Source organism: Sardina pilchardus, chromosome 17 (assembly GCF_963854185.1).
Source record: "Sardina pilchardus chromosome 17, fSarPil1.1, whole genome shotgun sequence".
NCBI classification, from domain to species: domain Eukaryota; kingdom Metazoa; phylum Chordata; class Actinopteri; order Clupeiformes; family Clupeidae; genus Sardina; species Sardina pilchardus.
The window spans coordinates 28,350,537-28,422,625 of record NC_085010.1 but is presented as its reverse complement, the minus strand read 5'-3'; the positions used below and the strand labels follow the sequence as shown (position 1 = coordinate 28,422,625).

The 72,089-nt window shown below is 39.6% G+C and overlaps 1 protein-coding gene across 1 annotated transcript; it reads left to right on the top strand.

Moving 5' to 3' along the window:
- The first annotated feature begins 24,659 nt into the window (after window positions 1-24,659).
- Window positions 24,660-66,696, top strand: LOC134062039 (uncharacterized). The gene is made up of 9 exons (XM_062517910.1): window positions 24,660-25,047; window positions 26,155-28,962; window positions 40,909-41,213; window positions 41,325-46,648; window positions 46,824-47,052; window positions 47,169-47,386; window positions 47,510-47,794; window positions 47,885-47,991; window positions 66,303-66,696. The coding sequence occupies exons 1-9, from the start codon at window positions 24,660-24,662 to the stop codon at window positions 66,566-66,568; spliced, it is 9,930 nt and encodes a 3,309-aa protein (XP_062373894.1). The 3' UTR covers window positions 66,569-66,696.
- The last annotated feature ends 5,393 nt before the right edge of the window (window positions 66,697-72,089 follow it).

The window sequence follows — 72,089 nt, the reverse complement described above, 5'->3', positions numbered from 1 at the left end:
GACCAGCAAAACTCTTGCAAAAACATACCTTCAGCTGGTTTACCCAGTTTATGATGGTAATTCAGCTGGTTTTGATTGTCGTACCACCTCAAGCTGGTCATTACAGTGCATGAAAATGCACTGTACTGTTCTTCCAAAGTCTTCTTCTTATTATTATTATTATTATTACAGTGCATGAAAATGCACTGTACTGTTCTTCCTAAGTCGTCTTCTTCTTATTATTATTACAGTGCATGAAAATGCACTGTACTGTTCTTCCTTTTCTTCATATTATAGTGCATGAAAATGCACTATATTGTTCTTCCTAGGTTTCTTATTACAGTGCATGAAAATGCACTGTACTGTTCTTCCTAGTCTTCTACTTCAACTTATTATTACAGTGCATGAAAATGCACTGTACTGTTCTTCCTATTCTTCTTCTTATTATAGTGCATGAAAATGCACTATACTGTTCTTCCTAGGCTTCTTATTAGTGCATGAAAATGCACTATACTGTTATTCCAAGTCTTCCTATTACAGTGCATGAAAATGCACTGTACTGTTCTTCCTAGTCTTCTACTTCAACTTCTTATTATTACAGTGCATGAAAATGCACTGTACTGTTCTTCCTAGGCTTCTTATTATTACAGTGCATGAAAATGCACTGTACTGTTCTTCCTTTTCTTCTTATTACAGTGCATGAAAATGCACTGTACTGTTCTTCCTAGGCTTCTTATTACAGTGCATGAAAATGCACTGTACTGTTCTTCCTCGGTCTTCTTCTTATTAGAGTGCATGAAAATGCACTCTACTGTTATCCGACTTCTTCTTATTAGAGTGCATGAAAATGCACTCTACTGTTATCCGACATCTTCTTATTATAATAGTTACAGTGCATGAAAACGCACTGTACTGTTCTTCCTAGGCTTCTTACAGTGCATGAAAATGCACTGTACTGTTCTTCCTAGGCTTCTTCTTATTATTATAGTGCATGAAAATGCACTATACTGTTCTTCCTAGGCTTCTTCTTATTACAGTGCATGAAAATGCACTGTACTGTTCTTCCTCGGTCTTCTTCTTATTATTACAGTGCATGAAAATGCACTGTACTGTTCTTCCTATTCTTCTTATTATTACAGTGCATGAAAATGCACTGTACTGTTCTTCCTATTCTTCTTATTATTATTATAGTGCATGAAAATGCACTATATTGTTCTTCCTAGGTTTCTTATTACAGTGCATGAAAATGCACTGTACTGTTCTTCCTAGGTTTCTTATTATTCCAACTTCTTCTAACGCTCGCAATTCAGCTTGAACCGTTTAACGTAGAAACTTGATTCAAACTTTGTTACGTAGGTCTTACTAAGGAGACCTGTGCAATATATTTTTCAACTTTGTAACTTTTATACTTTTTGAACTGTAAATTAAAAACTATTAAACATTTCCCCATAGACTTAACATTGCTCATTATGACATCACGGCAGCAATTAGAATGTTACGCCAGGTGGCCAGTCCAGGTGCAGCAGCTCTCTCTCTCTCTCAGGCTTTAAACTGGCTCTCTTGAGACTACACTTTCTGTTCCCCTGTATCAACGGTATCAACATAAGTCTTCCTAATTCCATCCAACTTTCTATCCATTCATCTTCTTCAAACCATTCACTCATCCACCCATTCTAAACAGTCTGCCTATCAACATCAATTAGACGATCTACATTCAACTTTGAAACAATCTACTCTGTCTCAGGCCTGGCTCTCTTAAGACTAGCCAGTTAAATTGATTACACCTGTATCTGTATCCACTACTCTCTCAGTAGAGAGCTGTGTCTCTCCATTCTACAAGAATATAAGGCACATTCCATCCAACTTTCTATCCATTCATCTTCTTCAGACCATTCACTCATCCACCCATTAAACTGTTTATCAACATCCATTAAACTCTCTGTCTATCAACATTAATTAGACTAGCTACATTCAACTTTTAAATGATTTACTCTGTCTCAGGCTTTAAGCGTACACTCTGGCTCTCTTAAGACTAGCCAGTTAAATTGATTACACCTGTATCAACAACTCTCAGAGAGCTGTATCAGTGTCTCTCTTAACAAGAATATAAGGCACATTCCATCCAACCTTCTATCCATTCATCTTCTTCAGACCATTCACTCATCCACCCATTAAACTGTCAATCAATATCTATTAAACAATCTGCCTATCAACATCCATTAAACATTCTATCTATCAACATTAATTAGACTATCTACATACAACTTTTAAAGTATTTACTGTGGGTGCCTCTCAAGCAGCGTTTATATGCCCTCCCTCGCTCCTCGATCCTCAATGATCTACATAAAGAAAGATCAGTGAGGATCGAGGAGCGAGAGAGGACGCGTAAACACTATATGAGAGGCACCTTCTGTCTCAGGCTTTAAGTATACAATCTCATTAAGACTACAGATCCTGTTTCACTACTTCCTTTGTCCACAACTGTTTCAAAATAAAGGTCCTCACTGCAATAATACACTATTAAATCATTTAACCATTGTAACTACTCAACTATTTAACTGTTCAACCATTCCAACTGTCAGTTATCAACTAGAACTATGCCTCCAGTCAACTACACGAAAACTCCATGTACCTAGCAACCAATATATCAACCATTAAAATTAAGTGTTTATGACCGTTTCCATAGCAACCAACATGATTATACTGCAGTAACTTCTTGTTTCCTGATAGTGGCCACCATGGATACCCTAGCAACAAATGTTTCAAAATAAAAGTCCTCACTAGCAAGTTAGCATGGTTAGCATAGTTAGCATTTTTAGCATAACTGCAAAAAACATCAACTAAGTTAGCTAATCAACATGGTTAGCATTGTTAGCAATTTTAGCATTGTTAGCATTTTTAGCATTATTGCTAGAAATCATCAGTTAAGTTAGCTAATCAACCTGGTTAGCATTGTTAGTTTAAGTTAGCATTGTTACCATAGTTAGCATTGCTAGCATAGTTAGCATGTTTAGCATAACTGCTAGAAATCATTAGCTAAGTTAGCTAATCAACCTGGTTAACACTGTGAGCATAGTTAGCATAGTTAACATTTTTACCATTACTGCATGAAATCAGTAGCTAAGTTAACCAATCAACCTGGTTATCATTGTTACCATAGTTAACATTTTAACATGAATAGTAATCATTAGTTAAGTTAGAACTGGGAATGTTTCAGCTTTAAACTGTCTACCTTCACACTATCAACTCTCTGTAAACTATGCAACCACCATGTTTACCCTAGCTACACCTTAGTAACCATATCTACATTATCTATCTATTTTTGCATTTTCATGCACTGGTAATTCCTTGGAATTGCATTTCTAGTTATTATTATTCTTTTTCTTCTAACGCTCGCAATTCAGCTTGAACCGTTTAACGTAGAAACTTGATTCAAACTTTGCTACGTAGGTCTTACTAAGGAGACCTGTGCAATATATTTTTAAACTTTGTAACTTTTATACTTTTTAAACTGTAAATTAAAAATTATTAAACATTTCCCCATAGACTTAACATTGCTCATTATGACATCACGGCAGCAATTAGAATGTTACGCCAGGTGGCCAGTCCAGGTGCAGCAGCTCTCTCTCTCTCTCTCTTAGGCTACATACACTGGCTCTCTTAAGACTAGCCAGTTAAATTGATTACACCTGTATCTGTATCCACTACTCTCAGTAGAGAGCTGTGTCTCTCCAGTCTACAACAATATAAGGCACATTCCATCCAACTTTCTATCCATTTATCTTCTTCAGACCATTCACTCATCCACCCATTAAACTGTCTATCAACATCTATTAAACAATCTGCCTATCAACATCCATTAAACTCTCTGTCTATCAACATTAATTAGACTATCTACATTCAACTTTTAAATGATTTACTCTGTCTCAGGCTTTAAGCACACTATGGTTCTCTTAAGACTAGCCAGTTAAATTGATTACACCTGTATCAACTACTCTCAGAGAGCTGTATCAGTGTCTCTCTTAACAAGAATATAAGGCACATTCCATCCAACCTTCTATCCATTCATCTTCTTCAGACCATTCACTCATCCACCCATTAAACTGTCAATCAATATCTATTAAACAATCTGCCTATCAACATCCATTAAACATTCTGTCTATCAACATTAATTAGACTATCTACATACAAGTATTTACTGTGGGTGCCTCTCAAGCAGCGTTTATATGTCCTCACTCGCTCCTCGGGCCTCGATCCTCAATGATCTACATAAAGAAAGATAGAAGGGCTAGACTATCCCATTGTTGCCGCTCCATCATTCTTTATGTAGATCAGTGAATTGTCAATTGTTTCCTCTGTCCACAACTGTTTCAAAATAAAAGTCCTCACTGCAATAATACACCATTAAATCATTTAACCATTGAAACTACTCAACTATTGAACTGTTCAACCATTCCAACTGTCAGTTATCATCCACTATGCCTCCAGTCAACTACATGAAACCTCCATGTACCTAGCAACCAACATAGCAACCATTAAAATTAAGTGTTTATGACCGTTTCCATAGCAACCAACATGATTATACTGCAGTAACTTCTTGTTTCCTGATAGTGGCCACCATGGATACCCTAGCAACAAATGTTTCAAAATAAAAGTCCTCATTAGCAAGTTAGCTAGTTAGCATAGTTAGCATTTTTAGCATAACTGCAAAAAATCATCAACTAAGTTAGCTAATCAACCTGGTTAGCATTGTTAGCATATTTAGCATAGTTAGCATTTTTAGCATTACTGCTAGAAATCATCGGTTAAGTTAGCTAATCAAGCTGGTTAGCATTGTTAGTAAAGTTAGCATTGCTAGCATAATTAGCATTTTTAGCGTAACTGCTAGAAATCATTAGCTAAGTTAGCTAATCAACATTTTAACATGAATAGAAATCATTAATTAAGTTAGAACTGGAATGTTTCATCTTTAAACTGTCTACCTTCACACTATCAACTCTCTGTAAACTATGCAACCACCATGTTTACCCTAGCTACACCTTAGTAGCCATATCTACATTATCGATCTATTTTTGCATTTTCATGCACTGGTAATTCCTTGGAATTGCATTTCTAGTTATTACAGTGCATGAAAATGCACTGTACTGTTCTTCCTAGTATTCTTCTTATTATTTTTCTTCTTCTAACGCTCGCAATTCAGCTTGAACCGTTTAACGTAGAAACGTCATTCAAACTTTGTTGCGTAGGTCTTGCTTATGCCATATGTGCTTTGTATTTTTCAACTTTGTAACTTTTATACTTTTTAAACTATTAGTTAAAAACTATTACCATTTCTCCCATAGACTTAACATTGCTCATTATGACATCACGGCAGCAATTAGAATGTTACGCCAGGTGGCCAGTCCAGGTGCAGCAGCTCTCTCTCTCTCTCAGGCTCTTGAGACTACATTTTCTGTTCCCCTGTATCAACTGTATCAACATAAGTCTTCCTAATTCCATCCAACTTTCTATCCATTCATCTTCTTCAAACCATTCACTCATCCACCCATTCTAAACAGTCTGCCTATCAACATCAATTAGACGCTCTACATTCAACTTTTAAACAATCTACTCTGTCTCAGGCTGGCTCTCTTAAGACTAGCCAGTTAAATTGATTACACCTGTATCTGTATCCACTACTCTCAGTAGAGAGCTGTGTCTCTCCATTCTACAAGAATATAAGGCACATTCCATCCAACATTCTATCCATTCATCTTCTTCAGACCATTCACTCATCCACCCATTAAACTGTCTATCAACATCTATTAAACAATCTGTCTATCAACATCCATTAAACTGTCTGTCTATCAACATTAATTAGACTATCTACATTCAACTTTTAAATTATTTACTCTGTCTCAGGCTTTAAGAGTACACTCTGGCTCTCTTAAGACTAGCCAGTTAAATTGATTACACCTGTGTCGACTACTCTCAGAGAGCTGTATCAGTGTCTCTCTTAACAAGAATATAAGGCACATTCCATCCAACCTTCTATCCATTCATCTTCTTCAGACCATTCACTCATCCACCATTAAACTGTCAATCAATATCTATTAAACAATCTGCCTATCAACATCCATTAAACATTCTGTCTATCAACATTAATTAGACTATATACAACTTTTAAAGTATTTACTGTGGGTCCCTCTCAAGCAGCGTTTATATGTCCTCCCTCGCTCCTCTATCCTCAATGATCTACATAAAGAAAGATAGAAGAAGGGCTAGACTATCCCATTGTTGCCGCTCCATCATTCTTTATGTAGATCAGTGAGGAGCGAGAGAGTACGCGTAAACGCTATATATGAGAGGCACCTTCTGTCTCAGGCTTTAAGCATACAATCTCATTAAGACTACAGATCCTGTTTCACTACTTCCTCTGTCCACAACTGTTTCAAAATAAAGGTCCTCACTGCAATAATACACTATTAAATCATTTAACCACTGAAACTACTCAACTATTGAACTGTTCAACCATTCCAACTGTCAGTTATCATCCACTATGCCTCCAGTCAACTACATGAAACCTCCATGTACCTAGCAACCAACATAGCAACCATTAAAATTAAGTGTTTATGACCATTTCCATAGCAACCAACATGATTATACTGCAGTAACTTCTTGTTTCCTGATCGTGGCCACCATGGATACCCTAGCAACAAATGTTTCAAAATAAAAGTCCTCACTAGCAAGTTAGCATGGTTAGCATAGTTAGCATTTTTAGTATTACTGCTAGAAATCATCGGTTAAGTTAGCTAATCAACCTGGTTAGCATTGTTAGTAAAGTTAGCATTGCTAGCATAATAAGCATTTTTAGCGTAACTGCTAGAAATCATTAGCTAAGTTAGCTAATCAACATTTTAACATGAATAGAAATCATTAGTTAAGTTAGAACTGGAACGTTTCATCTTTAAACTGTCTACCTTCACACTATCAACTCTCTGTAAACTATGCAACCACCATGTTTACCCTAGCTACACCTTAGTAACCATATCTACATTATCTATCTATTTTTGCATTTTCATGCACTGGTAATTCCTTGGAATTGCATTTCTAGTTAAACTTCTTCTTCTAACGCTCGCAATTCAGCTTCAACCGTTTAACGTAGAAACTTCATTCAAACTTTGTTGCGTAGGTCTTGCTTATGCCATATGTGCTTTGTATTTTTCAACTTTGTAACTTTTATACTTTTTAAACTATTAGTTAAAAACTATCACCATTTCCCCCATAGACTTAACATTGCTCATTATGACATCACGGCAGCAATTAGAATGTTACCCCAGCTGGTCAGCCACCTGGGCACCAACTGTCAGTTTCTCTCAGGCTCCTCTCTGAAGACTACATATTCTGTTCCCCTGTATCCTCTGCGCACAACAGTATCAAAATAAGTCCTCCTAATTCCATCCAACTTTATATCCATTCATCTTCTTCAAACCATTCACTCATCCACCCATTCTAAACAGTCTGCCTATCAACAACATCAATTAGACGCTCTACATTGAACTTTTAAACAATCTACTCTGTCTCAGGCTGGCTCTCTTAAGACTAGCCAGTTAAATTGATTACACCTGTATCTGTATCCACTACTCTCAGTAGAGAGCTGTGTCTCTCCATTCTACAAGAATATAAGGCACATTCCATCCAACATTCTATCCATTCATCTTCTTCAGACCATTCACTCATCCACCCATTAAACTGTCTATCAACATCTATTAAACAATCTGTCTATCAACATCCATTAAACTCTCTGTCTATCAACATTAATTAGACTATCTACATTCAACTTTTAAATTATTTACTGTCTCAGGCTTTAAGAGTACACGCTGGCTCTCTTAAGACTAGCCAGTTAAATTGATTACACCTGTGTCAACTACTCTCAGAGAGCTGTATCAGTGTCTCTCTTAACAAGAATATAAGGCACATTCCATCCAACCTTCTATCCATTCATCTTCTTCAGACCATTCACTCATCCACCCATTAAACTGTCAATCAATATCTATTAAACAATCTGCCTATCAACATCCATTAAACATTCTGTCTATCAACATTAATTAGACTATATACAACTTTTAAAGTATTTACTGTGGGTCCCTCTCAAGCAGTGTTTATATGTCCTCCCTCGCTCCTCGATCCTCAATGATCTACATAAAGAAAGATAGAAGAAGGGCTAGACTATCCCATTGTTGCCGCTCCATCATTCTTTATGTAGATCAGTGAGGAGCGAGAGAGGACGCGTAAACGCTATATATGAGAGGCACCTTCTGTCTCAGGCTTTAAGCATACAATCTCATTAAGACTACAGATCCTGTTTCACTACTTCCTCTGTCCACAACTGTTTCAAAATAAAGGTCCTCACTGCAATAATACACTATTAAATCATTTAACCACTGAAACTACTCAACTATTGAACTGTTCAACCATTCCAACTGTCAGTTATCATCCACTATGCCTCCAGTCAACTACATGAAACCTCCATGTACCTAGCAACCAACATAGCAACCATTAAAATTAAGTGTTTATGACCGTTTCCATAGCAACCAACATGATTATACTGCAGTAACTTCTTGTTTCCTGATAGTGGCCACCATGGATACCCTAGCAACAAATGTTTCAAAATAAAAGTCCTCACTAGCAAGTTAGCTAGTTAGCATGGTTAGCATAGTTAGCATTGTTAGCATTTTTAGCATAACTGCAAAAAATGATAAACTAAGTAAGCTAATCAACCTGGTTAGCATTGTTAGCAAATTTAGCATTGTTAGCATAGTTAGCATTTTTAGCATTACTGCTAGGAATCATCGGTTAAGTTAGCTAATCAACCTGGTTAGCATTTTTAGTAAAGTTAGCATTGCTAGCATAATAAGCATTTTTAGCGTAACTGCTAGAAATCATTAGCTAAGTTAGCTAATCAACATTTTAACATGAATAGAAATCATTAGTTAAGTTAGAACTGGAACGTTTCATCTTTAAACTGTCTACCTTCACACTATCAACTCTCTGTAAACTATGCAACCACCATGTCTACCCTAGCTACACCTTAGTAACCATATCTACATTATCTATCTATTTTTGCATTTTCATGCACTGGTAATTCCTTGGAATTGCATTTCTAGTTATTCTTCTAACGCACGCAAATCAGCTAGAACCGTTTAACGTAGAAACTTCATTCAAACTGCGTTACGTAGGTCTTACTTAGGACATGTGTGCTATGACTTTTCAACTTTGTAACTTTTATACTTTTTAAACTATTAGTTAAAAACTATTACAATTTCCCCCATAGACTTAACATTGCTCAATATGACATCACGGCAGCAATTAGAATGTTACGCCAGGTGGCCAGTCCAGGTGCAGCAGCTCTCTCTCTCTCTCTCAGGCTTAAATTGATTACACCTGTATCAACTGTCAGTTTCTCTGGCTTTAAGCATACAATCTCTCTGAAGACTACACATATCCTGTTAAACTGTTTCCTCTGTCCACAACTGTTTCAAAATAAAAGTCCTCACTGCAATAATACACTATTAAATCATTTAACCATTGAAACTACTCAACTATTGAACTGTTCAACCATTCCAACTGTCAGTTATCATCCACTATGCCTCCAGTCAACTACATGAAACCTCCATGTACCTAGCAACCAACATAGCAACCATTAAAATTAAGTGTTTATGGCCGTTTCCATAGCAACCAACATGATTATACTGCAGTAACTTCTTGTTTCCTGATAGTGGCCACCATGGATACCCTAGCAACAAATGTTTCAAAATAAAAGTCCTCACTAGCAAGTTAGCTAGTTAGCATGGTTAGCATAGTTAGCATTGTTAGCATAGTTAGCATTTTTAGTATAACTGTAAAAAATCATCAACTAAGTTAGCTAATCAACCTGGTTAACCCTTTGTTGACTGCCCGAACATTCCATTTTTTCCACACTTGATGACCTTGTGGCACAAAAAAGCTTGCTGTGTGGCCATACTACATGGCAGAGATAGAATATACACACCATTGTAATCAGAAGAAAGAGCACTTCAAAATGGTATAAAACATAAATAACTATGTGTGAGGTTAACATAATTATGTCTAAAAATATGCTCATAATTAATCCGAAAAAATTAAAAAAAAATACAGTTTTTCAACCAAAATCTTATTTTTCTCTAATTTCTGTTGTAGATAGAGAAAAACTTAGAGTATATGACAGACTAGCAATGCTGTCCCCTACTCAAGGAAAAAAACAGAATCAATTTATCACTTTCTGCTCAAAAGTTATGGTCAATTCATTATGTCCTGTACGTTTGCAGAAAATAGTAGAATGATGACCTCGAGGCACAAAAAAGCTTACAGTGTGGCCATACTACATGGCAGAGATAAAATATACACACCATTGTAATCAGAAGAAAGAGCACTTTAAAATGGTATAAAACATAAGTAATTATGTGTGAGGGTAGCATAATTATTTGTATAAATATGCTCAAAATTAATCCGAAAAAAAGGAGAAAATTACAGTTTTTCAACATAAATCTTATTTTTCTCTAATTTCTGTTGTAGATAGAGAAAAACTTAGAGTATATGACAGACTAGCAATGCTGTCCCCTACTCAAGGAAAAAAACAGAATCAATTTATCACTTTCTGCTCAAAAGTTATGGTCAATTCATTATGTCCTGTACGTTTGCAGAAAATAGTAGAATGATGACCTCGAGGCACAAAAAAGCTTACAGTGTGGCCATACTACATGGCAGAGATAAAATATACACACCATTGTAATCAGAAGAAAGAGCACTTTAAAATGGTATAAAACATAAGTAATTATGTGTGAGGGTAGCATAATTATTTGTATAAATATGCTCAAAATTAATCCGAAAAAAAGGAGAAAATTACAGTTTTTCAACATAAATCTTATTTTTCTCTAATTTCTGTTGTAGATAGAGAAAAACTTAGAGTATATGACAGACTAGCAATGTTGTCCCCTACTCAAGGAAAAAAACAGAATCAATTTATCACTTTCTGCTCAAAAGTTATGGTCAATTCATTATGTCCTGTACGTTTGCAGAACATTTTAGAATCTTTACAGAGTAGAATGTCTTCACTGCCCGATTTGACATTTGACCTCAAAATCCAGACAGAATGGTCAAAATAAGTTATTTTGGCCATATATCCATGAGACAGAGCTATATATGGTATGTTTCACTATACTTTAGGACAGGTAATACAAATCCTTATGGAAAAGAAAGTGTTAACCTTTTAGTGACCCACGAAAAGTTGCACCTAAATAACCCAAATACGTACATTTTAACTTTTTTTTGGAAACCACCACAACACCCAACATCTATTTTGATTGTATTTAGTTGATTTATTTGCAAACATATATTATTACAAATCATATTGCTTCAGTCATTTTTTTTTAGATGCGGTAACTCAATAAAGAAGTGCACTTATCAAATCACGAAAAATAACAATCAATAAACATAAGCAGCAATGGACAAAAAGTCAACCATCAACTAAAAAAGTGCTTCTTATTTAGGATGAAAAAGCATGTTATTAACAGTCAATCAATAAAATCTAAAAAAATGTCTTATTTATGGTCAACAATAAATGTAAATGCATTGGTAAGTGCATTTCCAATAAACAATCAATAGTGAATGAACACTCAATGTCAGATCAATGGTAATGGAAAGTGCCTCCTGCCTTCATGTGCAATAAACAATAATCTCTTGTCAATCACTATAAACAGTACCCAAGGAATATGATCAGTGACAAATTCCCCAGGGTTTTGTATAGAAGCATAAACTATGTTTTGATTTCACCATTCCACAACAACATGCTGGAATGGTTGGTAAAGTGCTTTACTACACGTCACCTTGAAAGTCTCTAACAGGCCAGTGATTTTGCACAGTTTATCACGCTCATCTTCAGCACCAGTATCTACAACATGGAGCATTGGCATCAATGCTTTGAACCGGTCTCTTGACATTATGCTGTGTGCCCACAGGCCATGGTACATGGTTTTGGGGCTCCAGTATCTGTAAAAAGAACTGACTGGGACAAGGCCACAAAACATTACAAGGGCCATCAGTCGTGCCAATTCATCTGGACTGGTTTCTTTCCTTGTACCATCTGTGCCACCATAATAGGGCTTTCTGAGGATTTCCTCCCAGGCATAAGCATTTGTGTAGGTGCATTTGTAGCAGGAGGGCATCTGTAGAAAAAAGTTTTTAAAAATCTATGGCTTTGGTCATGGTACCTCGTGTTACTTGTACATCTACGTGAACGCCAGGCTGGCGTACAGGACGGACAGATGGCAACTGGTTGAGCATGTCTGGATCATCATAGCTATATGTCTGGACAACAGGTTGATTCACTGGATGTGCAGCTCTCCCTGGGCACGGTCGCTCTGGCATTCCTTCTGGTCCTTTCAGGTTCAAGGGTCAGGGTCATCCTCCTCTGAGTCGGTGGCAGAACCAGGAGAATGTTGAGTTCTAAAAGTTGAGATAAAAAAAAAAAGACAAGTTGTTCACAACCTAGGTCAAGGCTAATTTTAGTCAGAAAAGGTTGTAGCAGAAAAGTTGCTACTGACTACATGTCATTATTTTCTTTCTAGAAGTTGAGATGGAAAAAAAAAAAAAAAAGTAAGTTGTTTACAACCTAGGTCAAAGCTAGATTCAGTCAGAAAAGGTTGTAGCAGAAAGGTTGCTTACTTACTAAATGTCATTAGGCTTTCTGTCTAGAAGTTGAGGGGAAAAAAAATCAATCAATCAATGTTCAACACCTAGGTCAAGGCTACTTTCAGTCAGAGAAGCTTGCTACTTAGGCCTACTAGGCATGCCTTTCTTATATGCCATTACTTTCTTATAGGGAGCACAAATAGACATTTCTGGAACTAAACAGAACGAGTAACACTGATATTTATTTATTCCTTCCATCCTATATTCAGCTCTTCATCCAGACATGCCCATAGAATATGCTAGCAACACTACAATGTTGGCAAAGAGCGAATAATTTACCCGCGAGTAGATAAAGCGCGATCAAAAATAAACCAACACGAGGCGCGATTTCTTTCAGTTGTGACAGACAAAAAACACACCATACAAAAGGCACAGTCTACTCAGAGTGTTATTACACGAAAAATATAATGTTTTATTAAGCTGTAAGTAGTGTAAGTAGTAGTAAAATACAATATTGAGTTTCAATAACTTTATTGTTTACTCACGTTGTTGCCGTCGCCGTAGCAGCTAGTCGTCGTCGAGTCAGAGTCACGAAAGTCTTCATCCAGTTCACGGTCCAACTTGTACTCTTTTCCACTAGATAAGCCACCTATTTCACTGTCTTCACTGCTATTGTCATCATTTATGTGTTGACAACACATTTCTGCCACCTCAGCAGCTGAAAAACGGACTTGTCGATATGTATTGCCCGACATGTTTATTCATTGAACAGCCGCGAATGAGCCAGCCGAACGCGGAAGTATCGGAGGCGGGGCAATCACAAGATGTAAAATGTCATAAAACTAAGCCAATAGGCTATCAAAACGAACTAAACTACTTGACAGTGATTGGCTAGCTGTTGACAACGTATCTACATAGTTTTTTTCATCGGTGAGGTTAAATGCGTGATTCAAACACGGCGAACACGTCATGGTTCGAAATCGAACCATATTTCAATGGGCCGTCCACAAAGGGTTAGCATTGCTAGCAAGTTTAGCATTGTTAGCATAGTTAGCATTTTAGCATTACTGCTAGAAATCATCGGTTAAGTTAGCTAATCAACCTGGTTAGCATTGTTAGTAAAGTTAGCATTGCTAGCATAATTAGCATTTTTAGCATAACTGCTAGAAATCATTAGCTAAGTTAGCTAATCAACATTTTAACATGAATAGAAATCATTAGTTAAGTTAGAACTGGAATGTTCCATCTTTAAACTGTCTACCTTCACACTATCAACTCTCTGTAAACTATGCAACAACCATGTTTACCCAAGCTACACCTTAGTGACCATATCTACATTATCTATCTATTTTTGCATTTTCATGCACTGGTAATTCCTTGGAATTGCATTTCTAGTTATAGTGCATGAAAATGCACTATATTGTTCTTCCTAGGTTTCTTATTATTATTACAGTGCATGAAAATGCACTGTACTGTTATTCCAAGTCTTCTTATTACAGTGCATGAAAATGCACTGTACTGTTCTTCCTAGGCTTTTTATTACAGTGCATGAAAATGCACTGTACTGTTATTCCAAGTCTTCTTATTACAGTGCATGAAAATGCACTGTACTGTTATTCCAAGTCTTCTTATTACAGTGCATGAAAATGCACTGTACTGTTCTTCCAAGGCTTCTTCTTATCTTTATTTTTCTTCTTCTAACGCGCGCAATTCAGCTTGAACCGTTTAACGTAGAAACTTCATTCAAACGTTGTTGCGTAGGTCTTGCTTATGCCATGTGTGCTTTGTATTTTTCAACTTTGTAACTTTTATACTTTTTAAACTATGAATTAAAAAACGATTTCCCCATAGATTTAACATTGAGCTATATCCCCATAGACTTAACATGGCTCATTATGACATCACGGCAGCAATTAGAATGTTACGCCAGGTGGCCAGTCCAGGTGCAGCAGCTCTCTCTCTCTCTCAGGCTCTTGAGACTACATTTTCTGTTCCCCTGTATCAACTGTATCAACATAAGTCTTCCTAATTCCATCCAACTTTCTATCCATTCATCTTCTTCAAACCATTCACTCATCCACCCATTCTAAACAGTCTGCCTATCAACATCAATTAGACGATCTACATTCAACTTTTAAACAATCTACTCTGTCTCAGGCTTTAAGCAAAGTAAGCAAGCTCTGTCTCTGGCTCTCTTAAGACTAGCCAGTTAAATTGATTACACCTGTATCTGTATCCACTACTCTCAGTAGAGCTGTGTCTCTCCATTCTACAAGAATATAAGGCACATTCCATCCAACTTTCTATCCATTCATCTTCTTCAGACTATTCACTCATCCACCCATTTAACATCCATTAAACTCTCTATCAACATTAATTAGACTATCTTCATTCAACTTTTAAATGATTTACTCTGTCTCAGGCTTTAAGTAACACTCTCTTAAGACTAGCCAATTAAATTGATTACACCTGTATCAACTGTCAGTTTCTCTGGCTTTAAGCATACAATCTCTCTGAAGACTACATATCCTGTTAACTGTTTCCTCTGTCTACAACTGTTTCAAAATAAAAGTCCTCACTGCATAATACACTATTAAATCATTTAACCATTGAAACTACTCAACTATTTAACGGTTCAACCATTCCAACTGTCAGTTATCATCAACTATGCCTCCAGTCAACTACATGAAACCTCCATGTACCTAGCAACCAACATAGCAACCATTCAAATTAAGCATTTATGACCGTTTCCATAGCAACCAACATGATTATACTGCAGTAACTTCTTGTTTCCTGATAGTGGCCACCATGGATACCCTAGCAACAAATGTTTCAAAATAAATGTCCTCACTAGCAAGTTATCTAGTTAGCAAGGTTAGCATTGTTAGCATAGCTAGCATTTTTAGCATAACTGCAAAAAATCATCAACTAAGTTAGCTAATCAACCTGGTTAGCATTGTTAGCAAATCTAGCATTGTTAGCATAGTTAGCATTTTTAACATTACTGTTAGAAATCATCGGTTAAGTTAGCTAATCAACCTGGTTAGCATCGTTAGTAAAGTTAGCATTGCTAGCATAATTACATTTTTTTAGCACAACTGCTAGAAATCATTAGCTAAGTTAGCTAATCAACATTTTAACATGAATAGAAATCATTAGTTCAGTTAGAACTGGAATGTTTCAACTTTAAACTGTCTACCTTCACACTATCAACTCTCTGTAAACTATGCAACCACCATGTTTACCCTAGCTACACCTTAGTAACCATATCTACATTATCTATCTTTTTTGCATTTTCATGCACTGGTAATTCCTTGGAATTGCATTTCTAGTTATTCCACTACTTCTTCTAACGCTCGCAATTCAGCTTGAACCGTTTAACGTAGAAACTTCATTCAAACATTGTTACGTAGGTCTTACTTAGGAGACCTGTGCAATGTATTTTTCAACTTTGTCACTTTTATACTTTTTAAACTATTAGTTAAAAACTATTCAAATTTCCCCCATAGACTTAACATTGAGCTGATGACATCACAGTCAGGTCGTTAAGCAATTAGAATGGTATGCCAGGTGGTCAGGGCCACCTGTTGCAGCTCTCTCTCTCTCTCTCAGGCTTTAAGCATACAATCACTCTGAAGACTACATATCCTGTAAACTGTTCCTCTGTCCACAACTGTTTCAAAATAAAAGTCCTCACTGTAATAATACACTATTAAATCATTTAACCATCGAAACTACTCAACTATTTAACTGTTCAACCATTCCAACTGTCAGTTATCATCAACTATGCCTCCAGTCAACTACATGAAACCTCCATGTACCTAGCAACCAACATAGCAACCATTAGAATTAAGCGTTTATGACCGTTTCCATAGCAACCAACATGATTATACTGCAGTAACTTCTTTATTCCTGATAGTGGCCACCATGGATACCCTATCAACAAATGTTTCAAAATAAAAGTCCTCACTAGCAAGTTAGCTAGTTAGCATAGTTAGCATTTTTAACATAGCTGCTAGAAATGATTAGCTAAGTTAGCTAATCAACCAGGTTAGCATAGATAGCATAGTTAGCATTTTTAGCATAATTGCTAAAAATGATTAGCTAAGTTAGCTAATTAACGTGGTTAGCATTGTTAGCATAATAAACATTGTTAGCATAGTTAGCATTTTTAGCATTACTGCTAGAAATCATCAACTATGTTAGCTTATCAACCTAGTTAGCATTGTTAACATAGTTAACATTTTAACATACCTGTTAGAAATCATTAGTTAAGTTACAACAGGAATGTTTAAGCTTTAAAATGTCTACCTTAACACTATCAACTCTCTTTAAACTATGCAACCACCATGTTTACCCTAGCTACACCTTAGTAACCATATCTACATTATCTATACATTTTTTTGCATTTTCATGCACTGGTAATTCCTTGGAATTGCATTTCTAGTTATTATTAAACTTCTTCTTCTAACGCAGCCAATTCAGCTTCAAACGTTTAACGTAGAAACTTCATTCAAACGTTGTTGCGTAGGTCTTGCTTATGCCATGCCTGCTTTATATTTTTCAACTTTGTAACTTTTATACTTTTTAAACTATTAGTTAAAAACTATTACAATTTCCCCCATAGACTTAACATTGCTCATTATGACATCACGGCAGCAATTAGAATCTTACTCCAGCTGGTCAGCCACCTGGGCACCAACTGTCAGTTTCTCTCAGGCTTTACAATATCCCTGAAGACTACATATTCTGTTCCCCTGTATCCTCTGCGCACAACAGTATCAAAATAAGTCCTCCTAATTCCATCCAACTTTATATCCATTCATCTTCTTCAAACCATTCACTCATCCACCCATTCTAAACAGTCTGCCTATCAACATCAATTAGACGCTCTACATTCAACTTTTAAACAATCTACTCTGTCTCAGGCTGGCTCTCTTAAGACTAGCCAGTTAAATTGATTACACCTGTATCTGTATCCACTACTCTCAGTAGAGAGCTGTCTCTCCATTCTACAAGAATATAAGGCACATTCCATCCAACATTCTATCCATTCATTTTCTTCAGACCATTCACTCATCCACCCATTAAACTGTCTATCAACATTTATTAAACAACCTGTCTATCAACATCCATTAAACTCTCTGTCTATCAACATTAATTAGACTATCTACATTCAACTTTTAAATTATTTACTCTGTCTCAGGCTTTAAGAGTACACTGTGGCTCTCTTAAGACTAGCCAGTTAAATTGATTACACCTGTATCAACTACTCTCAGATAGCTGTATCAGTGTCTCTCTTAACAAGAATATAAGGCACATTCCATCCAACCTTCTATCCATTCATCTTCTTCAGACCATTCACTCATCCACCCATTAAACTGTCAATCAATATCTATTAAACAATCTGCCTATCAACATCCATTAAACATTCTGTCTATCAACATTAATTAGACTATCTACATACAACTTTTAAAGTATTTACTGTGGGTCCCTCTCAAGCAGCGTTTATATGTCCTCCCTCGCTCCTCGATCCTCAATGATCTACATAAAGAAAGATAGAAGAAGGGCTAGACTATCCCATTGTTGCCGCTCCATCATTCTTTATGTAGATCAGTGAGGAGCGAGAGAGGACGCGTAAACGCTATATGAGAGGCACCTTCTGTCTCAGGCTTTAAGCATACAATCTCATTAAGACTACATATCCTGTTTCCTCTGTCCAAAACTGTTTCAAAATAAAAGTCCTCACTGCAATAATACACTATTAAATCATTTAACCATTGAAACTACTCAACTATTTAACTGTTCAACCATTCCAACTGTCAGTTATCATCAACTATGCCTCCAGTCAACTACATGAAACCTCCATGTACCTAGCAACCAACATAGCAACCATTGAAATTAAGCGTTTATGACCGTTTCCATAGCAACCAACATGATTATACTGCAGTAACTTCTTGTTTCCTGATAGTGGCCACCATGGATACCCTAGCAACAAATGTTTCAAAATAAAAGTCCTCACTAGCAAGTTAGCTAGTTACCATGGTTAGCATAGTTAGCATTGTTAGCATAGTTAGCATTTTTAGCATAACTGCTAGAAATGATTAGCTAAGTTAGCTAATCAACCTGGTTAGCATTGTTAGCAATTTTAGCATTGTTAGCATTTTTAACATTATTGTTAGAAATCATCAGTTAAGTAAGCTAAACAACCTGGTTAGCCTTGTTACCATAGTTAGCATTGCTAGCATAGTTAGCATTTTTAACATAACTGCTAGAAATCATTAGCTAAGTTAGCTAATCAACCTGGTTAGCACTGTGAGCATAGTTAGCATAGTTAACATTTTTACCATAACTGCATGAAATCAGTAGCTAAGTTAACAATCAACCTGGTTATCATAGTTACCATAGTTATCATTTTAACAGGAATAGAAATCATAAGTTAAGTTAGAAGTGGAATGTTTCAGCTTTAAACTGTCTACCTTCACACTATCAACTCTCTGTAAACTATGCAAACACCATGTTTACCCTAGCTACACCTTTGTAACCATATCTACATTATCTATCTATTTTTGCATTTTCATGCACTGGTAATTCCTTGGAATTGCATTTCTAGTTATTATTAAACTTCTTCTTCTAACGCAGCCAATTCAGCTTCAACCGTTTAACGTAGAAACTTCATTCAAACGTTGTTGCGTAGGTCTTGCTTATGCCATGCCTGCTTTATATTTTTCAACTTTGTAACTTTTATACTTTTTAAACTATTAGTTAAAAACTATTACAATTTCCCCCATAGACTTAACATTGCTCATTATGACATCACGGCAGCAATTAGAATCTTACTCCAGCTGGTCAGCCACCTGGGCACCAACTGTCAGTTTCTCTCAGGCTTTACAATCTCTCTGAAGACTACATATTCTGTTCCCCTGTATCCTCTGCGCACAACAGTATCAAAATAAGTCCTCCTAATTCCATCCAACTTTATATCCATTCATCTTCTTCAAACCATTCACTCATCCACCCATTCTAAACAGTCTGCCTATCAACATCAATTAGACGCTCTACATTCAACTTTTAAACAATCTACTCTGTCTCAGGCTGGCTCTCTTAAGACTAGCCAGTTAAATTGATTACACCTGTATCTGTATCCACTACTCTCAGTAGAGAGCTGTCTCTCCATTCTACAAGAATATAAGGCACATTCCATCCAACATTCTATCCATTCATTTTCTTCAGACCATTCACTCATCCACCCATTAAACTGTCTATCAACATTTATTAAACAACCTGTCTATCAACATCCATTAAACTCTCTGTCTATCAACATTAATTAGACTATCTACATTCAACTTTTAAATGATTTACTCTGTCTCAGGCTTTAAGAGTACACTCTGGCTCTCTTAAGACTAGCCAGTTAAATTGATTACACCTGTATCAACTACTCTCAGATAGCTGTATCAGTGTCTCTCTTAACAAGAATATAAGGCACATTCCATCCAACCTTCTATCCATTCATCTTCTTCAGACCATTCACTCATCCACCCATTAAACTGTCAATCAATATCTATTAAACAATCTGCCTATCAACATCCATTAAACATTCTGTCTATCAACATTAATTAGACTATCTACATACAACTTTTAAAGTATTTACTGTGGGTCCCTCTCAAGCAGCGTTTATATGTCCTCCCTCGCTCCTCGATCCTCAATGATCCACATAAAGAAAGATAGAAGAAGGGCTAGACTATCCCATTGTTGCCGCTCCATGATTCTTTATGTAGATCAGTGAGGAGCGAGAGAGGACGCGTAAACGCTATATGAGAGGCACCTTCTGTCTCAGGCTTTAAGCATACAATCTCATTAAGACTACATATCCTGTTTCCTCTGTCCAAAACTGTTTCAAAATAAAAGTCCTCACTGCAATAATACACTATTAAATCATTTAACCATTGAAACTACTCAACTATTTAACTGTTCAACCATTCCAACTGTCAGTTATCATCAACTATGCCTCCAGTCAACTACATGAAACCTCCATGTACCTAGCAACCAACATAGCAACCATTGAAATAAAGCGTTTATGACCGTTTCCATAGCAACCAACATGATTATACTGCAGTAACTTCTTGTTTCCTGATAGTGGCCACCATGGATACCCTAGCAACAAATGTTTCAAAATAAAAGTCCTCACTAGCAAGTTAGCTAGTTACCATGGTTAGCATAGTTAGCATTGTTAGCATAACTGCTAGAAATGATTAGCTAAGTTAGCTAATCAACCTGGTTAGCATTGTTAGCAATTTTAGCATTGTTAGCATTTTTAGCATTATTGCTAGAAATCATCAGTTAAGTTAGCTAAACAACCTGGTTAGCCTTGTTACCATAGCTAGCATTGCTAGCATAGTTAGCATTTTTAACATAACTGCTAGAAATCATTAGCTAAGTTAGCTAATCAACCTGGTTAGCACTGTGAGCATAGTTAACATTTTTACCATAACTGCATGAAATCAGTAGCTAAGTTAACAATCAACCTGGTTATCATAGTTACCATAGTTATCATTTTAACAGGAATAGAAATCATAAGTTAAGTTAGAAGTGGAATGTTTCAGCTTTAAACTGTCTACCTTCACACTATCAACTCTCTGTAAACTATGCAACCACCATGTTTACCCTAGCTACACCTTTGTAACCATATCTACATTATCTATCTATTTTTGCATTTTCATGCACTGGTAATTCCTTGGAATTGCATTTCTAGTTCTTCTTCTAACGCACGCAATTCAGCTTCAACCCCTTAACGTAGAAACTCCATTCAAATTTTGTCGCGTAGGTCTTACTTACGCGATGTGGGCTTTGTATTTTTCAACTTTGTAACTTTTATACTTTTTAAACTATTAGTTAAAAACTATTACAATTTCCCCCATAGACTTAACATTGCTCATTATGACATCACGGCAGCAATTAGAATCTTAGGCCAGGTGGCCGGCCACCTGGGCACCAACTGTCAGTTTCTCTGGCTTTAAGCATACAGTTTCTCAGAAGACTACATATCCTGTTAACTGTTTCCTCTGTCCACAACTGTTTCAAAATAAAAGTCCTAACTGCAATAATACACTATTAAATCATTTAACCATTGAAACTACTCAACTATTGAACTGTTCAACCATTCCAACTGTCAGTTATCATCCACTATGCCTCCAGTCAATTACATGAAACCTCCATGTACCTAGCAACCAACATAGCAACCAATAAAATTAAGCGTTTATGCCCGTTTCCATAGCAACCAACATGATTATACTGCAGTAACTTCTTGTTTCCTGATAGTGGCCACCATGGATACCCTAGCAACAAATGTTTCAAAATAAAAGTCCTCACTAGCAAGTTAGCTAGTTAGGATAGTTAGCATTGTTAGCATAGTTAGCATTTGTAGCATTACTGCAAAAAATCATCAACTAAGTTAGCTAATCAACCTGGTTAGCATTGTTAGCAAATTTAGCATTGTTAGCATAGTTAGCATTTTTAGCATTACTACTAGAAATCATTGGTTAAGTTAGCTAATCAACCTGGTTAGCATTGTTAATAAAGTTAGCATTGCTAACATAATTAGCATTTTTAGCGTAACTGCTAGAAATCATTAGCTAAGTTAGCTAATCAACATTTTAACATGAATAGAAATCATTAGTTAAGTTAGAACTGGAATGTTTCATCTTTAAACAGTCTACCTTCACACTATCAACTCTCTGTAAACTATGCAACCACCATGTTTACCCTAGCTACACCTTAGTAACCACATCTACATTATCTATCTATTTCTGCATTTTCATGCACTGGTAATTCCTTGGAATTGCATTTCTAGTTCTTCTTCTAACGCACGCAATTCAGCTTGAACCGTTTAACGTAGAAACTTCATTCAAACTTTGTTGCGTAGGTCTCGCTTATGCCATGTGTGCTTTGTATTTTTCAACTTTGTAACTTTTATACTTTTTAAACTATGAATTAAAAAACGATTTCCCCATAGATTTAACATTGAGCTATTTCCCCATAGACTTAACATTGCTCATTATGACATCACCGCAGCAATTAGAATGTTACGCCAGGTGGCCAGTCCAGGTGCAGCAGCTCTCTCTCTCTCTCAGGCACACTGGCTCTCTTGAGACTACATTTTCTGTTCCCCTGTCAACTGTATCAACATAAGTCTTCCTAATTCCATCCAACTTTCTATCCATTCATCTTCTTCAAACCATTCACTCATCCACCCATTCTAAACAGTCTGCCTATCAACATCAATTATACGATCTACATTCAACTTTTAAACAATCTACTCTGTCTCAGGCTTTAAGGACACACTCTGGCTCTCTAAGACTAGCCAGTTAAATTGATTACACCTGTATCTCTATCCACTTCTCTCAGTAGAGAGGTGTGTCTCTCCATTCTACAAGAATATAAGGCACATTCCATCCAACTTTCTATCCATTCATCTTCTTCAGACCATTCACTCATCCACCCATTAAACTGTCTATCAACATCCATTAAACTCTCTGTCTATCAACATTAATTAGACTTCATTCAACTTTTAAATTATTTACTCTGTCTCAGGCTTCAAGCATATACACTCTGGCTCTCTTAAGACTAGCCAGTTAAATTGATTACACCTGTATCAACTGTCAGTTTCTCTGGCTATAAGCATACAATCTCTCTGAAGACTACATATCCTGTTAACTGTTTCCTCTGTCCACAACTGTTTCAAAATAAAAGTCCTCACCGCAATAATACACTATTAAATCATTTAACCATTGAAACTACTCAACTATTTAACTGTTTAACCATTCCAACTGTCAGTTATCATCAACTATGCCTCCTGTGACGAACACAGCAGCAGGTTCGTCCGTTTTCCCCTGCTGGTTGTTTTGTGTGTTTCTCCGTTCAGACGCTGACGTTCCTGATTGGGGAAATCCTAGGAGGCGTGTCCGCTTATCTTAAAAGCCCTGTTCTCCCGGGGACTCGGGGAGACTTCTTTGAGCGGCGTTACCCTTCGTTTCCAAACCATAAATAAAGTTGTCGATTTTGTAACCTGAAACGCCCGGTTTTCTCCCGTTTTTATTATGATACCAGTAGGTATTGTAATAAGTGGGGGCTCGTCGATTAAGCCTGTGACTTTGTTAGACATTGCTTCGTATAATTGTTTGTAGTTAAAATTTCGCTTATTTTTTCGTTATTGTGTAGTCGCCTATCGCCTTTGGTGATACCTCCTACGTCTGGTAAGGCATCCTATTTTTTCTCTTTTGGCCGTCGTTTTGTACACCTTAGTTTCGATTAGTTTGATTGTTGATTATAGCAGTAGGCTATACTTTTTTTTCATCCGACGTTGTTTTGAGGGTGAAACTTCGTTAAATATTTTCCTACGCGTTGTTGCGTTTGCCTTTGGGCGTACATTTTTTTTTGGCTTTGGTTAAATGTGGGAAATTGACTTATATGGTTTAAAGGTATTCGTCATAGCGTGCCAACTAATATATATCGTGTGTCAGCCTGTCGCGCTGTGCGTTTTGCAAAGACAACTAGGACGCAAGTAGCCTGTAACATTTTGCATTTCTCTTTTGACTGAACAAAGGTTTCCCTGGTAGGACTCAGTCGTTTGATTTTGCGATTTGTTTTGTTTTCCCCGCGAATTTTTGTATTTTCCGTCGGCGCAGTCACGGGGTACGTGGTTTGAGCAGTTGTCTCGGGGGCACTTCCAAGGTTTCGGCCTATTCCTATTTGGGGTTTTCCGTGCCTCTGGGCTTTTTGTGCGTAAGTACCCACTGCGGTACCCGTGTGAACACAGGTCTACGAATTATTTAGAATTATATTATTTAGTGGGACTTCCTTTGTTTGGTCATTAGGACTGGTGGCTACGTAGTTTAATTGTTGTATGTCGTGTTTGCGCACATAGGACCCTGATACTTTGTTGTTTATACTGGCGACTTGAATAATTGCTTTTGTTTGTTCGTCTTTGAAGCACTATGGCCGACTTAGATACATTTTACGCATGTCCCTCAGTGGTTCTTTTTGATAGCCTCACCAAGGACCAGTTAGTTCAGTTGGCAATTCGCTATGGGATAGAACTCCCTGCTTCGGTTAAGAGACACAAAGATACTTTGAAAGGTTCTGTTAAGTTGAGCCTCATTGAGCAAGGTGTACTCCCTGCTGATAAAGTGCCGCTTTCACCTCTACCTGGCGGCAGTTCTTTTACTTATGACCAGCAGCGTGAATTGCTCCGTCTGCAATTAGAGAGTAAAAAGGTCGACAGAGAAACCACACTAGCGACACTTGAATTTCAGGCCAAGCGTTTGGAGTTGATGGTGGAGGGGAAATTGCCACCTGATACGGGTGGTGATTCTCCGCCAGTTCGTAAGTCTAACATAACATCTAACTTGAAGCTAGTGCCGCAGTTCAATGAGCGGGACTTGGATTCTTTTTTCAGTTTGTTTGAGAGAGTGGCTGATGCCCAGGGTTGGCCAGATGCTGATCGCACCCTTATGTTGCAATGTGTTTTTAGGGGGAAGGCGCAACGGGTGTATTCTGCACTTTCAGTTGAAGATAGCCGTGACTATCATAAAGTTAAAACTGCAGTTCTGAAAGCGTATTCACTTGTCCCCGAGGCTTACAGACAGCGCTTCAGGAATTTTAGAAGACGTTCTGAACAAACGTATGTTGAGTTTGCGCAGGAATTGAAATTGCAGTGTCAGCGGTGGTGTTCTGCTACTGATGTGGATGATTACGATGCATTGTTTAATTTAATGGTGTTAGAGCAGTTCACAACCACTTTACCTGTTCAGCTAGCAACTTACATTAATGAACATGATTTACTCTCGGTTTCTGAGGCCGCAGTGTTGGCGGACGATTATGAATTGACCCATAAATCCCGTATGTACAATCGAGGGAAACCTGACTGGCATCAGAGGAGTGATTATAGGCCTGCTCACTTCAGTGAGTCCCCGCCTCCTGTTAGGGGAGATGGACGTCCCGTTGGCGGATATGACTCGAGCTTGGTTTGTAATTATTGCCTGGGTAAGGGCCATTGGAAGTCGGACTGCCCACTTTTGCGTTCCAAGCTTAAGCACCGGGGGGCGCCTGCTCGACCCACAGCATTGGCAGCTAGGCCTGCGATAATTGAGTTACAACAACGCACACAGTCATTAAATAACGACACACTGATACAAAGCCATTATTTGCCTTTTATTTCGGATGGTTTTGTTTCTTTGGCAGAGAACACAGACACGGTGGCAGTTAAAATCCTAAGAGACACTGGGTCTTCAGAGTCATTTATTTTGCGCTCCGTTCTTCCGTTTGGTGCTAATTCTGCTACGGGGGAAAATGTTCTGATTCGTGGCTTTGGTCCGAGCACCTTTTCCGTCCCACTACACAGTCTCAATTTACAAGCAGATCTTGTGCAGGGAAATGTCATTTTAGGTGTTTGTCATTCTCTCCCGGTGGACGGTGTCGATGTGATACTAGGAAACAACCTAGCGGGTGGCGATGTGTGGAAGAGCCCAGTGCAGCCGCTGGTCTCTCGCTCGACGGAGCGTCATGATGTTGCGCAGGGCCCTCCTGATGTCCTCTCTGCGTGCGTAGTTACGCGCAGTGCTCACCGCGCTGCAAAGGAGTTGGATGCTGATGGGGAGGCAGTTGGCACCCTGGAGTCTGCTCTCCCTTGGGAAAAGCTTCCCTCATCGTTGTCGCGGGAGGAGCTTGCAAAAGAACAGAGACAGGACTCCTCCCTGCAACCCTTGTTTGATCGGGTCAGTCCTGAAAAAGACAAAATAGAAAGTGGCTATTTTCTGCATGGTGAGGTGCTCGTTAGAAAGTGGATACCACACTTTGGTCGTTATGTGGGGAAGCCAATGATGCAGATTGTGATTCCGGAAAGTGTCCGGCCGCTTGTTTTAAAAACTGCGCATGATAACATGGGGCACCTTGGCGTTAAGAAAACCTATGATTATCTGATGCAGTACTTTTACTGGCCACGCATAAAGCGCGATGTGTCCAAATTCATTCGTACGTGCCATACTTGTCAGCTGACGGGAAAACCAAACCAGGCTATTAAGCCTGTGCCCTTGTCGCCCATTGCAGTAGCAAGTAACCCTTTCGATCACCTTATTATTGATTGTGTTGGTCCCCTCCCCAAGTCTAAATCTGGTAATGCCTATCTTTTGACCATCATGTGCCAGACGACTCGTTATCCGGCTGCCTATCCCCTTCGCTCAATCAAGGTGAAACCCGTTGTAAAGGCGTTGACTCAGTTTATCTCCTTCTTCGGCATACCTAAGGTCATTCAGACCGATAGGGGCTCAAACTTCACGTCACGTATTTTCGGGGGGGTGTTGCGTCTGCTAAAGATAACGCATAACCAGGCGTCCGCCTATCACCCGCAGAGTCAGGGAGCGTTGGAACGCTTCCATCAGACGTTGAAATCTTTGCTTAGGGCATATTGTGTGGAACTGGCTGGTGATTGGGAAGAGGGGCTTCCGTGGCTATTGTTAGCCGCAAGAGAGGTGACTCAGGAGAGCACTGGGTTTAGTCCAAATGCTCTTGTCTTTGGTCATTCTGTGCGTGGGCAGCTAGCTGCGTTACACGATGATTGGGCTGCCGCTGAACCTCCGAAAAAGCTAACTGACTATGTTGACGGTTTTAAACGGAGGTTGTATGAGGCAGGTCGTGTCGCTCGTGAAAATTTGGAGAAGGCCCAAGGAAAAATGAAAATGTATTATGACCGTCGATCGGTCCAACGAGAGTTTCAAACTGGGGACAGGGTCCTAGCTTTGTCACCAGTAGCCGGCTCCCCGTTTCAAGCCAAATTTGATGGTCCGTATGAGGTGCTGCGGCGGGTGTCTAATGAAAATTATGTAATTTCGACCCCAAATAGACGTAAGCCCACGCAACTTTGCCATGTGAATTTATTAAAGGCCCACTATGAGCGAGAGAATGTTGAAGGCTTACCTGTTTTGCTGGCTGATGCTCCGGTTGTTTCTGATTCTCTTCCAGTCAACTCTGAGCTGGTGTTGGAGGGGGAAGAGCTGCGTGGCCCCGATGATGCAGTGTTGTTGGCGCGCTTGAAGAACTCTGAGTCTTTGCGTAAACTGCCAGAGCTGCTAGGCCACTTGCCCATTGAAATGCGCTCAGAATTAATTGTTCTCATTAATGAATTTAAATGTTTGTTTGCAGACAGGCCGTCTCAGACATCACTCATGCAGCACGATATTGATGTGGGTGACTCCGTACCCATCAGGCAACGTTTTTATCGGGTCTCTGTTGACAAGCAGAAACATCTGGAGGCTGAAGTACAGTATCTCCTTGAGAATGACCTCGCTGAGCCGTCCTCCTCTAGCTGGGCGTCTCCGTGTGTTCTTGTGAACAAACCTGACGGTACGTTCCGTTTCTGCACGGATTACCGTAAAGTAAATGCTCAGACTAAGCCAGACTCGTTCCCCTTGCCACGAATCGAGGACTGCGTCGATCAGGTCGGAGGTGCACGCTTCGTCAGTAAGTTTGACCTCCTTAAGGGGTACTGGCAGGTCCCCTTAACGGACCGAGCTCGGGAGGTGTCCGCTTTCATAACGCCTAAGGGGTTGTTCTCCTACAAAGTTATGAGTTTCGGGCTTCGTAACGCCCCGGCCTCGTTCCAGAGGCTGATGAATCGGGTGGTCTCGGGTTTAGACGGGTGTGCTGTTTATTTGGACGACGTCGTTTGTTACAGCGACACCTGGGAAAAACATGTTAAACACATCAGGGCGCTATTTACACGTCTAGCAGCAGCCAATCTAACAGTCAACTTGGCAAAATGTGACTTTGCTCGGGCAACAGTGACGTACCTCGGCAAGGTGGTAGGGCAGGGTAAAGTGCGTCCTGTGCGTGCAAAGGTTGACGCGATTGACCGCTATCCGCCGCCATCCACCAAAAAGGAGCTTATGCGGTTCCTGGGCATGATGGGTTTCTACCGGTGTTTCTGTAGAGATTTCTCCACGGTTGTGGAGCCACTAACTCGTCTGTTGAAGGCCTCAGCTAAGTTTGAATGGTCTGCCTCTTGTCAGGACGCGTTTGAGTCAGCCAAACGACTCCTCACCACCTCGCCGGTCTTGATGGCTCCTCATTTTTCGAAGCCTTTTCAGCTTGAGGTGGATGCGAGTAACGTTGGTGCTGGGGCAGTGCTCTTACAAGAGGATGAGAATGGTGTTCGTCGGCCTGTTTCTTTCTTCTCTCGAAAATTCACTCCATATCAGTTGAAGTATGCTGTTATCGAGAAGGAGGCGCTCGCACTTATTTGGGGTTTACAGCACTTCGAGGTGTATATAGGAGGGAACGCAATCCCTCTTGTGGTGTATAGTGACCATAATCCGTTGACGTTTTTGAATTCTTTGCAAAACCCCAACCAACGTCTAATGCGATGGTCATTATTCTTGCAACCATATCATTTGGATGTCCGTCACGTCAAAGGCGCAAATAACATAGTGGCGGATGCTCTGTCTCGCGCGCCTGTTTAATATTCACCGAATGCTTTTCCGTGTGTTCTAACGTGTTTACCTTTTAGTCTCCCAGGGCCCGGGTTTAGACAAAAGAGGGAGTGCACGCAGAGTTAAAAGGACGCCCGGATGAGTATTATAATATTTCTGATGTGTTATTTGTTGGTGTTGGGTGGTAGTAATATGTTTGACATTTATGTCTATAGGCCTATATGTTTATATGTGGTGTTTTGTAAATTTATTTTGTGTCTGTTGACTTCGTCACTTTTGTAAGGGGGGGGATGTGACGAACACAGCAGCAGGTTCGTCCGTTTTCCCCTGCTGGTTGTTTTGTGTGTTTCTCCGTTCAGACGCTGACGTTCCTGATTGGGGAAATCCTAGGAGGCGTGTCCGCTTATCTTAAAAGCCCTGTTCTCCCGGGGACTCGGGGAGACTTCTTTGAGCGGCGTTACCCTTCGTTTCCAAACCATAAATAAAGTTGTCGATTTTGTAACCTGAAACGCCCGGTTTTCTCCCGTTTTTATTATGATACCAGTAGGTATTGTAATACTCCAGTCAACTACATGAAACCTCCATGTACCTAGCAACCAACATAGCAACCATTAAACTTAAGCGTTTATGACCGTTTCCATAGCAACCAACATGCTTATACTGCAGTAACTTCTTAGTGGCCACAATGGATACCCTTGCAACAAATGTTTCAAAATAAAAGTCCTCACTAGCAAGTTAGCATGGTTAGCATAGTTAGCATTGTTAGCATAGTTAGATCAACAACTAATTAATCATCAACTAAGTTAGCTAATCAACCTGGTTAGCATTGTTAGCAAATTTAGCATTGTTAGCATAGTTAGCATTTTTAGCATTACTGCTAGAAATCATCGGTTAAGTTAGCGAATCAACCTAGTTAGCATTGTTAGTAAAGTTAGCATTGCTAGCATAATTAGCATTTTTAACGTAACTGCTAGAAATCATTAGCTAAGTTAGCTAATCAACATTTTAACATGAATAGAAATCATTAGTTACGTTAGAACTGGAATGTTTCAGCTTTAAACTGTCTACCTTCACACTATCAACTCTCTGTAAACTATGCAACCACCACGTTTACCCTAGCTACACCTAACTATAACCATATCTACATTATCTATCTATTTTTGCATTTTCATGCACTGGTAATTCCTTGGAATTGCATTTCTAGTTAAACTTCTTCTTCTAACGCAGCCAATTCAGCTTTAACCGTTTAACGTAGAAACTTCATTCAAACGTTGTTGCGTAGGTCTTGCTCATGCCATGTCTGCTTTGTATTTTTCAACTTTGTAACTTTTATACTTTTTAAACAATGAATTAAAAAACGATTTCCCCATAGATTTAACATTGAGCTATTTCCCCATAGACTTAACATTGCTCATTGTGACATCACGGCAGCAATTAGAATCTTAGGCCAGGTGGCCGGCCACCTGGGCACCAACTGTCAGTTTCTCTGGCTTTAAAAATACAATCTCTCTGAAGACTACATATTCTGTTCCCCTGTATCCTCTGCGCACAACAGTATCAAAATAAGTTCTCCTAATTCCATCCAACTTTATATCCATTCATCTTCTTCAAACCATTCACTCATCCACCCATTCTAAACAGTCTGCCTATCAACATCAATAAGACGCTCTACATTCAACTTTTAAACAATCTACTCTGTCTCAGGCTGGCTCTCTTAAGACTAGCCAGTTAAATTGATTACACCTGTATCTGTATCCACTACTCTCAGTAGAGAGCTGTGTCTCTCCATTCTACAAGAATATAAGGCACATTCCATCCAACATTCTATCCATTCATCTTCTTCAGACCATTCACTCATCCACCCATTAAACTGTCTATCAACATCTATTAAACAATCTGTCTATCAACATCCATTAAACTCTCTGTCTATCAACATTAATTAGACTATCTACATTCAACTTTTAAATTATTTACTCTGTCTCAGACTAGCCAGTTAAATTGATTACACCTGTATCAACTACTCTCAGAGAGCTGTATCAGTGTCTCTCTTAACAAGAATATAAGGCACATTCCATCCAACCTTCTATCCATTCATCTTCTTCAGACCATTCACTCCTCCACCCATTAAACTGTCAATCAATATCTATTAAACAATCTGCCTATCAACATCCATTAAACATTCTGTCTATCAACATTAATTAGACTATCTACATACAACTTTTTAAGTATTTACTGTGGGTCCCTCTCAAGCAGCGTTTATATGTCCTCCCTCGCTCCTCGATCCTCAATGATCTACATAAAGAAAGATAGAAGAAGGGCTAGACTATCCCATTGTTGCCGCTCCATCATTCTTTATGTAGATCAGTGAGGAGCGAGAGAGGACGCGTAAACGCTATATGAGAGGCACCTTCTGTCTCAGGCTTTAAGCATACAATCTCATTAAGACTACAGATCCTGTTTCACTACTTCCTCTGTCCACAACTGTTTCAAAATAAAGGTCCTCACTGCAATAATACATTATTAAATCATTTAACCACTGAAACTACTCAACTATTGAACTGTTCAACCATTCCAACTGTCAGTTATCATCCACTATGCCTCCAGTCAACTACATGAAACCTCCATGTACCTAGCAACCAACATAGCAACCATTAAAATTAAGTGTTTATGACCGTTTCCATAGCAACCAACATGATTATACTGCAGTAACTTCTTGTTTCCTGATAGTGGCCACCATGGATACCCTAGCAACAAATGTTTCAAAATAAAAGTCCTCACTAGCAAGTTAGCTAGTTAGCATTGTTAGCATAGTTAGCATTTTTAGTATAACTGCAAAAAATCATCAACTAAGTTAGCTAATCAACCTGGTTAGCATTGTTAGCAAATTTAGCATTGTTAGCATAGTTAGCATTTTTAACATTACTGCTAGAAATCATCGGTTAAGTTAGCTAATCAACCTGGTTAGCATTGTTAGTAAAGTTAGCATTGCTAGCATAATAAGCATTTTTAGCGTAACTGCTAGAAATCATTAGCTAAGTTAGCTAATCAACATTTTAACATGAATAGAAATCATTAGTTAAGTTAGAACTGGAACGTTTCATCTTTAAAACGTCTACCTTCACACTATCAACTCTCTGTAAACTATGCAACCACCATGTTTACCCTAGCTACACCTTAGTAACCATATCTACATTATCTATCTATTTTTGCATTTTCATGCACTGGTAATTCCTTGGAATTGCTTTCTAGTTCTTCTTCTAACGCATGCAATTCAGCTTGAACCGTTTAACGTAGAAACTTCATTCAAACTTTGTTGCGTAGGTCTTGCTTATGCCATGTGTGCTTTGTATTTTTCAACTTTGTAACTTTTATACTTTTTAAACTATGAATTAAAAAACGATTTCCCCATAGATTTAACATTGAGCTATTTCCCCATAGACTTAACATTGCTCATTATGACATCACGGCAGCAATTAGAATCTTACGCCAGGTGGCCGGCCACCTGGGCACCAACTGTCAGTTTCTCTGGCTTTAAGCATACAGTCTCTCAGAAGACTACATATCCTGTTAACTGTTTCCTTTGTCCAGAACTATTTCAAAATAAAAGTCCTCACTGCAATAATACACTATTAAATAATTTAACCATTGAAACTACTCAACTATTGAACTGTTCAACCATTCCAACTGCCAGTTATCATCCACTATGCCTCCAGTCAACTACATGAAACCTCCATGTACCTAGCAACCAACATAGCAACCATTCAAATTAAGTGTTTATGACCGTTTCCATAGCAACCAACATGATTATACTGCAGTAACTTCTTGTTTCCTGATAGTGGCCACCATGGAAACCCTAGCAACAAATGTTTCAAAATAAAAGTCCTCACTAGCAAGTTAGCTAGTTAGCATGGTTAGCATAGTTAGCATAATTAGCATTTTTAGCATAACTGCAAAAAATCATCAACTAAGTTAGCTAATCAACCTGGTTAGCATTGTTAGCAAATTTAGCATTGTTAGCATAGTTAGCATTTTTAGCATTACTGCTAGAAATCATCGGTTAAGTTAGCTAATCAACCTGGTTAGCATTGTTAATAAAGTTAGCATTGCTAACATTATTAGCATTTTTAACGTAACTGCTAGAAATCATTAGCTAAGTTAGCTAATCAACATTTTAACATGAATAGAAATCATTAGTTAAGTTAGAACTGGAATGTTTCATCTTTTAACTGTCTACCTTCACACTATCAACTCTCTGTAAACTATGCAACCACCATGTTTACCCTAGCTACACCTTAGTAACCATATCTACATTATCTATCTATTTTTGCATTTTCATGCACTGGTAATTCCTTGGAATTGCATTTCTAGTTCTTCTTCTAACGCACGCAATTCAGCTTCAACCGCTTAACGTAGAAACTCCATTCAAATTGTGTCGCGTAGGTCTTACTTACGCGATGTGGGCTTTGTATTTTTCAACTTTGTAACTTTTATACTTTTTAAACTATTAGTTAAAAACTATTACAATTTCCCCCATAGACTTAACATTGCTCATTATGACATCACGGCAGCAATTAAAATCTTACGCCAGGTGGCCGGCCACCTGGGCACCAACTGTCAGTTTCTCTGGCTTTAAGCATACAGTCTCTCAGAAGACTACATATCCTGTTAACTGTTTCCTCTGTCCACAACTGTTTCAAAATAAAAGTCCTCACTGCAATAATACACTATTAAATCATTTAACCATTGAAACTACTCAACTATTGAACTGTTCAACCATTCCAACTGTCAGTTATCATTCACTATGCTTCCAGTCAACTACATGAAACCTCCATGTACGTAGCAACCAACATAGCAACCATTAAAATTAAGTGTTAATGATCGTTTCCATAGCAACCTACATGATTATACTGCAGTAACTTATTGTTTCCTGATAATGGCCACCATGGATACCCTAGCAACAAATGTTTCAAAATAAAAGTCCTCACTAGCAAGTTAGCTAGTTAGCATGATTAGCATAGTTAGCATTGTTAGCATAGTTAACATTTTTAGCATAACTGCAAAAAATCATCAACTAAGTTAGCTAATCAACCTGGTTAGCATTGTTAACAAATTTAGCATTGCTAGCATAGTTAGCATTTTTAGCATTACTGCTAGAAATCATCAGTTAAGTTAGCTAATCAACCTGGTTAGCATTGTTAGTAAAGTTAGCATTGCTAGCATAATTAGCATTTTTAACGTAATTAGAAATCATTAGCTAAGTTAGCTAATCAACATTTTAACATGAATAGAAATCATTAGTTAAGTTAGAACTGGAATGTTTCATCTTTAAACCGTCTACCTTTACACTATCAACTCTCTGTAAACTATGCAACCACCATGTTTACCTTAGCTACACCTAATAACCATATCTACATTATCTATCTATATATCTATTATCTATTCAAGAGTGGTCATTCTACTGAAACTGCTCTTCTATCTGTGACTGAAGCATTGAGAGTAGCTAACTCCTCTGCTCAGTCATCAGTGTTAATTCTGTTAGATTTATCTGCAGCCTTTGATACGGTTAACCATGACATTCTCCTTTCTACACTATATGAACTGGGAATTTCTGGGAAAGCTCTTGACTGGTTCAAGTCTTACCTTAAAGGGCGTTCTTTTAGCGTGTCTTGGCAGGGACAGATATCAAAGTCTCATGACCTCACTACAGGAGTCCCCCAAGGATCAGTATTAGGGCCCCTCCTTTTCTCTATTTACACCACTTCTTTAGGTGGGATTATTCGCTCTCATGGATTTGAATATCATTGCTATGCGGACGACACTCAACTTTTCCTATCCTTCCCACCTGAGGACTCTAGTGTTTCCCATCGGATCTCTGCATGCCTGAAGGACATTTCAATCTGGATGAAGGATCAGCACCTTCAGCTTAATCTTTCCAAAACTGAGCTCTTGGTGTTTCCAGCAAAAACAGCTATTCCCCAACAGATCAATATCCAGCTTGATTCATCCTCACTGACTCCAACCAGATTGGCACGTAACTTGGGTGTCATAATTGATGACCAACTTACTTTCTCTGAGCATGTTGCCTCAATTGCAAAGTCATGTCGGTATACCCTGTACAACATTAGGAAGATCAGACCTTATCTGACACAAGATTCCACTCAGCTTCTTGTACAGGCAATGGTTATCTCCAAGCTGGACTACTGTAATTCTCTGTTAGCTGGCCTACCTGCTTGTGTTTTAAGACCACTACAGTTGATTCAGAATGCTGCAGCACGACTGGTCTTCAATCAGCCAAAGAGGACACATGTAACCCCTCTCCTAGTTACTCTCCACTGGCTCCCTATAGTAGCCAGAATTAAATTTAAATCTCTCACTCTGGCCTATAGGACACTGACTGGATCTGCTCCCAGCTACTTCAGTTCTTTAATCACAATGTACATTCCCAACCGCCCATTGCGATCTTCTGCGGAGCGTCTGTTATGTCGACCAACCATACATGCTAGGTCAAATTGTAGATCCTATTCTTCAGTGGTTCCGTGTTGGTGGAATGAGTTGCCCAGTGCTCTCCGTTCCAGCAACAGCTTTGGATCTTTTAAGAGGGGTCTTAAAGCGTAAGTTTGGCGGAAATTGAAAATAAAGCTATTTTCTGAATGAAAATACATCAACTAAGCCGTGGAGGAAGTAATTTTCGCTCATCACGCAGTACAGAGCTAGCACGGGCAGGAACGACAGCCCAAAATTGCAAACAGTGGGTGTGGATGGGGATTGGAGCCACACGCTTTCAAAATCGCATTTTTAAACCACTAACATTGCTCAAAACAGCGCCAAACCTCATCAGTAGCTTGCTCTAGGTGTCTACACATAAAACGAAGCACCAAACAGTCTGTAAACTTTGGAATAGTCAGTATACACGTAGAATCAATTCGAGACCGCAATTCCATCGGAAGCACAGAAATGTCTCGCGAGATCTCACACGGAAGCACGGGACCTATTCCTACAGGTAGTCAAAATCACATTTTTAAACCACTAACATTGCTCAAAACAGCGCCAAACCTCGTCAGAAGCTTGCTCTAGGTGTCTACACATAAAACGAAGCACCAACAACTTGGCTCATGAACCCGACGTTTATAAAAGAAGACTGTTATGAATATAACCCCTTCCAGCTCCTCACGAAGGAAAGTCCACGACCTCTCGTGTGAGATCTCGCGAGACATGTCTGTGCTTCATATGGGGTGTTGCGGTCTCGAATTGATTCTACGTGTATACTGACTATTCCAAAGTTTACAGACTGATTGGTGCTTCGTTTTATGTGTAGACACCTAGAGAAAGCTACTGATGAGGTTTGGCGCTGTTTTGAGCACTGTTAGTGGTTTAAAAATGCGATTTTGCAAGCGTGTGGCTCCAATCCCCATCCACACCCACTGTTTGCGATTTTGGGCTGTCGGTCCTGCCCGTGCTAGCTCTGTACTGCGTGATGAGCGAAAAGTACTTCCTCCACGGCTTAGTTGATGTATTTTCATTCAGAAAATAGCTTTATTTTCAATTTCCGCCAAACTTACACTTTAAGGCATATTTATTTAATATGCACTTAGTCCTTTGAGTTTGTGATGTGTTATGGTTTGTATAATAGTATTGTTTTGTTATAATTTGTCTATTGATAGAATTTGAAATTTATTTTGCTATTGTCCTTAAATTTAGCCATACCATGCTTTAGTTATTATTATTATTATATATAATTAACTGAGTGACTTATTTGATTGCTATTCTCATTTCACTGTTTTATTTCTCATTAGGTTAGTGCTTAAAATTATTGTTTTACTGATAATATTACTATTCTCCCTAGTTTGTAATTGTTCACTGTTAATTTAATTTGTATTGTTATTTATTTGTATGTCGCTTTGGACAAAGGCGTCTGCTAAATAACCATAGCCATAGCCATCTATCTATTTTTGCATTTTCATGCACTGGTAATTCCTTGGAATTGCATTTCTAGTTTTAGTTGGTGTTGCTGGTCTACATTGCTGGTTTTAACTGGCCACCCACGCCAGCTTATGTTGGTCATTCTAGAAGACCAGCTTGACCATCTTTGTCAAGCTTGACAGGCTGGTCACCAGCATGACCATCTTAAACCAGCTGTATCCCACACGACAGGCTGGTCACATCAACACTACCAGCTTCCTCAGATGGCCATGCCAGCATGTCTAGCTGGTGGCCTTACAGCTACGCCAGCAAAGACCAGCAATAGCTGGAAGAAAACCAGCAAAGACTAGCTAAAACCAGCTACCAGCATAAACTGGTTTCTTGCTGTTTTTTTCAGCAGGGATTAGATGCAGGTGCAAAATCCAGCTCAAACATACACATTTAAGAGTCATTGCATGAGAAAACCAGGCAGAGGTGGGAAGAAGGGGGTCGGCCAAATCGGCTCATACTTTGTATATGTGATAAGTATGTGGAACTATGAACAGCCATATACTTAAAACCCTCCAGCTGTTTTTTTGTTATGGAGTTCTGGGACCCGTCTCAGAGGCTGAAAATGACTGAAATTGCCATTTCTACCCTGATTATCCTGATAAAGATATGAACATAAGCTTTATATTTCCATAGAGCCTAGGTAGCATAGTTTTAAAGACCAAAAGGTGCACCGAGGGGTTATCTACACCACTGAAAGCAGAATGTCCCCCCCTCTAAATTTCGGTCATTTTTAAGAAGCATTATCTCGTATTCGCAGTGGCTTTGGTGGATGGTTTTACTGTTGCTGGAGAAAGGAACATCTACTGATTCAAAAACAATTGTCGTCTAATTGGGCCACACATAATGTGTGCCGTGCCAGGAGGGTCTTTAGCAGAATTTGTCGTGTTTTGGCCTATGATAAACCAAATTCAGATCGCCATCACATGGCCATACCATGGCATTACAGCACAAACAGATTTAATGCCAGATGTTTGCGATGTAATGGCATGGTATGGCCACTCGGTGACGGTCATTTTCAGCCATGAATTGTTGGATTTTTGAGGGTCTCTGAGACGGGTCCCAGAACTCCATAACAAAAAAGAGCTGGAGGGTTTTAAGTATATGGCTGTTCATAGTTCCACATACTTATCACATATACAAAGTATGAGCCGATTTGGCTGACCCCCTTCTTCCCACCTCCTGCTTGTTCTGCCTGGTTTTCTCGTGCAATGACTCTTAATTCTAGTACTGCGCTACCACAACTTCATGCAAAAGTTAGAGTAGCTGCATCTCAAACTTGCCATTTTCAACATTTGATATCCTTTTAAAGAAGTTTCATGCAGTTTCATAACTTCAAGAAGTTATGCATTTCATTCATGCACAATAGGGGGGGGGGGCAGGTTTAATCTGATACTGTATGAGTGTTTTTGCAACATATTTACATACACATGATTTATGATATGTTCTATTTTCTGAAGCCTCATAGATCATGGGAGCCACGGTGTCAGTGAAAAACGAAACACGCTACAGATGGTACTACAGAGAAGTGGACTCTGGGGTAGGACTTCTCAATACAGTAACCTCAGCATTGCAAACTCCACACAGGATTTTTGCGAATAGGGCCCAATGATAAATTCCATATAATGAGCTTCCCAGACAAGTATGCCGGGGTATACGGTATTCATCACAAGTTCACATTAACAAAATGAAACTTGTTTATCCATATGTGACTATTCAAAGCGAAATCAGTCGTTTTGCGCACAACGTTATTTTGAGAAAATCAACAATAACAAAACTTCCGGGTTAAAATGTTGAATTTCACGTTTTTGCATAATTCGACTGTATACAGTCTAAAGTTTCATATCGTGACCGCATTTCACGGAAAAACATACGTTTTGACTGTTAAACCCGGCGAAGATTCAACACATTTGTTGTCATTCCCGTTGTGCACGCGCTGCTTAAAAAGGTGATTTCTCCTCTTCTGGCATATCGTGACAGGAGAACCATGTCAACTTTAGATGCGGTTATCTTAGCGATAGTTTGTGTAATACCCTCGATATACATATCGTTGGAAAGCTTAGTTTATGGCCGTTCACGTGAGCACAATAACTTAATTTAATACATTTTACCGAAACGACTGGTTCCGCTTTACAGGGTCACATATATTGTATAGAAAAAAAGTTGTTCTGATTTGAAATACATCAAAGTGAATGGCTGAAAAGAATATATAACATGTATATAACATGAATATGTAAAGCATATCTGTAAAAAAACAACAATGAGTGAAAGTTTCATTATGAAAAAAGGCTTTGTTGTGTGTTTCTTTTTTTTTTTAGGAATATCTCCCGATATCCAAATACAGTACTACGCAATATAAAGATTACAAATCAGTCCACTGCTACATCTACCTAAAATATGAAAACCATTCTGAATGCAGCTTCATATATGAATTTAATTCACACAAAGGAAACCCAACATTTACCTTAAGAGAAAGTTATGGTCGCCAACGGATTGAACTACACTGTTCCACTGAGGATCAGGTCATGAAATGTCCAGACTATGGTAAGTGCTACTTACAGTCATCACTTGCTGGTGATATTGTTACTGTTATTATATTGCGATCAGAGCTATTGCATTTACATTACATTTATTAATTTAGCAGAGGCTTTTATTCAACACAGCTTACATGTCAATTACAAAGGCCATTGAACCCACAACTTTTCTGGCTACTTTAAGCTAGCTCCTTAATCACTACACTACCACCGCCCCTATTAATCAATCAAGTATGAAACTTTTTTAGTAGGCTAAGTTGAAAGGGTATCATCAGTTGCCAAAAGTATTTGCTCATCTGCCTTGACTCACATATGAACTTTCACATCCCATTTTAATCCATAGTCCTTAATCCTTTGTAGCTATAACAGCTTCAACTCTTCTGGGAAGGCTTTCCACGAAGTTTAGTGTGTTTATTGGAATTTTTGACCATTCTTTCAGAAGTGCATTTGTGAGGTCACACACTGATATTGGACAAGGAGACTGGCTCTCAGTCTCCGTTCTAATTCACCCTAAAGGTGTTGTATTGGGTTAAGGTCAGGCCAGGACGGTCAATTTCATCCACAACAAACTCTGTCGTCCATGTCTTTATGGACCTTGCTTTGTGTTATATTGGGACAGGAAGGGGCCATGTCCGAGCTGGGCTTGGTCACTTCCAGTGAAACGAACGGTGAATGTTGCATTAACCAAGACATTTTGGACCAATTCCATGCTCCCAACTTTGTGGGAATGGTTTGGGGAGCAAATACTTTTGGCAATATAGTGTAGCTCTTTAAATCGTCCTCATTCTACAAAATACTTTTATATTCATTTTCTTTGAGGGCAACACAGTTGTATAACATCTGTAATTATAATATTTTCTATGATTTTTGTGTGAGAGCCTGGAATCAAAATAACCTTGTAAAATGTGTTTTGAAATGTTTGTTTAGTTAATTCTGGAGGGCACTGTAAGGCTTTGGAATAATGGCCTACTTGCAGACCATTGGTCTAGGTTAATAATCTTTGTCATAGATAAAATCATTACTTTTACTGACAATTTCTTAACCAAATTGTTTACTCAGCTAACTTAGCTATGGAACAAAGCAAAACTGTTACTAGCTAATGTGATGTATAACACAATTATTAAGATCACCTTGAATTTCCCCTTGGGGATCAATAAAGTACCTATCTATCTATCTATCTATCTATCTATCTATCTATCTATCTATCTATATCTACTGTAACTTTCTTTCTCTTTTTTCTTTCTTTCTTTTGTCCTAAGGAAAAATTGAAGAGGACGAAAGGCAAGAGAGGCGTCGCAGGCAAGAGGAACTGGAGAGGCGAAGACAAGAGGAGCAGAGGAGGCGTCAACAGGAGGAATTGAGGAGGCAGCAACAACAGGAACGCGAGCAACGGATCCAGGCACAGATTGACCAAGAGAATGAAGCCTGCAGGCAGAAGCTGTCCAGCGCAAAAGAAAAGTTAAATCAGCAGCAGGGCAACAAGGTCCAGGAACGACACCACCAGCGCACTCATGTCCTGTATCAGCTGGTGGAAGACGATGCAGCAGCAATTGAAAGGGATGAGGTAAGTAGGGTAGGAGTCAGCAGGGTTCAAGCTACCTCACCAGTGCTAAAGATTTTCTGTTTAATATTAAGCTAAAAATAACTCACCCTTGCCTTTGTTTTTGCTTTGTAGCAAGGTGATGTAGAGGAACAATTCAGAGATCTTCTGTCAGAATACAATATTGAAGAAAGTGTAACAATACAACATGACAATATTGAGGACAGGATGAAAACATTGCAAAATGAGCTGACAATTCAATACTGTAAAGAGAACAATCTCTCCATCTGGTGTCAATTCACTCTAGACCAGGCAGTTGACTATGAAGGCCTATCTCTGACAGACAAGTTCAGTCTTCTTAAAGCAGTAGTTCAACTAACTGCAGAGGGACATTTTGAGTCAACTGATGGAGACATAACAGAAGCTGAGTATGACCCACAGAATGACTTCCTTCTAGTTTTACTTCAGCATCTGTATTTCACAACTCCAACACTGGCAGGACATCTATTACTAAATATTATTGATTCCATGTCAGAGTTACCTGCTTCATGTGGAGATATTCTTAGGCAAATGGTCTTTAACAACATATGGAGCCCTGTTGAAATCATGATCTTCATGCAGAGTGTTTCAGGAATGGACCAACAGATAATATCATCAATCCTCCATACAGCTCAAACTTACAGACTTAGTTGCCTCACTGTTCTTGATGCATTAGACAAAGATGACCCAGTGACAGATCTTGAAGTGTGTACGATAGATGAACCCAAAGATGCTGAAACCATCCTTAATGAGATGCGTGAGTCTAACTATCCTGAAAGTATCCTTTTGGTCTTGGAGGATGTGCTGACTTATTTGGAGACGGAGCTACCCAAGTATGAATTGGTACATCTTAGCGAAGAGCAAATTCAAGAGGGGAAAAACAAGATAAAGTCATTTGACTTTGAAGATCCAGACATGAACATTCTCAAAGAGGCTCTTCTTGGTATGTCCATTGCAGTACAAGATTGCACAACATCTATTGGGCCAAATGGTGAAAAAAAAAAGGGCTATTTTCCCAGGCTTACTCAGCTTGCATCGTTACTCATGCTTCTCCTGTCTAGCACTAAGGGTGAAGATGAACTTAAAGGTTGTTTGCTGGAGATTGGAACTGGAGAGGGAAAATCCTGTATCTTAGCAATGTTTGCTACAATTCAGGCCATCCGTGAGGTCAAAGTAGACATTGTGACAAGCTCTCCATTGCTTGCTATTCGTGACCAAGAAGAGTGGAAGAAACTGTATGACAAGTTTGGTGTGACATCCTCAGTTGTTCTTCCAGGAGTGTCCATGGAAAACCATGAAAAGTTGGTTAAAGATGTGTATAGCAAACAAATCGTTTTTGGCACGGTTGACATTTTTGCAGCAGACATTTTAAAGCAGGAGTTTGAAAAGCACACTACACGAGGCAAAAGAGATTTTGACTTGGTAATAGTGGATGAAGTCGACTACATGACCTTAGATAATGGAGTCCAAGTGACATTTTTGTCTCACGAAACAAGTGGGATGAGGCATCTAGAGCAAGTTCTTGCGAACATCTGGGTAATTACATCGGCTTGTCGGCCAATTGAAATGCTGGAAACTGGTGAAATCCAGTGGACAACAAAGATCCAACACTTTCACAAGGCAGCTTTTTCAGCTGTTGCTGGTTCAGGTGGCTTCTCACCCTACGACATATTGCTACCAGGTGCAAATTTAGGATTTTTCTCAGAAGATGACATTGATCAGTTGAAGCAGGCCGATCAGCAGCCCAACGATGAAGAACAAAGAAAGGAGATCCAGACCAGTCAGTGGAAGGCAATTGAGACATTAATGAAAAAAATCGGAACTGAACAACAACATGACCTGTTGCTTATTCTTGAGTCAGCAACTGAGATGCCGATAGAGTGCTACTCACTGTCAAACAACAAAGCTAAACCATTTGGTGAACAAAAGCCAGACCAGGACAAAGCCAAAATGCTCTTGTTAGAGAATGGTTGTGCATGTCAAATCATGTCTGAGAAGGATGTGATTGATGCTACGGTTTTACAAATAAAGAATCAGATTAGGTATTCAAGTGGACGTGATGTAAATTCCCTGAAGAAAAAATCTGAAAATGAAGAAAAGGAGTTTATGATAATCCCATCATTCCTGGAAACATATATTGAGAATATGCTTCCAGTTTTTGTTGAAAATGCTCTGAAGGCCATTGGAATGTCACCAGGAAGAGAATACATTATTGATAAGGGGCCAGCAGTAAGTGATACTGATGGGCAATTTCATGCAATAATTCCTGTGGATTTCAAGGCCAGTGGAGTGCTGGAGAAAAACAAACGATGGGGTGATGGCTTGCAGCAGTTTTTGGAGATGAAACATCAACTTGCTCTCTCACAGATATCCAATGTGACCAATTACATGTCAAATTCCCATTTCTTCAAAAGATACAATAATGGGAAAGGCATATTTGGCGTTTCTGGAACATTAGGTGGACAGTCAGATCAAAATTTTTTGGCACGACATTACAAAACAAGAAGCTATGCAATACCAGCCCATCGTCACAATAAAATTGTTGAGCTGCCAGTAATTCAAGTAAGTGGAGGCAACAACCCATGGACCCAGAGTATTTGTGAAACTGCCAGGAAAGTTGCAGAACGGGGTCAAGTTGTCTTGCTGATTTGTGAAGATGTCAACACAGCCAATGAGCTGCAAACAAATATGAAAACCCAAAGCATAGATCCAACAAAGATCACCATGTACACAATGAGTGGTAGGCACAATATAGAAAAAAATACATTTTGTGGAGGAAACATAATCATTGCCACCAATCTTGGCGGAAGGGGAACTGACATTAAGGTTGATGATGAAGTCAACAGATGTGGGGGTCTCTTTGTGCTCCTTACTCACTTTCCTTCAAACCGACGTGTTGAGAAGCAGGTCTTTGGACGAACAGCCCGAAAAGGAAACCCTGGCATGGTTCAGATGATTCTCTGTCAAGACCATCTTGCACCAGCATATCAAGGCCAGTCTATTGAAGTCATGAGACATCTAAGAGAGGAGTATGAAGTCATACGTATAGCTGACATGGAGGAAGATGAACTTCTGGAAATTGAATTGAAGGAAGAACTGTTTTCCACATTTTGTAAATTTCTAATCGATTTTGACACGAACTACACAGAGGAAGAAAAAGAAGACTTCCCATCACAAGAAAATTGCAAACATCACCCTAACAAGTTTCATTATCAGCCTGCTCTCAATGCACTAAAAGAATCCTGGGCCTTGTGGCTGACACTTCATGAAGAGCATATCAACTGGCACGATGACATAACGACACTGAAAAGAGATCTCATCCTTCAACTGGAGAAAACTTGTGATATGCTTTTACAAGGTAAAAGTAATAATTTCTATGATCATATTAAACAGGCAATAATCAGAACTGACCTTCACTGCAAGGACAGAAATAAATCTGACTACGGGGCATTGTCTTGTTGGGAAAACATTGTCAGTGATCATGAGATGTACAGTGCTGTTGCTTTGTACAACCAAGCATTCATCACCATTAACCTTCAAAAGCAAGACCACAAATCAAAAGCAAAGGATCTTTTGGAGAGAGCACAAAAGCTGGTGGATGTGTATATTTCGGAATCCTCAAATACAATGGTTTCCTGCAACATGTCAGTGACGAGTGACTTTGAACCCCATCACAAAGGTAACACAAACTTCCAGATGCAAATGGAAGTCAGGATGTCCATTTTTAAATCTTGGCAGGGATATATTGAAAGAGCATTAAACAAACTAAAGGAGCTTAAGGACAATGATGTTGCCATTGCAAAAGAGTCCTCTGTGTACGATCTATCATATAAGGAAGACTATATCACCACACATGAGCTTGAAGCACTTTACGACTATGGGCTTGGGATTGTGTTTGAAGTGAAGAAAAAACCACGGTTCTGCATAGATGCACTCATCTGCTTCGTACTTGGTGTTCTCCAGGTGGTTGCTGGTGTTCTTGTGTGTGCCCTTTCATTTGGAACGGCCACTCAGTTTGGACTTGGTTTGATATCTGAGGGGGTCTCAGACATGATTAGTGGTATCAAGGGCATGATAGATGGCAGTTTCAGTTGGGCAGAATGGGCCATCTCCAAAGCTATCAGCATTGGAATGTCTTTGCTATCTGCTGGCTTCAGTGTCATCAAGAAAGTTTGCTCCACAGCTAAAAGCATATATGATGGCACTAAAACCTTTACCAGTGTTGCAAATGACGTCATTAAATCAGGCAAACACATATTCAAGTCTGTACAGGGAACAGCACAGAAAGCTTTTTCAGGGACCTTCTGTGAAACCATGAAAAAGACGGCATCTTCGACAGCCCTGAAACAGAATTTTAAACATGCATCAGAATATGCTTTTCAAGAGATTGGCAAACAGGCTGTGACAACTGCTTTAAACTATGCTGTTGATAAAGGGGTCCAGGCTGTATTTAGGTGGTGTTTAGAAGGGGCTTTCGAACAGATAGTATCCTCCACAATTGAATCTAACAGTGACTTGGATCAGGTTCTTACAAAGCTAGTTTGCTCTATAGTTCCAAAGGCAGTACTACAAAAAGAAACTCCTGACTTTTGGATTGATAAGAAAAATGAAGAACAAATGAAAGAATTAGTGAAATCAGCCTCAAACGCTGATAAACTAGTCTCAGGCTACACCACTGTGCATGACGTCATTGACAAACTATCTAAGGTCTCTGAAGAAGCAGCTGGTATTATGAAACAGAAAGGCATCAAGATTGGCATCATAAAAGGCATCAACATATCGTTGGAAATAGCTAAATACACCACTACATTTGTGGAAATATTGAAGGCAATACCCACAAGTGAAATCATCAATGAACAATTTGTTCCCACATTTTCAAAATCTATGAAAGATATTGGATCATATAATAATGACGGCCGACATAATCTGCCAGATGCCAAACGCCTCAAAAACGAGCTGCTCGACATCATTGCAAAAACTATCTCCGAATCTTTTATTGATGCTTTTACTCAACATATGACCTCTATCTCCACAAAAGAATTTAAAAAACACCTTAACTCTGCTACTGGAAAAGCTGTCGGCAATGTCCTTGGCCGGTACAAAACTCAACGTTTTTTGGATGATCAGAGCCATGAGCACAATATGAAAGCAGCTGCCAGCAGGAAACCTAAGCCACTGTCAGACTTGGAGAGGATGGAACTTCAAGATTATACGAAGAATATTAGCAATGAACAGCGCCCCGCTACAACTCTTGATCTCTATGTCCTCACCAAGAGTGACTTACTGAAGGGAAAGGGCATCAGATTGACTGTGGTTGACAAAAAAGGGAAAAAGCTTTCAGAGGAGCATTATCCAGGAACTGACAGTAAAGCTGGAGAAATAGAACTCCGGCTCACAAAAGAGCCGTTGAATACCGAGCAGTGAGTACAATTAATTTCTCAATCTCTGAAATCTCTTCATCCATAATCTACAACATTTTACTGAGGAAGGATATTTAATATTGATATGTGTGCAAACATGATAGTGTAATCATGTGGCAATACATTTGGTCCTCTTGTTACTGTTGTTCTGATATTGTTCCAATTATGTCTACAGGAAAAAAGACATCCTCTCATTGGCAAAGCGTAGAATTCTTGGTGAAGAAAACCCATACAGTGGCCATTTTGATATTGTGCAATATTGTCATGGCAAACCTACATGTACCCCAGTTGAGTCAAAAAAACAGAACTGTCTGTATCATGCTGTTGCACAAGCAACAGAAAAGAAACAAGGGCACGACATACATGAAAAGGCAGTAAAGCTACGCAATGCTGTTCAAAGTAATGTAAGTTAACTTTCTTCCTTAAAGGGACAATTAATGAAAAATGCAGTCTTGTATGCAAACACTGAGTGGTTTTCTATTTCACACTTGTGCCATTCATACATGTTATTTTAATCTAGGTGCAAAACAATATTGACAAGTACAGTAACGTCATGAAGCTTCAAAAGAGATATGAAGAGGTGCATGAAAATACTGGGAAATACACCATAACAGGAGGGGGTAAGAGGTCAAGAGTCAGTCAAGACCATCCAGAAGCGTATTTGAGGAGCATCAAGTCAATGAACGAGTTCAACTTTGCAAAAAAATTCCGACTTGGTTTTGTTGGCGATTATTGCTGGTGAGATATTGCATGCAATGCATATTTTCTTTCATTACACACCAGTGTTTTTTTTCCCACATTGATTTGAACAATGGTAATGCATTCTAATAAATCAATCAATTTTATACATCCACATTCTAGGTTGATCGACACCCGGGATTCGGCGCAGAATAAGATAAACACAAATACATACATGGTAAATGCTGACCACATACCACCAAAGGATGCCTTTAGAAAAGCACTTAATCAACTGAAAAAAGACCCTGGGAAGGGAAACAAACTAAAGAAAAAGAATCCCAAGCTTTATGAGATGATTTGGACGCTAGAAAACAAGTCCGGAAGTAATCTGGTAGCCATGGAGGTGCTTGCAAAACATCACGAACTAGCGCTGACCACAGGAAGTAGCCATGTTTCTAATAGATGCAGGTGAGCTATGAGTGACAACTGAGCCTGAGCCAATAAATGATCACATCATAGAATTGCACTAACAGAAAAATGTTGTCATCTTAATTGCAGGGATCTGCTGTGCAACAGCCTTGTTTGTGGGGATGTTGAGAAAATGATAAAGCAGTCACTCATTTTGGCTCATCCTATAACATCACAGGAACTCAAAAGAAGTGCAGGTAGGCTACAGATGAATATTATAGTCTAGACTCATAATTAATCAGTTAAGGACGTAAGGAAGTCAAATAATGTTAAGGTGGCAAGTCAAGAACTTGCAAGCAACTACACAAAACACAAGCTATTGAGGCACTTGATATGTGTAAGTGTTAGGCCTACAGCGCCCTCCACAATTATTGGCACCCCTGGTTAAGATGTGTTCTTTAGCTTCTAATAAATTCATTTTTTTTCCAAATAATATAGGACCACAATGAAAAAAAGCGTAAAATCCAACCTTTAATACAAGTGCATTTATTTAGAAGGAAAAAAATCCCACATTAACAAATAATTATTTTACATCAAATCATGTGTGCCACAATTATTGGCACCCCTGATGTTAATGCTTTGCACAACCCCCTTTTGCTAATAAAACAGCACCTAATCTTGTCTTATAATGTTTCACAAGATTAGAGAAAACAGAAAGAGGGATCTTCGACCATTCCTCTTTGCACAATATCTCCAAATCAGCCAACGACCTGGGTTCTCTCCTCTGCACTCTCCTCTTCAACTCACCCCACAGGTTTTCAATGGGGTTGAGGTCTGGGAACTGAGATGGCCATGGTAGGAGCTTGATACGGTGTCTGGTGAACCATTTCTGTGTAGACTTGGCCATATGTTTAGGGTCATTATCTTGCTGAAAGACCCAGTGATGATCCATCTTCAGCTTTCGGGCAGAGGCCACCAGATTTTGATATAAAATGTCCTGGTATTTCAAAGCATTCATGATGCCATGCACCCTAACAAGGTTCCCAGGTCCTTTGGAAGACAAACAGGCCCACAGCATCACCGATCCTCCCCCATACTTCACAGTGGGCATGAGGTGCTGTTCTGCATAATCATCTTTTTGTTACGCCAGACCCACTTAGAGTGTTTGTTGCCAAAAAGCTCTATCTTTGTCTCATCTGACCAAAGCACACGGTCCCAGTTGAAGGCCCAGTACCGCTCCAGACGTTTGTGCTTATGATTTTGAGTGAGAAAGGTTTTTTTCCCCTGCATGCCTCCCAAACAACTTGTTGGCATGTAGATAGCGCCTGATGGTTGTTTTGGAGACTTTGTGACCCCAAGATGCAACCATTTGATGCAATTCTGTAACAGTGAGTTTTGGAGATTTTTTTATTTCTCTTACCATCCTCCTCACTGTGCGTGGTGGCAAAATAAACTTGCGTCCTCTTCCAGGCTTGTTTACCACTGTTCCAGTTGTTTTAAACTTCTTAAAGGAGAATTCCGGAGTGAAATTGAGCTTAACTGTACCGAAACATGTTAAGGTGTACTCACACGTGCTGTAAGACGCACCTTCGCTCACCCCCAGCATTCCGAACTCCTCCGTTTTCAGCCTAGCTTGCAGTAGGCTTGAATCCATTAGATTGGGCATTACGTAGCCTATGCAGCTAAATCGCTATTTTCAAACCATTAAAAAGGTTCCAAGTAACTCCACACTGCATTGGTAGACTTCTGAGGGTCCTGACATTTAAAACGAGATACTGAGAACTTTGGAAATGCACAGGAAGTTTATTAAAAAAAAAGACTGTTTACAAGCAGTGCCTTCATAGAATCTCTCCGCTGGGCGCCATCTTGGAATCAAGTCGCGATAAGCCGACTGACGAGCACGAACGAACAGGAAGGACAGGGGAACATATTGCTAAAGTAATTCCATAGGAAATATATAGTTATACTGTCTACATGAGCATGATGAGTAACAAAGCTCAAAATGTTTGCAATATGTCCCCCTGTCTTTCCTGTTTGTTTGTGCTCGTCAGTCGACTTATCGCGACTTCACCACAAGATGGCGCCCAGCGGAGAGATTCTATGAAGGTACTGCTTGAATAAACAGTCTTTTTAAATAAACTTCCTGTGCACTTCCAAAGTTCTAAGTATCTCGTTTTAAATGTCAGGACCCTCAGAAGTCTACCAATGCAGTGTGGAGTTACTTTGAACCTTTTTAATGGTTTAAAAATAGCGATTTAGCTGCATAGGCTACGTGTTGCCCAATCTAATAGATTCAAGCCTACTGCAAGCTAGGCTGAAAACGGAGGAGTTCGGAATGCTGGGGGTGAGCGAAAGTGCGTCTTACAACACGTGTGAGTACACCTTAACATGTTTCGGTACAGTTAAGCTCAATTTCACACCGGAATTCTCCTTTAACGATTCCTCTGACCATAGATATGGGCAGGTGTGCAAGTGGCTATTTTCTTATAGCCATTGCCTTACTTGTGAAGGTCGACACACATCTGCCTTACTTGAACAGTGTGTACCTTTGTCTTTCCCATGTTGAAGAGAAATGGCCTCTGTGTCACGTCATATTTATAGCCCAGGGAAACAGGATGTTAAGAATTACTAATGAAATGTTCCTACATACTCTGATTGACTTTGTAAACTACTGTAGAAATTACAGAAATACTTTAATTATATTTATTTCCTAGGAATTGTTAGGGGTGCCAATAATTGTGGAACAGGTGATTTTATGAAGAATAATTATTTCTTAATGTGGGATTTTTTTCCTTCTAAATAAAGGCACTTGTATTAAAGGTTGGATTTTACGCTTTTTTTCATTGTGGTCCTATATTATTTGGGGAAAAAAGAATTTATTAGAAGCTAAAGAACCAATCTTAACCAGGGGTGCCAATAATTGTGGAGGGCGCTGTATATTATGTGTACGAAATATAGGCTACTGCTACCGCTGTCACGTCAAAGTATTACGGTTCCCCACGGTATTACGACTCCCATTGATTCCGATTGACCATTTCGTATGAAAACATCAATTATGTGCTGAAACAAACGCTGCTGACATATGACAGTAACCATTTCACTTAAATAATAACCTACATTTTTGTCCGACATAATACAGCAAGAATTTCAAAATTTTATCGACGCAACGTGGAGAAACTTAAGGGAGAACAAAAACATTACATCCGTGACCCATGTTCAATGGGATTCCCCATTGACCCTTGGTCACGAAAAATGGCAGCCGTTATTTCTTGAATGTCAGAGTAATGACATTCAAAATGGTACCTTAATAATACACCACCATTCATAAAGTAACGAAGTACAGATGGTACGGGTTGAGAATGCTCCTTTCTTTCCCGCACATCGGGAATCCCGAAGCATCGGGACTTTGTAATTAAAACTGCAACCGCAAGGGGGCAACATAGACCGCCCTAATAATATGAAGGTTCGGCTCATGGAAAAACCCGAGGACGCCGCGCTGGTGACAAGCGGAGAAAAGAGACATGACGCTCGGCATGTTAGATTGCAGTTGCAGAGTTTTCGAATGTTTTACAGCCTACAGTGGGTACGGGTTGAGAATGCACCTTCTCCCGCGGGACTCCCGAAGAGATCCCGCAGGCCGTCAAGCCGATTTTTTTCGAGGCTAAGGCAATGTACCCAAACAACCACCAGGTGGCAGAAAGTTTCATCCCGCATTTCAAAATGATGAAGACCGCATATCCGTCAATAGTCGACTCCTTAATCTCATTTAATCATTACAATGAAGGTGATGACTGGCGAAATTATTCAAACGACGTTTCAATGAACCATTGTTGAAATGAATGAAAATGGTTATAGAAAATCGCCTACAGCCTGACGCCGACACAGCGGATTCTTTGATTGATTCTAAGCTGTTTTGATGTAGGGGATGGGTAAACTGGCGCGCTACAAACATGCTACCAATCAAATGTAATATTAGTAGGACTAGCCTACTTAGACACTTTAGTCATAGGCAAAGTTGCCATGTTAATTTGGGCTAGAAGTGCTTGCTTGTGGTGGCGCTCCTGTCCGCTGCTTCTCCCGAATTGTGTGGCAAATTTGTCAGCAATCAGCTTAAATGTCAAATCATATTTATTTCTCTTTGTCGCCATGGTATTGGGGGAAACGCGGAGAAATGAGATGGTCAGTCCTCGTATTTTTTCTTCGCGTTTCGTTATAAGAAATATATAAGTAATAGTTAGTCTTCTTCCGTATTGAACAGATACGGGACGCTCTTTGTTCCGTATTTTAAGGAACTACTCAATGCACACACACTACAATGAAAAACACACAAAGAAATCACTAAACATATAGCCTACAACCTAATGACACTTTAATGCAACGTTTCTCAAACTATGGGCCGCGAAACGTGGAGACTGCTGCTGGTCCGCGAGACATGGAGTGAAATTAGGTCCGGTGATCTGATAATTTGCTGCGCAATTGACCAAGCAACCGCGGACCGACAGAAAAAGAAAGCAAACGTTGCTGTGGAAATGCTTGCTAATTTGATGTGTTTAAACATAGAGCCATACAATTAGGTGTCTGTTATTATGATAATTTTCGAGCATAACTGCTTGTCCATAGCTCAGTGACAGGTGTTAATAGCCTTGCCATAAGCACTGCTGCAGGTGCTTCTTTTATTATGCGGTTAGAGCATAAGCGCTTACTCATATAGACTATAACTCAGGGACAGGTGCAAAACCACCAACTGGGATGGATCGAAGGGCAAGCAAGCACTGCCACACAACGTGAAGGCCTTTGTGTTGTCAACACTAAACAGAAAGTTTCCTACGATGGGGAGAAGTGGCCGCAAGGACTGCATCGATAAGATCAACGAATACAGTAATGTTTTACAACCCAGCTGGTATCCGCTGTTCATTCCGACATATCCCCACTCGGCGGTAGGCCTAGGCCTATTTAACTTTTTTTTTTTCAAACAACGTGCCATTCCGACATGAGGTCATTAATAGGCTATTAATGTCATAACTATTAGGCTATCATTAGGCTTACTATGCATGGCTATAGGCAGCTATGAGGCCACTGAGATCTGGACCTCATCGGTTTTGAGAGCTGGAAATACATGTGTTTGCTAAATATCGGTTGTTGTGCATGTTGCGTTCGCGACTCGGGGAAGTGAAAGCAGTTCTGTAAAGACATTGCAAGTTTTTATGGAGATCATCTGCGCCGCGCCGCGCAGCTGTAGCTGATTGTGAAAGCCGATTGGAAATACATACGTTTAGAGCGAACGTTTCAACTATGTTTGCCATGGTAGACAAAAACACTCAAATAAAACAATAGCCTAAAAAATAACTGCATGCGTAATGGACACGGCTCTATATCCTAAATAATTTTCGAGGTTCGCCATTTGGTAATATGACCTATCCTTACTGACAATAATTTAGATTGAGCACAACTAAAGTTGCACGAAGGCAAAATACAGTCCTAAAAGCCTATTCTATATAGCCTGGCCAATATTGTAGATGTGCAAAAGCAGCATTTGCGTGCGTGCTTGCCGGTGAGGTGTAGCCTACAAAAATGAGCATAACATCTGATTATTAAAGTATGGCTATAGGATGTAGGCTAGAGAAGAGTTGGTTTAAAATTCAAGTGTAGTAAAAAAGTTTGTGCACATCCCCGGTCAAGGTGCAGAACAAGAGTAGGCTAAATCATAAAAAAATGGAAAAAGGTTCGCACACTTGAAATCCTCCTTTTTTGATTTTATTTTATTTTCTTTATCACAAAGGAATGACGTTTCGACCGTGTGGTCTTCTTCAGATTAAAATTCAAGTACGTGCGCTATTTAACCCCTCGAGACCGACTACAGTCTGCTGACACAGCCAGACGACTCTCCCAACCCATTCATTCGTTTTGGCCGATATAACCCATTCATTCGTTTTGTGCGTATATAGATTCCTGCATGCTGCATTACCGTGACCCTTAGCCTACCTTGTGGATGATTTTTTCTCATTGGAATACAGCAGGACAGAATGCCTTTTATCTAACAAACGCAAAAGCTGAGATTGTTGGAAGGACTAGGCTACTCAACAAACTTGTTTTTCGTTTCTGGGAGATCTCGTTATCGTTTTGGATTGTCGGATTTTTATACTTATTGTTTGGACTTATGGACAATGAACTTTGAGGGGTGGTTGTTAGTGCTCGACGTAGCCTATAACTCAGTCAGTCCAGCAGAGATGCCAGAGCAACGTTTTGGTCAATGGAGAGGGAGAGAAATGCTCCACATATCCGTCTCATTTAGCCTAATCATTAAAATGAAAGTGATGACTGGCGAAATTAATCAAACGACGTTTCAATAAACCATTGTTGAAATGAATGAAAATGGTTTTAGAAAATCGCCTATAGGCCTATCAGAAGGAAATAGCCTTCAATTCAACCTGAAATACTCGAAAGGCAACCTTAGATTAATTCATGAATTCATTACGGTTACAAGACCGCATTTCCATGAATAGGCTATTGTCAATGTCAAGGCGAAGACGAAAGAGATGGACAAGATGGACATTTTGGCTACATTTACATGCTAGGAATACTTAGAAATGTGTATAGGCTATTTTAAAACGGAGGCATGTTCATTTTAACCGGCGACACTGGGTAGCCTACATGTAGCCTACCCAGCACTTGTTATCACAGATTTTGTCCCCACCACTTTTGACGACTGAAAATAAAATGTATTTAACAGAAATCTCTTTAATACATGCCTATGCTTGTCACTACTTATAACCGTAGGCTACAGTACATGCATGGAGAAGATCGCGCATTTTGTAACATTGTAACAATGGATGGTCAGATATGCGATAGGGCAGTGAGGGTGATTCATTGTAACCATCGACTAGCAGGCCTAGCTCCGCAAAATAAGTTTCTAGCAACGTATCGTATGCATGTTCATGTTGATTCAGAGATAGGCAGACTACCATAGGCTGCTGGGCGTCAAGCTATATGACAGCATTTTATCATGTGGTGAATTAATAACTAACGTCAGTTTAACATGTCAGAACTTTAGATAGGCGAATAAAGCAAGACGGTGATAACATTCGAGCTATGGCGCAACTGGTTGAAGCATGTATGTTGTACGCCAGCGACCGGGGTTCAGATCCCAGTCGAAGAACCTCTCCGGAACCCACCAAGAGAGAAGGCATCGTTTTATTAAAAAAAATGAAAGATTTTCTGTTTTGCGATTTTTTTTTAGGTTTGCGATGTCTGCTGAAAAGAAAAGTTAATATGTGAATTCGTGGTTCACACTCACACACATTTTTACATTGACATAGTGTCGGGCTCAAGTGTCTGTCGAGAGAGAAGAGGGGGAGGCAGTCGTCCTCAGTGCCGCATATAGGTAGGCTATAATGTAGTGAACTGGTTAGACGAGTGTGGGGGAGGGGGAATGATCGCACAAGACAACTGCTCTTCATGAAATGGATCTCACAGACGGCTGTCGATTTTTAAATGTAGCCTACTACACCACTTGCGAAATCGGACGTGGCACATAGCCTAATTATTAGGCTACTTGATTTAATATATAGTCAGGTAGAACCCCAGGATAGGTGTGACATAAGGTACTAATGCAATTTTTTTGCATAATCTGATAGTTTATGGGGTGTAGACTCAGAATCTGACGGGTGCCGCTCCGGCACCCTTGAGCATTTTCCTTAAAATTACATCATCTGCCACACCCCTTTTTGATCATGGAAAGTCGTCTAAATATACATTAACATATAAACCCATCATGTATGGTATCAAATTAAAGCTCTTCTCATGCAGGAATCAGCTTTGACCATCAAAAAGATGAAAAAAAAAAGTTTTAATTACATAATCTGCCACGCCCCCTTTTGTTGACCATAAAAAAAGAACTAGACTCACATTACTGTATAAAACCCATCATGTATGGTATCAAATGAAAGCTCTTCTCAAACACAAATCAATGATGTCAATTTTAAAAATGCTAAAAATTATCCCTCCAGAGAACATAATAACTGTAAAATCTGGTATGGTCACACCTCTGAAATGGTAGGCTGAGCAACAAATTGTATCAACCCTCACCAATTAATCAAACAGACAACAAAGTAGTACTTTATCACAGATTTCTGAAAGCAACTATATCAAGAACATGTTGCCAGGCTGGCCTTGTACACATCACAAACATCAAATGTCTCCTCCAAAGAACATTCATTCAATCAGACATTTCTCCCTCGCTGTCATCAGTATCCTCCACTGAAAGTCGAATTTTTATTTGCACACTGCTCATCACCTTTGCAATGGATCCCTGAAGCAGACGACCACCTCGTGACCCAAATAGAGAGCCATTAAGAGACCAGGAAGGGCAGTACATCTGGAGAGTCCGGTCACACCAGTCAACAGTCATGGCCAAGTCACCCGGCAAAGACATGCTCCAGGAGAGGCAGACAGTGCACAGAATACTCCACCAGAGAGCGAACCAAGGCCCCCTGGTTAATCGATGGTCAGGAGTGGGCTGGCAGACTGTGTTGACACTGAAGTCGACCAGTTCCTGAAACAATATGCATTTGGTCACTGCTGGACGGTTGACCTGATGATCTCTGGAGTGAAGACAAGCTGCCTTTGGGACACTGGGTTTGAGGTCACCACCATCAAAGAGTCTCACTTTAGAGAACACTTTGGGGAGGAACAGCTAAAGTCCACCCATTGGGTGGAGCCTATGGACTGAACATGCCGGTCCTTGGTTGTCTTGAAGCAGATGTCGAGTGTTTTGGAACCACTCTTTAGTGGCGGTGCATCTTCATACTGAGAGACACCCATCTGGATGTTGTAAAGATGTAAAAATGGGCTCCCTGGCATTATGGGGATGAACATCATCAAAGATCTAGTGACCTCTCTGCTGGGTGTGGATGCAATGAGGATGAAAAGGCTGCTCCACCAGAGGCAAGTGTCCGTCGTGTGTTGGCTAGGGTCAAGAATGAGGTGGAATTCTTGGATTCAGATGGCAAAATTGGGTTTGTCAAGGTGGCTGGCAGAGAAGTGATCACCATCCCACCACACAGATATAATATTATTATATCTATATAATACTCACAATAAAATGAATTACTATTGAATGATTGTATTCCTGTATGTATTAGGCCAGGGGTTCTTAACCTTTTCAACCTTGAGACCCAATTTGTTATAGTAGAAAGTGGCCCGGGGCCCATTTAATATTCATCATTCACATCCAAAAAGCGCACGTTTTTGTATTTATTGGTAGACATTTCACAAGTGCAATTTCATTACGTTACGTTAACGGTATTTGTTTTTAGACATGGCTGGATTCACTTAATGGTAGCTTTCTGGCGATGAACTTCTGGCCATCCATTCATTCTAACACGTTGGGCAAGTCTCCCCTTTAGTGAAATGTGTAGTGTCAGAATCCCAGCAGTTTTGTAAGGATTCTTGTGAGTGCATAGGTATAACGACAATGTGCTAACGTAGCTAGCAGCATTTGCAGTACATATCCTCGATACGGATATACCCACAAGGTGAATGGCAGAGGTGGAAAACTCCAGCTTCAGAAAGTAAAAGTCCAATCATGTATTGGCACTTAACAGGTGATCTCATCAATTAGCTGCTTGACCTGGCTGAAGAGTTGTGTTAAATAGAATCAGCTGGTTTGAGTGAGTGGTTGGCACAGATATGTGGTAGGACTTTTACTTTCTGAAGCTGGACTTTTCCACCTCTGGTAAATGGAATTAAGTCTCATGCATTACATATCTCTGATGTCTTCATTTGATAATCTACCCAGTACCGCGGCCCTTGCGGCCAACAGGTGCAACACTGAAAATTTCTTGCGGCCCTCTGGTTAAGAATCACCGTAAGTCTGGGCCGCGGCCCTGTGGTTAAGAATCACTGTATTAGGCTAAATGGCAGTTCCATCATTTATTCAATTTAATACCAAAATATGACATGATTTAGAGTTAGCTATTATGCGGCAAAAAGGAACGTAATCTGACCTTAAAGGTCACTTTGCAAATGGTATTTTGTTCTCTGAAGGGACCTGAACTATTTTTTTTCATCTTTTTGATGGTCAAAGCTGATTCCTGCATGAGAAGAGCTTTAATTTGATACCATACATGATGGGTTTATATGTTAATGTATATTCAGACGACTTTCTATGATAAAAAAGGGGTGTGGCAGATGATGTCATTTTAAAGAAAATGCTCAAGGGTGCCGGAGCGGCACCCATCAGATTCTGAAAGGACACCCCCTAAACTATCAATTTATGCAAAAAAATTGCATTAGTACCTTATGTCACACTTATGCCCAAATTCCACAAAGTTCTACCTGACTAATAGCAAATCCATGGACTTTGTTCATCCAATAAGTATAAAATCCGACAATTCAAAACGATAACGAGATCTCCCAGAAACGAAAAACAAGTTTGTTGAGTAGCCTAGTCCTTCCAACAATCTCAGCTTTTGCGTTTGATAGATAAAAGGCATCCTGTCCTGCTGTATTCCAATGAGACAAAAAACACCCACAAGGTATAGGGTCACGGTAATGCAGCATGCATGAATCTCTCTCTCTCTCTCTCTCTCTCTCTCTCTCTCTCTCTCTCTCTCTCTCTCTCTCTCTCTCTCTCTCTCTCTCTCTCAAAATTATTGTCAGTAAGGATAGGTCATATTACCAAATGGCGAACCTCGAAAATTATTTAGGATATAGAGCCGTGTCCATTACGCACTACAGTTATTTTTTAGGCTATTGTTTTATTTGAGTGTTTTTGTCTACCATGGCAAACATAGTTGAAACGTTCGCTCTAAACGTATGTATTTCCAATCGGCTTTCACAATCAGCTACAGCTGCGCTGATGATCACCATGAAAACTTGCAATGTCTATACAGAACTGCTTTCACTTCCCCGAGTCGCGAACGCAACATGCACAACAATATACCGATATTTAGCAAACACATGTATTTCCAGCTCTCAAAACCGATGAGGTCCAGATCTCAGTGGCCTAGCTGCCTACAGCCATGCATAGTAAGCCTAATGATAGCCTTGCCAAATAAGTCATCAGTCACACACCCCTAATCGCGGGGTTGACCTGTTCCTTTCACACTGAGCCCCGATGAAAACAACCTCCTTGGCGGAGATAATAATTAGGCCTATCAAATTAAAAGCACACTATGACAGGTATACTTGTGTGATCACGCAACACAAGAGAGCATTTAGCGATGGGACAGTTGTGAATGAGTGCTTAACACCCTGGAGTCTAAATACCCCCCGAGGGATTTGAAAAACTGTTCCAAACACACATCTCAATCTCTGCTTTTATCATATTATAGAAACACCATTAGAAACCTTTAATCAACAAAATTATCGTAATAACAGACACACCTAATTGTATGGCTCTATGTTTAAACACATCAAATTAGCAAGCATTTCGTCCCGATAGCAGCAACGTTTGCTTTCTTTTTCTAATAACAGACACACCTAATTGTATGGCTCTATGTTTAAACACATCAAATTAGCAAGCATTTCCTCCCGATAGCAGCAACGTTTGCTTTCTTTTTCTGTCGGTCCGCGGTTGCGCAGCAAATTATTAGATGAAGCACCGGACTTTCACTCCATGTCTCGCGGACCAGCAGCAGTCTCCACGTTTCGCGGCCCATAGTTTGAGAAACGCTGCATTAAAGTGTCATTAGGTTGTAGGCTATATGTTTAGTGTTTTCTTTGTGTGTTTTTCATTGTAGTGTGTGTGCATTGAGTAGTTCCTTAAAATACGGAACAAAGAGCGTCCCATATCTGTTCAATACGGAAGAAGACTTTAGCCTATTACTTATATATTTCTTATAACGATACGCGAAGAAAAAATACGAGGACTGACCATCTCGTTTCTCCGCGTTTCCCCCAATACCATGGCGACAAAGAGAAATAAATATGATTTGACATTTAAGCTGATTGTTGACAAATTTGCCACACAATTCGGGAGAAGCAGCGGACAGGAGCGCCACAAGCAAGCACTTCTAGCCCAAATTAACATGGCAACATTGCCTATGACTAAAGTGTCTAAGTAGGCTAGTCCTACTAATATTACATTTGATTGGTAGCATGTTTGTAGCGCGCCAGTTTACCCATCCCCTACATAAAAACAGCTTCGAATCAATCAAAGAATCAGCTGTGTTGGCGTTAGGCTGTAGGCGATTTTCTATAACCATTTTCATTCATTTCAACAATGGTTCATTGAAACGTCGTTTGAATAATTTCGCCAGTCATCACCTTCATTGTAATGATTAAATGAGATTAAGGAGTCGACTATTGACGGATATGTGGTCTTCATCATTAAATGCCGTTGAAATGCGGAATGAAACTTTCTGCCACCTGGTGGTTGTTTGGGTACATTGCCTTAGCCTCGAAACAAATCGGCTTGACGGCCTGCGGGATCTCTTCGGGAGTCCCGCGGGAGAAGGTGCATTCTCAACCCGTACCCACGATATGAAAAGAAAAACACAATTTATCACATGGATCACCCAAACGACTTTGTGCCAATTTTCAACCGCGCAGCTTTTATTATCATAATAATGGGTGTGAAATATTCCTTAACACTAGAAGCGCCAAGCGCCGGTCATTTGACTGCTGACGCGTATTACTAGAAGCGCCGTGTAGGTTTGACCTAGATATACCTAGAACTGCCGGGCTGCGGTCATTTGACCGCAGTGATTACAAAAAAAAAAAATCTTTTCACTCGATTAAATTCCCGAAAAACCCCCGTAAAGACCCTCCTGGCACGGCGCACATTATGTGTGGCCCAATTAGACGACAATTGTTTTTGAATCAGAAGATGTTCCTCTGTCCAGCAACAGTAAAACCATCCACCAAAGCCACTGCGAATGTGAGATAATGCCTCCTAAAAATGACCAATTTGAGAGGGATGAAAATTCTGCTTTCAGTGGTGCAGATAACCCCCTAGTGCACCTTTTGGTCTTTAAAACTATTCTACCTAAGCTCTATGGACACATAAAGCTCATGTTCATATCTTTATCAGGATAATCAGGGTAGAAATGACAAATTCAGTCATTTTCAGCCATGAATTGTTGGATTTTTGAGGTTCTCTGAGAGGGGCCCCAGAACTCCACAACAAAAAAGAGTTCGAGGGTTTTAAGTATATGGCTGTTCATAGTTCCACATACTTATCACATATACAAAGTATGAGCCGATTTGGCCGACCCCCATCTTCCTACCTCCTGTTGGTTTTGCCTGGTTTTCTCGTGCAATGACTCTTAAGACCCGGGTTCACATCTTGGCAGGAGTGAAATACAGAATCTCATATTGATTGAATTTATTGACTGTTTTTCAACGTCGACAAACAATTATTTTTTGTTAATGGTTTTTAATAACAAACTATCTGAAATAAACGGATGAATCACAATACTGTTTAGGCCTACCATTAACGAAAAATAATTTCGCCAGCCAATCATTTGCTGAGCCAAATTGAGCCGCCATCTGACAAACTTTGACTAAGCCAGTTAGACTTTTTGCATCTAAAAATAATTATATCATAGTGACACGCGAAAAAATAAACGATGATGAGATTTTCCCACTGCACTGGACACACCACATCAGTATTGTGCTCGTTGCTACGATACACAGGACTCACAGTGAGTTGACGACCAATGAAAATGACATGGGGAAAAGAAGCAAACAAAGTAGCCTGATTTTGATCTCACCTTACATAGGCTACTTTCCTAATTCCTACGTAGGGCTACTCAGACTTTTGTTAAATCGTCAGGGCCCGGTTGCACAAACACCAAAACCAAAGATTGATGATATGAACCAAATATTCTGGAACAGATGGATTTACAGCATTGAACGTGATAGGCTATTAGGCTAGCCTACTGCTGCGACTTCCACCGTTTCCTTTCCAGAGATTGCTGCGCTGTTCACAACGCAATGAACGCATGCAGTCTACATTGAAGTGAAACATGCAGAACGTTGTCCAAAACAATACAATAACATTGTGTGTTGATATCTAATACAATATACACATCTGTAGACATGAAGTGGTAACTAAAGCCATTATCAGTCATGAAAACTGTGGCGGCTGCATTAAGGTTTTGGCTGAGCCAGCTAGCCAGCCAACAACTTCATTAGCCAGCCGTTCTCAAAGCAAATGGCTTCGGGGTCTATACATAACACACTATCCATTGCAGCCTATTTGAAACCGATCATCCCCCCTCCCCCATACACTCGTCTAGGCTACTTAGGCTACAGACATCACCGAGGCATTGAGGACAATTAACTGCCTACCCACCCCCACCCCATCTATCTGTCCCCTGCATAGGCCTATACTAGGCTGTAGGCTGGCTGTTTAGGCAACTCGTGGAAGAATGCGCAATGTTTCATCGCATATGCGCGTTTCAGAATGTTCGAATTCGCCAGCGTGCGTGTAGTTATGTGAATAGAAAAGAATTGAATATAGCCTACTTTACTGATGCCTTGTTCAAAAGAACTTCCGTCATGAATAGGTTGGGAATCAAACCAGCAACCCTTGGATGTTCAAGCCGAAGCTCTAACCAGTGAGCTACAGCTCTGCTCATCAGACAAGTGAAAATGTGTGTTACAATGCTGAATCTCGAATTCACATAGAAGTTAGCAAATTATAGAAACAATAGGCCTATAGCTTTTTTTCAGCAGACATCGCAAACATAGCCTACACATTCGCAAAACGGAGAATATCATTCACTCATTATTTTAAAATATGCTACTTCTCACGCCTATGCCTGCTCAGCATAGCTCTCTCTATCTCCCTCCCTCCGAGGTAGCTAGACCCTATAAGATGCTTCTCCCTAAATGAATGAAAGTTGTTTTAGAAAGTAGCCACGGTAGCCTGTAAAATGCGGCATGAAATCCTGGCTACTGTGTAATCGAAACCAGACTGTTAGGCTCTTTGTTCCAGGTGACCAGGTCCGATCATTTTCGGCGGCGCGAACATATTGGCTAGTACCTATTAAATGAATAGAAGTGAATTTGGGGAGTGAATTAGAACTAGCCACATTCACTTTTAGAGCATTTTAGTTGAAAGTCAAGTTTGCTTAAGGTTTGTTCAAGAACTCTTCCAAAGTGTTTACCTCAAACAACACAAATCAACACAAATACATGAACAGATAACTCAAACGTGCTGTGTGTCATAATGAAACAAACAACCACAGACTATCAACAACACGGTCTGACATGAATGACACATGGCTTAGTGCAAACTGAATTTATGACCAAACGATTTGATTCGTGCACGAAGTGCCATCTAGCGATCATTATGTGTAAGTAACAGCCTCCCAGTCTAAGGACTAAGCAGTCTTTTGACCGCCTCGCCGCGCTTTAAGTAGTTCACAACAGCACGGCGCTTCTAGTAGGTCGTCAAAGCGGTCAAATGACCGGGGCGCGGCGCTTCTAGGTATAAGTGGGTCAGAACGGCGCGGCGCTTCTAGTGTTAACCACTAGATGGCGGCATGGCACAGCACACTTTGCATGACACAGCAGCCATTTACTTCCTGTGTCATGGTTGCTGTGTCATGCACAAGGGGCAGAGCCCCTTTAGGGAGAGCCGGTCCACTTTCTATTAACTCCATTGTACCGGGTTGTTCCTGCAATCTGTTGAAATTCCGCTAGGGGCGCTGCCGAGCAAATGATAAATGAATTGTGGTCTATGGAGCTAAGCGGCTAAAACTCGTTTTTTTCATTTTTACATTGTCGTAGTAGCTACCTGAGCATAGGTTTTCCACTGGAAATGAAATAAAAAGTCACTCATGTCCTTTCTGCTTTTCATAGGATGGGCTCCTTTCCGCGTAACATGCTAGCATTTAGCTCATGGATGCTGATTGGTCAGCGAGAAATCGCGACCGATTACGACGACGTCGTGAAGCTGAACCTTCTTTTAGGTCTATGGCCGTAAAGTGGTTCGCTTTTGTGTCACGTGACATGAAAACTTTGAAAGGTTTTTTAGGAATAACAACAAATATTGAAAATTGCATTGGTCAGCTAATTGTCAAGTCAAGTTATCCTGCATCGCATGCATTAATGCAATTTCAGGAGAAAAAATTATATAAAGACAAATGTGGTATTGGGGGGTTCAGCTCCATTGCTACCCATTCATTCATCACTTGCTCGCGATCGCCCTCTAGTTGCAGTACCATGCGGAAGTATTTAGCAAGTGGTCCTTCTCCCCTTATTAGACATTCTCTGACAAGGGGGCAGGCATATTCCCGGAAGTAGAAACACGAAATGAGCTGGTGATCAACGCTCTGCTAACTCCCTTGGATGGCCATAGATTTCAGATTTTTTTGCGATCCCATAACTTCATGTAACATGTGCCCTTTGTCTCCCTTATAGCTTCTGTGTATTCTATATAGGGTATCGAAGGCAAAATTAATTCACTTCTTCCCCGTATATTACGTTGGTTTCCCGTAAAGAAGTATTTTAGCATGTCTGTTGTAGGGAAGCTAACGTTCGCCCGTAATGTTTGGATAAGAAGCTGAGTGAGCCTGCACGAAAACCATGACGGAGAGTCATTCGCAAGATCAGTGAAAATGCGTGTAGCCTACGGTAACCTACTGTTTGATATGGTAAAGCATTACCTAGAGGCAAGTAGAGGCAAGTTTAATAATAATATTAAAAAACGAACGTTAACAATTTCAGAGGTTTTCGATCTATCAGACGAGTTACAGCAGGCTAACGTCACAAACTGAGTACGAGTCTGCGCAGTACTACGGAAAGTAAACGGAATTTTGTCTCAGCCCCCTTCCATCGAGAACAACGGAGTCTGTTTGTCCATTTCTTTTAGGTCTATGGTCATGCAAAGTGCGCTGTGCCATGCCGCCATCTAGTGGTTAAGGAATATTTCACACCCATTATTATGATATTAAAAGCTGCGCGGTTGAAAATTGGCACAAAGTCGTTTGGGTGATCCATGTGATAAATTGTGTTTTTCTTTTCATACTTCGTTACTTTTTGAATGGTGGTGTATTATTAAGGTACCATTTTGAATGTCATTACTCTGACATTTAAGAAATAACGGCTGCCATTTTTCGTGACCAAGGGTCAATGGGGAATCCCATTGAACATAGGTCACGGATGTAATGTTTTTGTTCTCCCTTAAGTTTCTCCACGTTGCGTCGATAAAATTTCGAAATTCTTGCTGTATTATGTCCGACAAAAATGTAGGTTATTATCAAAGTGAAATGGTTACTGTCATATGTCAGCGGCGTTTGTTTCAGCCAGGGGGTCAGGATTTGACTGATTAGCTTCGCCGATTAGCAAGGCACTTCCTCATCGCCATTTTCCAGAAATACATCATATCCGGTGCCGTTTTCCCTGCGTTTTCCTCATGCTGATTGGTGACTGTTCCACTCTCAGCTCATGCACGAGCTTAGTGTGGGCACGAGCTCTCCTTCTGTACCTTATGTCAATCAGTAACCTGGCACTTAATTGGCTAAGTAAAACGGCACCGGAAACAAGCCCCTAGAAACGCCATGTTGAAGCCTGAAAAAATCGTTCAATTTTGGCAATTTTCACTAGCCTAGCATTCCCATTGAAATGAATGGGGGCGGGACTTGTTCACTTTCTCCAGTTCTTATAATACCTCCATGGTTTCAGCACATAATTGATGTTTTCATTCGAAATGGTTAATCGGAATCAATGGGAGTCAATGGGGAACCGTAATACTTTTAATAGCGGCGTACAAGGAAGATTAGTGCCGGATGACGTGACGGCGGTGGGAAATGATAGCCTAAAGCTAACCGCACGACCATGGCTATGCCAGTGCTATTAACTCGGAAGTGATGTTTGAATGAATGCTATGCCCATAGCCGATGTCCAGATAGAGTCAAGTTTGACTGTTTTAAATGCAAATTTTAACAGAATGCTACCGACGTGTGTGTCGGCATAATGTTGCAAGATCAGCAACCTGATCAGGCAACAGAACCGCTAGGCAACCGCGGTTGATGAGTAGCCTATGCAACATTACGTTACTTTAACAGTCTGCTTACCAACATGGGTGCATGTGTGTCGGACTCAGCATGTTTATCCAACATGAACAATCTTGAAACGGTCCGTTGTTTACATGAGACATCGTAATTGCCATGAAAGGCAACATGTGAGTTTGTCAGCGAAATGGGCTTTTTTGTTTCTATGCTGGAGTGAGAGTGAGAAGGGGCGTGGCTAGTGTGGAGAGCGGGGGAATTGTGGTATTGCGGTAGAATAGTATTTTGCTTAATTTAATGATATCTTTGTCATTTTTTGTCCAAAAACGACCAATCTTTGCACTGCACTCACGCATGTCATTAGTAATACCTGTGTAAAAATTTAGGTCAGTCGGATGAGTGGTTCGAGAGTTAGGCATGGAACACATAGACAGACAGACAGACAGACAGACACACAGACAGACGTATAGATAGATAGATACTGTAGATAGATAGATAGATAAATAGATAGATAGATTGAAAAAAAAACTATGCATTCAAATCACATAAAAAGTATTAAAAGTGAAATATTCAAAGTATGTTTCTTTAAACATTTAATTTCTCAGGCCTCCCTTCTAAACAAATAAATACGAATGATCTGACTGGGAAGGACACCAAGCATTACTATAAAGTGGGCAGCAAAGAAATAGTGAATCAGTTCCACAACAATGGGATTATTGACCAGAATCAGCAGTCCAGGCTTCTGTCGTGGGTGCAGCAAGATAAGCAACTGAACAGCCCTGAGTACCAAGAATGTTTTAAAGCTGTAAAAAGTAGGGTTGGGTACCGAAAGAGGGGTCTAGTAAGGAGGTGCCGACGCAAACGGAAGTAACCATACCGAATAACAACGTGAATTTCGGTGCCTCATTTCGGTGCTTCATTTAAATGGCTTTTTTTTTTTTTTTTAAATACGATGCATCACTGCACGTCATGCGCCATATCTAACGTCTTGCTCTGATAGCACCACATCCAGATACAGCTAGCCAACATAAACACTAGATGCTTAAAGGGATATTCCGCCATTTTTGGAAATACGCTCATTTTCCACCTCCCCTCGAGCAAAACAATCGATATTTACCTTGTTCCCGTTCATCCAGCCATTCTGTGAGTCTGGCGATACAACTTTTAGCTTCAGCCTAGCATAGATCATTGAATCGGATTAGACCATTAGCTTCTCGCCTGCTAGCTTCATGTTTAAAAGTGACCAAGATTTCTGGTAATTTTCCCATTTAAAACGTGTCTCCTCTCAAGTTAGAAAGTGCAATAAGACCAACTGAAAATGAAGCCTGGCGTTTTTCTAGGCTGATTTGACATGGAACTACACTCTCATCTGGCGTAATAATCAAGGCAACTTACAAACTACTGGCACTACTTCTGCTTGTTGTCTATGGGGACTATTTTCAGATGCTGCGTACGATATCACTGTGCCTATGGTACGTTTGCAAGTTGCCTTGATTAGTACGCCAGATGAGAGTGTAGTTCCATGTCAAATCAGCCTAGAAAAACGCCAGGTTTCATTTTCAGTTGGTCTTATTGCACTTTCTAACTTGAGAGTAGACACGTTTTAAATGGGAAAATTACCAGAAATCTTAGTCACTTTTAAACATGAAGCTAGCAGGCGAGAAGCTAATGGTCTAATCCAATTCAATGATCTATGCTAGGCTGAAGCTAAAAGTGGTATCGCCAGACTCACAGAATGGCTGGATGAACGGGAGCAAGGTAAATATCGATTGTTTTGCTCGAGGGGAGGTGGAAAATGAGCGTATTTCCAAAAATGGCGGAATATCCCTTTAAAGCAGAGGGATGCAGCACTACCGTAGATTAGTGGACAGTGTTTGAGAGCTCACGTGAGCCCATGTCATGTGACTTGTCAAAATCTCGCAGTACACAAAAGGCTATGAAACAACATCAACAGTATTAGCCTACTTTACTCAATAACCTTGCTAATGAGCTAACTGGGATCTATTTGAAATGTTATCAGCAAACTGTAGCCTAATGTGAAAACGTTGTTTCACGTGTGTTCCTTTAACAACATAATTACATTATTTTTCATATGCATTAGGCCAATATAGGCCTAGTATCACAATGAATATGAAGATCACGCTAAATGTTAGCTTGCAAAATCATAAATATGCAGGTTACAAACATACCTCTGCAATGATATCCCTGAGCTGTCAAACAGGCTAACCATCTCCGGCGTAGGTATCGCTAATTAAGCTGCTCATAGGGGTAGCCAATGTTAGCGCATTGGCTACTAGTTGCTCTTTTTTAAAAAAAAAAAAAAATGCCTGTGCTGGGTATCAAAACACTTCAACATCAGCACATGTAACATGTTTAAAACTAATCCGTGTTATGAGGGAAGACATATTTCTTGAAGCATTTGGGAACACACTGAACGAACTTGAAAGTCCCTCAACGTTACTCAGAAATATGTTTGACCTGGCAGTTCTATGGCAAGCCATTTTAACTTAGCCTACCTTATAGCAAGCCACCTAGGCCTATATTGGATGAACATGAAAGCAGAGCTTACCATTGTATGTGCACCCATGGCAAGCGGTTTTAACATTTAAATATATTATGCATAGAAGCAATAAGATATTGATAGTAAATTGAGTATAACAGTTCAATTTCATATTTTGTGTGTGTTCAAATTTTTATTATTGGGGTTACGGGGTAACCATATCTTGTTGAAGTGAACATATAAGGAGCTAAATATAAGATAAGATGCAGATACACAGCTAATGCTGGAAACAAATGAGGTAGCCTACTTGAACAGCCTTCCGTGCATATAGCCTATTCATGCTAGACCATTTCATTGTAAAAAAAAAATAAGTACCGGTTCAGGCACCCTTTTGGCACCGGCACCGTTTTAAAAGTATCGATTTGGCACCGGTATCGGATAAAACCCAAACGATACCCAACCCTAGTAAGCAGTTAACCTGACTTTCGCCAGATCCTGTAGTTCGCTGTCTGCTTCACACAAGGATCTGGGACTTCTCGATAGGAGATGTATTTCTGAAGGCGGGTCCTTGTAAAACATCCTCGCATGTGATTTGATAAACCACTTGCCTGTTATCTTGAATGACGTGCTAGGCTTCTTCAAGCTCTTGCCAAACCCGGTCGGAAGAAGAGTACAAAACATCCTTGCCACCAATAAATGTCTTCAAAACTATTCTCTGTTAATCTTTTAAAGAATGAATACTCGATAGATTTGACAAAACGGTTGAAATAGCAGAATCAATGTCAGCACAAGACTCCTCGCTGCGTGCCGCCATTGTTATTTGAATCAAACACTCGCTTCGGCGTCCTGATTGGTTGCTCATTTTTTGATCACTGGCAGGGGTTTGGATTGCCCTCGCGTCCAGACCCTTGTGTGGAGCTCAGCGAAACGCCTCTGGCGGAGCATGGCGGAACTACAAGGGTCTGGCTAGTAAGAAATCACTAATTTAGCAAAAAACACTTCATTAACTACAATGTTAATGGTCTAGTAAAGAGTAAAACGTTTATGATCCCTATGTAACCAATTTTTTAAAATAAATATATAATTGTATGTTTATAATGACACCATGCTCCACATATACAAATTGGTGTGGGATTGCTTCATTGCAAATTGATATCTGGAATGGTTTGATTGCAAAATGATTTAGCTATGGAACTGCTTGATTCCTTAACTTAATTTGTCCTACCTATCCTGTTGAAACTTTTTGTTTGGTGTTTGGTTGTTTTAGACGGAAGCATATTGCATTCACAATTTTTCTTTTTTTCCTGAATGAGCAAGTTTATTATCTCATTAAAAATAGCTGTTTTCTGAATTAATGAGATAATAAACTCACTATATAAATACACACACACACACACACACACACACACACACACACACACACATAAGTTTATAGCCCACTTATAAAAACAATGCAATTGACCTAAGGTGCTCACAGAAATAAATGAAATACAGTAATAAAAACAAACATATAAGTGGCATATGTTTGTTTTTCTTACTATATTTATTTATTTATAATTAAAATAAATAAATAAAAAATGCAACAAAATAGTAACAACAATGATAAACTGATTATGATTAGATGAAAGAACATATGGTTACTGAAACTACTACTACTATAGGTCTAGAGAAAAATTTACAGTAAAATTAAAGATGCCAGTCAATATAATGCTGAAAATAAATAGAAATAAGATAAATAAATCAACAAAGGCCAAAGGAAATAGATGGGTGGGTCTTAAATTTGGTAGAATAGTGGGACAGGACTTCTATAGGGAGATTATTCCAGTCAAGGGGCAGCAACAGAAAAAAACCCTATCATCTTTAGTTTTTAGGAATGCATTGGGGACTGAAAGAAGATGTGGCCTACTGTAGAAGGGCAGAAGGGACATAAAAGATGCTCCATTTTGGACTAATTGAAGTCGCGCAAAAGTAGACCGGTTCAGACCTAAATACAGAGGGCTAGATGTACGTACATTTGCTAGCGCAATGTTATCAGTACCATGGCCAACACGCAGGAACCGCACGTTCTCACACTAATGTTAGCGGCTGGTCTAATTAGTCTTTGGAAGGCTTTCTTGTAGATACATTTAACAGCAAATCACATTTAATACATCTGCTTTTACACTATATTGCCAAAAGTATTCGCTCACCTGTCTTGACTCACATATGAACTTCAGTTACATCTCATCCTTAATCCATAGGGTTTATTATGATGTCGGTCCACTCTTTGCAGCTATAACAGCTTCAACTCTTCTGGGAAGACTTTCCACAAGGTTCAGGGGTGCGTTTATGGGATTTTTTGACCATTCTTTCTGAAGCGCATTTGTGAGGTCACACACTGATATTGGATGAAGCGACTGGCTCTCAGGATCCACTCTAATTCATCCCAAAGGTGTTCTGTTGGGTTGAGGTCAGGACTCTTTGCAGGCCAGTCAAGTTCATTCACTCCAAACTCTGTCATCCTTGCCTTTATGGACCTTGCTTTGTGCACTGGTGCACCGTAATGTTGGAATAGGAAGTGGCCATCCCCAAACTTCCCACAAAGTTGGGAGCATGGAATTGTCCAAAATCTCTTGCTTAATGCTGAAACATTCAGAGTTCCTTTCACTGGAACTAAGGGGCCAAGCCCAGCTCAGGGATGGCCCCTTGCTGTTCCAACATGACGGTGCACCAGTGCACAAACCAAGGTCCATAAAGACATGGATGACAGAGTTTTATGGGGATGAACTTGACTGGCTTGCACAGAGTCCTGACCTCAACCCAACAGAACACGTTTGAGATGAATTAGAGCGCAGGCTGAGAGCCAGTGTCCAACATCAATGTGTGACCTCACAAATGTGCTTCTGGTAGAATGCTCAAAAATTCCTGCTAAACCTTATTGAAAGTCTTCCCAGAAGAGCTGAAGCTGTAATAGCTACAAAGAGTGGACAGATATCAGATATCACTTAACCCTATGGATTAAGAATAGGATGTGACTGAAGTTCATATGGGGGTCAAGGTAGGTGACCCAATACTTTTGGCAATATAGTGTATGTCAACACAAATCCCAATACATTACACAAAACAACTCCAATTCATCGCCAACATTATCGTTATCATCCTAGGTTGTCCTTTTCAGTTTTCCCCCACATTTCTTCTCAATCTAAGTATATCCTTTTTTGATCCCGTGAGGGAAATTCATTCTCTGCTTTTAACCCAATTTAACTGAATTAGTGAACACAAACAGCACACAGTGAACACACAGTGAGGTGAATTACACAGTGAGCTGCCTGCCCAACCAGCGGCACTCGGGGAGCAGTGAGGGGTAGATGGCTAAGCCCTAACCAGTAGGCCACAGCTGCCCCTATTCTATTCCTCTCTTATTTCTCATACTTTGGGGAAAAACAGGTGATATCTCAATAAGACCTGATTAATTCCTTGAGACAAAGAAAAGATCTCTTAGAGACAAGGCATTTTACTCTGGGAATGTATATTACAGTTTTTTTCAATCGCTAACAAGCGTTTGTCCATTCAGTTGACACATTTTCAAAACTCTAAACACAGTTAGCACAGCATCGGTCTTTTGTGGCCATACCATTCACACATTTCATGTTGTTTTCACACAGTATGCAGTCAGTGAATACATTTTCACAATGCTTACATTTTTCTTAACAGACAAACTATACCTCCCAACAAAATAATGGATCGTTTTTGTATTATTTTCGAATGTTAACACACAACATCCCACAATAGTTAAAACAATATTCAAAACCTTAGATACAGTATAAAAACCTCTGCTTCTGCAATGTTATCAATTCAAAAGCAATATATCTCAGCTGATAATAAACAAACAATCGAATAATTGACACACAGA

Excerpts from the sequence above, each read along its gene's own strand:
- LOC134062039 (XM_062517910.1), top strand. The coding sequence starts at position 24,660 with ATGGCCGACTTAGATACATTTTACGCATGTCCCTCAGTGGTTCTTTTT. Across the intron at positions 28,963-40,908 it reads GGCGCTCGCACTTATTTGGG|GAAAAATTGAAGAGGACGAA; the intron begins GTTTACAGCACT and ends TTTTGTCCTAAG. Across the intron at positions 41,214-41,324 it reads CAGCAATTGAAAGGGATGAG|CAAGGTGATGTAGAGGAACA; the intron begins GTAAGTAGGGTA and ends TTTGCTTTGTAG.